We start from the raw sequence: 72,089 nt of genomic DNA, 5'->3' as shown, positions 1-72,089 counted from the left end.
ATTCAGCATATTTTTGAGACTACATTCTATTGCCAAATTATTTGTTTATTTATTATTATATGGTAACTATTTATTTAATGCTAATCCGGAAGACACTCATGAATTTACTGTTTCTTTGAAGTATGAATATTATGTGTTCTATTTGCCTCACTCTAAGTTCTAATTACTATCAACAAATACTTGCATCTTAACATTTATAATTATTTTTATAGTATATCTATTTGAAAACACTCATCCCCTTTCTCCAAAAAATAATGCAAAAACTAGGTAAAATTATTCATATTAAATTTATTTTGGAAATTATGAAACAGATATCAAATCATCCTTTCATTTTCTCTTGTATCTATGAACTATGAAATGCCAAAAGTGTTCTATTAATAATTTAGGAAGATAGTGATATTACAAAGCAAATATATGCAATTTGACACTGTCTTCACTAATAATACCATTACTTTGGAAGCATATGTCTCAATAAAGGGCTAGAACAATGCCACTTCAAAAAAATCAAAATGACAGTATTTAAATCAAGTTTATCCTGTGGCTGTCCATGTAGTACCAAGTAGATAGTAACTTTACAAAAGTCATGTCTAATATATTTTATTCAAGGAAAGGGAAAGGTAAGATAAAATACCTCAAAAGTTTGTGTAAGCTCTTATATACACAAATATTTACTGAGTAAAGAATGACTTGCTTTTTAAACTGAAGTTTTGAATTTTATATATTACATAATTAGTTGAATATGTTTGGGAGAACATATTTATTAGTACTTTTATAACTATCTCTAAAAACCATCACTATTTCCCTCTAAATAGATTATAACAGATAAGAAAGAAATGCTTTAGTTTCAGTACAGTTTTACAGCTGTAATTACATAATTTGAGAGAAAAGAGCTCATCATCACAAAAACATTAGGTGTGTAGTGTTGCTTAATTCAAGTCATCTGTTTCCACTTAAACACATTGAGTAGACTCCCTACCTCTAACAAGGCATGATTCTGCTAATCAACCTAATATTCAATCAGTTCTCTGTCCCTCTACTATTTACTCCACTGGCAGACAATTTCATTAATACCCCTCCTGTGCAATAATTTGCTCTGCCACATGTTCAAGAAAAAATATTTTCTCAGTGTACAATTATGTGACCATAGTAAATAATAAGAATTTTCCAGAAATTCACTAAGAAGAGGAAATAAGAATTTCTATTAGTCCATTTGCATGAGAAATTTAGACTTTTAGATTCCCATTAAAAATATACTTGTCACATCCAGGCATCTTATGACATTTGCATTTCAGAAATGGATCTTATAACACAATATTGAGTAAAATGAGAAATTCTTCTACAACCCAGTGCAGAATTCAGACATCCAGTGCCTTAGTATCAGCATTACTGATTTTATCTAAAAGATGTAGTAGCTCTAACTATAACTGGGTTGCGTCCTTAACAACTGAAGGGTTTAATGGCCTCCACAGGGTTGAAAACAATTACATGGGCTGGTCAATGTATGTAAGCACTGGAGGGAAAATTACCTAGTGATTTTGGGGCTTAGTGAATATAGAACAAAAGCAGATACTCTGTGGGAGAGCTGACACCCACGGAAGAATGCCCTTGTAAGGTTACCTAACAACTGGGTTATATCATAGAAATTTTCCAACTATACAGTCACTAAATAAAACATATAGACAGATATATGACATTCTGGCTTTGCCTATTTCAAAATTAGTCAAATCATAAAATTGTCAAAGAATCTACTGTTTTCTTAACTTGTTAAGGCCATCTGAGTTTCTGCTTGTTTAGACAGCTGAACATTTTTTTTTCAGACAATCCTTCAACTCATTTGGTTAGATACATCTTGCAAAAAGATATGAATAAAGGTTATATAGACATTAATGAATAAAGAAGATAGTCTTGTCCCCTCAAGTGAAACAAAATTCTTCAAAAAGATGCATAATTAGATTCAATATGTACAAATGACTAGGCAGTCCTCAGGCAAGCATCCAACCAGACTGGAGCTGGTTCAATAAGAATGCCTTGAAAAGGATAATTTAAGAATAGTCTAGAAAAATTAAGAGTTTGCTCATCTGTTGGGTGAAAAACTAGTGTATTTTAAGGAGAGAAATCACCATATAGAAAATCAAAGGGGTAGCATGAACAATGAGTTGAAGGTAATAAATGCAAGATAATATTATGATAGTAGCTTAATTTTAGGGAATAGAGGATAGAAACAAACCTCTTTTCTTCTTATTTGCTATTTTTCTGAGTCTGAGGAAAACAGTTTCAATTAGTTGAGAAATCTGAATAATTAAATACATAACACAGAGTGAAAGAACAGAGGAGACAAGACAGTCTCTTTTATCTCTAGAATAAGAAATACTTTCCAAGAGATTTTTTTTCTACGTGAAGAGCTTACAGTTTACTAGTATGTTAATAATAGATTGGACAACAGTGCCCCAGAGGCTCATTGTTATATATGATTTATTATTCACTTTTCACTGAAATAGCTGTATTGTCTTAGTCTCAGAAATTTGAATTCACCCTGAAGATAAAAAAAAAATGTGTTGATTGGGCAAGTTATTTTCTTCTTTCTCATCTTTACTTCCTTCTCTTTTTCTCCTTCCTCATTTTTCAAAAAGAAATAAGGCAAATAAGAAGTTCAGAAATACCATGTGAACAAGAAAAATAAAGTAAAGTAAAGGTAAAATAAAGGAGAAAAGGAAGCAATTAAGAAAGAAATAAGAGTGTCATGTTAGTAAGAAAAAAGTGCCATGAAACCCTATTCAATATGAAAAATTTGAATACAGTATAGACTCTAAGCTTTCTAGTATATATGAGAAAAATTGTATATACAGTTACATGAATACCTTTGAAAAAATAAACCATCATTCAGTAGAAGCACAACTTAGCCCATCCTAGATTTCTCTTATACAAAAACAATGCATTGAGTTCAACAAAGTTCATCAGAAACTTGAATAAAAACACCATTGTGAAAAATACAAAAAAAAATAAAAAATATTATAGCCTAATGCTATCATCAATTCTAAAGTCTTCATAAAATATTTACCATCTACAAATGAATAAATATATTTACAGTGGATCTATGACTATCTCAATTTTTGCTGTGTTCTAAAAAATGTAATCCTTTATAGCAAGATGTTAGTGTAGTCTCATTTTAATTATTTCTATAAGTTTTTTGAAATTCCATGAAGTCTTTAAAAAAGGAGAAAGAAAGAGATTGTGATTATTATTTAATATTTTTTTCTGACAAAATATACCAGGCCTTTGTGCCTTGTAACTCCTTCTCTGAGGTAACCTGTATCTGTCCATTTGCTTTGTATCTATCAGCATTTCTGCACTGTAACTCGGGATTTAAAATAAGTGCTTATGCTTTAGAACAGAAAAGGATGAAATACACTAATGAGATACTCAGTAGCTTTCCTGTGGGTTGGAAGTAAATTCAAGTATTATAATATGTTATATGGTGTGATTCTGTTATGTTGTGGGACAATGGTCTGTACCATGTCACTTTATTTTTAATAAATGCTGATTGGCCAGTAGCCAGGCAGGAATTATAGGCATGGTGACCAGGCAGGAAGTAGAGGAAGGGCAATGAGAATTCTGGGAAGAGGAAAGTTTTAGTATGCAGTCATCACCCAGACAGAGGAAGTCAGACACAGAGCAAGCAAGATGTGACTGCCTCACTGAAAAGAGGTACCAAGTTACATGGCTAACACAGACAAGAATTATGGGCTAATATAAGTTATAAGAGTGAATAAGAAGCTTGAACTAATAGGCCAATCAGTTTATAATTAATGAAGACCTCTGTGTGTTTCCTTGGGACTAAATGGCCACAGGACCAGGCAGGACAGAAACCTCAGTCAACACTGTTGTTGCTTTTTACCATAGTAAATATCATGCCATCAGTATTAGGTACCAAAGTTACTAATTATCATAGAAAGTGATGAGATGGAGCTAGATTATGCAGAATGAAGGTACACCTATATAACCCTAAAACACTTCTTTAATTCAGCAATCACAATAGGTTCTAAGAGTACTATCAAAACTGATGACAAGGTAATTGAGAAAAAATCAAATTTATTACCTGAGTGGGTATTTTTTTAAAAAAAAAACAATACGGTCTATTTGAGGAAAAGGATTTGATTCAAAGGTATAAAGATATCTATCAACTCACAACACCCTACAGGGCAAAGCTCCAGACAAAACCCAGTCACAATTAGATATTGTACAGTAAAATAATTGTGTTTCACTTGTCAACTTTGTTCTATGGTTCTTACAGAGAGAATTGCCATATGGCTTGTCAATATTTCAATCATAAGTCGTCATTACTTTTGAAAATTAAACTTAGATAATTAAAATTTGCAAAATATGAATTTTAAATCAGGGACAGACACTTATACCATGGGATTTATGACTGGCTATAACAGTAGAAGAAGGCAATATAGATTCATCTTCATCAGTTCTTAAGAAAATCAAGTTTGAGTAATGTGAGATTGCTTGGGAAGCAACCTCAGTAGCCCTTGCAATAGTACACAATGCACTTACTTTGAAAAGAACCTAAGTGATGTTTTTCTCTAACAGGTACATATATTTCCTGAATATATAATTTAGTTGCAGTGTTATACATGTGCTCAGTTACTATATTTTAATGTAGAAAACAAGTAAATATCCTTTTCAGTCAATGATACTTTACTCTGTTCAAAGAATATTATAAAGATTAAATTTCAAAGGTGACTCATGTAAAGAAAAAGAAAAAAGTCCCAATCAAACCTACCACCATAATTCTCACACAAATTTCCCTGATAGTTATCAAGGTGATGGGAAATGTTTCTATGGAAGATATGTCGAAAAACAGTTCTCAAGAGACTGACTGTTCGGTAGTGATTATGTTTCTCACTGAAAGTTTTCATTCAGTAATCTGCTACAGGTTTCATACTTTTTCTGGTAGAAAGTTTCATGTTTAAGGATGCAACTGGTGTGGGAAGTCCTTCTGTCTATGTGTTGCTTTTATTGGTTAATGAATTAAAACGTTGTCTTGGCCTGTGATAGGAAAAAAGAACAGAGCTAGGTGGGGAAAACTATAGTCAATTCTGGGAGAAAGGAGGCAGGGTAGGAGAGATTCCATGTAGCCCCACTGGGGACAGATGCTGGAACTTTAGCTGGCAAGCCACAGCCACATGGCAATACACAGTTTAATAGAAATGGATTAAATTAATATGTAAGAGTTAGCCAATAAGAAGCTAGAGCTAATAGACCAAGCAGTGATTTAATTAATACAGTTTCTTTGTAATTATTTCGGGTCTACGCTATCCTGGTGGCTGGGAACAAACAAGCAACCTCTCCTTCAACATACAACTCCTTCAGTGACCCAACTACTACATCATTGTAAGGATTATTTCATTCTTATGAGTCTTCCTGAATCCAGATAAAGCTAAGGAATCTCTAGACTGATATGTACTGTAATCACCTAGGCATCTTGTTTAAGCTAGCAAACTAATTGTACATGGCTGATGTACCACAGTGCTGATTTTGAATAATGAGAATTTCAAATGGTGTTTTGAAACTTGAAATTTTAGCCCTGATATGAATTGCAGATAGTTTCTACTTTTTAAACAGATTAATAAATATCGTTCTATGAGTCAACTTTTTGACTTATGTTAACATTGGCAAGGCCAACTGGCATCAGGTAAACCTGGGTGTTTGTCTTGTTTCAGTATCTGTTTTAAAGGTACCAGGTTTTCCAGGGAGTGGAAAAGCTGCTTTCCAAAGATGGGTTTTTCAGAAACCTGATGATCCTTTCTCTCACAGGAATTCTAGAGACAAAGGATAGAAATCCTAGGGAGGAGGAACAAAACAAAACAAGAGCTATAGTGTAGTAAAACATTCTATTTCCAGAAATTAAGAGCAAAGATTTGTGAAGTTGGTGAATTGTCAAAACTTTTACCAGGCAATAGAACATTTAATGTCGATATTTATTTGATCTCTGATCATCAAATCCAACTTCCTCTTCCACTTAACACATTATTTTCCTTCTTTATTGGTAATCCCTGCTGTGATAAAGCAGGAATTAGGCTTCTAGTCAACAAAGAGATTTTGTAGCTCAATATTTTAGTCATTGTTCCTTATATCCTTATACTTTGGATCTACTGTCATCTTTCAAAATTACTAACTGTAGTCTCTGCCTCATCTATTCTCAAATCACTGGCAATTTTCAGTTCACTGACTCATTTTTCCATGTAAGGGTTGAATAATTTCCTTTAGAAGCCTCTAGAAGGCACCTCATGCATAACAAAGTTATTTTTGATCTGTAGAATAAATAAATGCCAAATTTTTTAGCTATTAAAAGGAGGTACTCTTTACAGTATTGCTCAAGACTCTCTGGAACCACACTACATTATTAGAATCAGTCTTCTATATGTCATACTTATAAAACTCATGTGAAGATGAGATCTCAAAGTTGTTTTGATTTGCATTTCCCTGATCACTAAGGAGGTTGAGCATGACCTTAAGTGTTTTTTGGCCATTTGAATTTCTTCTGCTGAGAATTCTCTGTACGGTTCAGTGCCCCATTTTTTAATTGGGTTAATTAGCAGTTTAAAGTCTAGTTTCTTGAGTTCTCTATATATTTTGGAGATCAGACCTTTGTCTGTTGCGGAGTTGGTAAAATCTTCTCCACCTAGGTTGCCTTTTTGTCTTAGTGACAGTGTCCTTTGATTTACAGAAGCTTCTTGGTTTCAGTAGGTCCCATTTATTCAATGTTGCCCTTGAATGTTGTCTGTGCTGCTGGGTCTATACATAGGAAGCGATTTCCTGTGCCCATGTGTTGTAGTTTACTTCCCACTTTCTCTTCTATCAGGTTCAGTGTGTTCAGATTGATATTGAGGTCTTTGATTCATTTGGACTTGAGTTTTGTGCATGGTGATAGATATGGGTCTATTTCATTGTTCTACAGGTTAACATCCAGTTGTGCCAGCACCATTTGATGAAGATGCTTTCTTTCTTCCATTGTATACTTTTAGCTCCTTTATAAAAATGAGGTGTTCACAGGTTTGTGGGTTAAAAACCGGGTCTTCTATACGATTCCATTGGTCGACTTCTCTGTTTTTATGCCAGTACCACGCTGTTTTCATTACTGTAGCTCTGTAATAGAGTTTGAAGTCAGGGATGATAATGCCTCCAGAAGTTCCTTTATTGTTGAAGATTGTTTTGGCTATCCTGGGTTTTTTTTGTTTTTCCATATTTAGTTGATTATTGTCCTCTCAAGATCTGTGAAGAATTTTGATGGGACCTTGATGGGGATTGCATTGAATCTATAAATTGCCTTTGGTAGAATTGTCATTTTTACTATGTTGATCCTCCCAATCCAAGAGCAAGGGAGATCCTTCCATTTTCTGGTATCCTCTTCAATTTCTTTCTTCAATGCCTTAATCATCTTACACCTTTCAGAATGGCTAAAATCAAAAACACCAATGATAGCCTTTGCTGGAGAGGTTGTGGAGGAAGGGGTAACCTCATCCATTGCTGGTGGGAATGCAAACTTGTGCAACCACTTTGGAAATCAGTGTGGCGGTTTCTCAGGAAATTCGGGATCAACCTACCCCTGGACCCAGCAACACCACTCTTGGGAATATACCCAAGAGATGCCCTATCATATGCCAAAAGCATTTGTTCAACTATGTTCATAGCAGCATTATTCGTAATAGCCAGAACCTGGAAACAACCTAGATGTCCTTCAGTGGAAGAATGGATGAAGAAAGTGTGGAATATATACACATTTAGAGTACTACTCTGTGGTAAAAAATTATGACTTCGTGAATTTTGCATGCAAATGGATGGAAATAGAAAACACTATCCTGAGTGAGGTAACCCAGACCCAAAAAGATGAACATGGGATGTACTCACTCATAATTGGTTTCTAGCCATAAATAAAGGTCACTGAGTCTCTAATTTGTGATCCTAAAGAAGCTAGATAAGAAGGTGAACCCAAAGAAAAACATACAGTTGTCCTCCTGGCTATGAGAAGTCTACAAGATTCCCAGGCAAAAAAATGGGATCTTGGGGATGGGGTGGGAAGGGGGTACGGGGATATGGGGAGAGAAAAGTGAGAAGGGGAGGATGGGGGGAACTTGGGGAAAAGGGATGATTGGGGATAAAGGAAAGTTGGATAGGGGGGCAGGAAAGCACATATCTTAGTTAAGGGAGCCATCTTAGGGTTGGCAAGAGACTTGAGCCTAGAGTGGCTCCCAGGTGCCCAGGGCAATATCCCCAGTTAGTTCCTTGGGCAGCTGAGGATAGGGAACCTGAAATGACCCTATCCTAATAGCCATACTAATGAATATCTTGCATATCACCATAGAACATTCATCTGGTGATGTATGGAGATAGAGAGAGAGACCCACACTGGAGCACTGGACTGAGCTCCCAAGGTCCCAATGAGGAGCAGAAGGAGGGAGAATGTGAGCAAGGAAGTCAGGACCGTGGGGGGTGAACCCACCCACTGAGACAGTGGGGCTGAGCTATTGGGAGCTCACCAAGGCCAGCTGGACTGTGACTGAAAAAGCATGGGATAAAACTGGACTCTCTGAACATGGCAGACAATGAGGGCTGATGAGAAGCCAAGGGCAATCGCACTGGGTTTTGATCCTACTTCATGTTCTGGCTTTGTGTTAGCCTAGCCAGTTTGGATGCTCACCTTCCTAGACCTGGATGGAGGGGCGAGGACCTTGGACTTTCCATAGGGCAGGGAACCCTGACTGTTCTTCGGACTGGAGAAGGAGGGGGAGAGAAGTGGGGGGGGGAGAGGGTCGGGATGAGGGGGAGGGAAATGGGAGGCTGGGAGGAGGCAGAAATTTTTTTCAATAAAGAAATAAAAAAAGAAGAAGAAAAAAAAAACTCAGGTGAAATCCATGTTGATGTCCCACAATATGGGGTTCAAGTTCATTTCCACAATTCATCCAAAAGTATCTTTGGGTTAATGACAGTGTCACAACTCATATAACCATAAATGTAAAATTCCTTTGTGCAACTTTTGCAGCAACTTTAAGGAATAAAGTTTGTTGGCATCTTATAATACGTATATGGGAAAGACCTTGCAAGGGGGTGTATCATATATGTAAACAGTGATATTCTCACCTACTCATGTGAGTTAAATCCCTAATATAAGTTTAGAGAGACTAATGAGTTCGTAGCCATATCACACGACCAATTTTCATTGTTTTTTATCCTTCAGAATGATTTATATTCTACCTTCTTTTTCAGTTTATGGTGCCCTAGTCTAAAGAACAAAATCCATTTGTAAAACCTTGGCTTTCTAAATTTTTTTGCTGTTCCCATAATTTCTCACTGAAATCTATTCCTTGCATTATATCCAAAGTGAAAGTCTGTAACACAAAATTTTAATACTTTCAGTTGATGGAAGGTGCACATCAAAATCTGTATTTTGCCATAGCCTGAAATCCCTAAATCTCCCCTTACTTGCTAATGCTCAAACCACATAGAACATTAGCCAGTTCTTGCACTTTTCACAATCCTTTATTTCTTGCAAAATTTGTATGTGCTGCTTTTTCTATAATTGTTGCACTTGCATTTCCAGATTCTGCTTCATCGTTTTAACTTCCACTTACCATTAAAATTTCTGCTCAGGTGTCTTTAAGGATTCTTTCATAATCATCCCCTTTCCATGTACTAAAATAAATAATATACCTGTGCTGTATATTATAATAGCTCTGGGTACCTTTTCTTATTATTATCACCATTTTAATCATGTATTTATATTTATTTTGATTGATTTCTGTTTCCTTTGTTAGGCTATTAACTAAAGTAATGAGCTATATTGAAACACAATTTTAAGTTCAAAACCTCAAGGTAAAGGGCTCAGTGTGGATTCATAAACGAATGGAGATTTCTCAAATTTGCTGATTTTTCAACAAATCAGCAAACAAAAGATGCTTATAGGCTCTATATAATAATCTACACTGAATTATGATTAAACAATCATTCAACTTGTGTTGAATGTGTAATAGGCTTGCCAGAAGACATAAAATTTTAATCAAACCCCAAAAAAAGCGAAGTATCATCTATTACTCTTATTTTTCAGTTACAAATGAAAACAAAGAAGTAGAAAGAAAATGAATTTGTACTACTTAAGAAATAACAAGAAATCAAAGAAAAATTTCTAAAAGCTAAAATTACAGAAAAACAAATTAGGTACATTGACAGTTTGAACTCATGCAAATATAATGAAAATGTAACATTCAGAAACAAATTTCATGCATAATCCAATAAAACAGCCAACAAGTATAACTGTGCGTCCATAGGAAATAGCAGATGGAACTAATTGTCTTGACTTTTAATGTTTTAAAATGTGGTCATTTATTCACCATAGACAAATACTGAAAATAAGCCATTATGCATCCAAATGAGAGTGGCTAAATAAATTCTGTCATATGTAAACAATAGAAAACCATTTAGCAGCAACGATAAGTGAACTATTGATGCACAAAAGCACATGAGAAAATACAAAACCATTTCTAATCTTAAAAAAATCACTGACAAATTAGAAATAAAAGGAAAATTTGCCAATGTAATAAAGCTTATATATGCTCAACTGTGAAACAGTAAAACTTCTTTCCTCTAAGATCAGAAGTAAGATATTTGTCTCTACTCAACAAAGTATGAAAGTTATTAAGTTAGAAAAAGAAATAAAAGCCAGGAATCTAATTTGAGTGAGAGAATTAATCTTTGTGTAGATGGCATGATCTTGCATGTAGAAAACCCTAGAATATACACAAAAGAATACTAAACTATTAAAATAACTTGCAAAATTGCTAAATACAAAATCAAGGCACAAAATCATGGCCATTTCTATTCACTAATAGAATAATAGGAATAGGAAAGTAAGAAAGAATAAACTTATAATAACATCAAAAAGAAAGAATAATCACAAGATTAAGATCACCCAAAAAGAAAATAAAATAAAAGCTACAAAACTGCTGCAAAGCCTAAAGAACAAAGAAATAAATGAATTGATACCCTCTGCTCATGCAATCGAGGATTTACTATGAGCAAAATGTCAGAATTATATGAAATAATCTAGATTCAATGAAATTCCTATCAAAATACAAATAGCACTTTCTACATAAATATTAACATTCATATGAAACCAGAAGAAGTCTATATATACAAAATGATATTATAAAATGGTAAACAACGTTGTAAGGTTTGAGCTTCTATACTTGTCTGTCAGTATATAGAACTGATTCATGAATCTTTATATTGATGGATAAAATATTTTCACTTTCCTTCTCTACAGAAGTCAAGAGCATATTTGTAACTTTGGCATAGATAATGACTTTTTGTAAAAAAAAATTGACAAGGAAGTGAGTTAAAGAAATCATTGTCCTTGTTATTACATTACAGTTGTTTACAGTTGCTGTTTTACATAGGTACTAAATTTTGTCAGAAGATACTTCATACATATATGTGCATTTTGCTATGTAAATTTTATCTTTTCTAAAAGAATATGAGTAAATATTGAACTTTACTTAATGATATGTATTCTGTTCAGTTGAGTATACAGATATCAGCAACTTCAAAATGAGCTAAAATTAATCAGACTTTCTTTCTTAATGAATGAATATAAGTGATAAAACAAATATGTCAAATGTTGATAGTAAAGATTAGGTGACCTGTGTACAGACAATTATTATACAATTCTTTGACATTTTATCTATGTTCCAATTTTTAATGATATGTCACCAATGTTACAGTGAATATACCCAGAGGGCACACTTATAAGGGTCCTTATTTTACATTATTTATAACCCAACAACATTGTTAATCCAATTTGGCTTTCATTAGCTTTATCATTCTAATTTTTACACAATACAAGATACATTAGAGAATGAGTCGATTCAACCTTCCTTTTCCTGAAGTGAATATCACTGACATGTAGAGTATGATTTACAAAGACATGAATTGCTATCCATTCATTCAATTGACAAACATTGCCTTGGTTCTCAGAGCTCACAGTATCATGTAATATACTTTCCCTACATTACATCATTCAAACTTTCAGAATGTTCACAGATTTTGAGCTATTGCTAATGAAAGACCCCCACTCACTAAGCAGCAGTAATGCCATTTTGCAAGGCTTAAACTTTGGAGCAACGCAAGTAATTAGAGCAGGGAAGTTCGACTTGAAAGCAAGGGCGGAGAAGCCAGGCGAGATATCTGCGGTCAGCCGGTCAGCCACCTGGCCCCAAGCGATAAGGAACCCGCAGCTGGCCTGCTCTAATGAGAACATCCCGTTTGCTTAGGGAAACGGGATGCCTATAGTCAGCACATGTGCCCAACTTAGAATGTCAGTAATTCACAGAAGAAGACAACTCCCCCTATGAAAGATCCCAGCTTATCTGCTGTAACGTCATTTCACAAAGCTTTTGACGAACGACTGTAAGTGCAGAGTAAGGTCAGGGTCCCTGGCTGCAAAACAGGATATTTATATCCATAGATTCGGACAGGACATCAATTAACAGGATGTCTGTTCCCATACATCTGTGCTGGGAAAAGGAAAAATCCCCTGTGCCCCTGGCCCCATTCCAACTGACCACTAACAATGCGTTTGCTTCTGTAATCTGCTTCTGCTGCCCTCTTTCCTATAAAAAGACCTTCCCCCAGTCTGCAGGCGCGCTTGTCTTCCGAAAGACTAAGTCGCCCCAGGTACCTGTGTACTTAAGTACTTAATAAAGCCTCTTGCTATTTGCATCCGAAGAGTGACTCGCTGCTCCTTGGGAGGGTCTCCTCAGCCTGAAAGACTGCCCACCACTGGGGTCTTTCATTTGGAGGTTCCACCGAGATCTGGAGACCCCTGCCCAGGGATCACCGACCCACCACCGGGAGGTAAGCTGGCCAGCGATTGTTTTCCGTGAATGTCTGTGCTTCGGTGTTTCTGTGTTTGCGCCTGCGACCGAATCTGTACTAGTTGGCTGACTAGATCTGTATCGGGCGGACCCGCGGAGGAGCCGACGGGCTCTCACTCCCGACCGCAGCCCTGGGAGACGTCTCAGAGGCATCTGGGGGCCGGATGTGGTGCCTGGCCCATCGGTAACTCTGTGAATCCTTACCGAATAGGATTGTTCGGGGCACCCCCACAGTCCGAAGGGTACGTGATTCTTCTGGGAGACGAGGAATCCGGATCCTCAGAGTCTCCGTCTGAAATTTTGCTTTCGGCATTATGCCGAAACCGCGCCAGCGCATCTGTATTGTCTGTGTATTTTTGTGCTTAATATGTTCTTTGTTTTGTATATCTGTTTGTACTCGAGTCTAAATCTGGTACCATGGGGCAGTAAATAACCATCTCTTTGACCCTAACTCTAGGAAAATCCAAAAGAAATGCAGACAGTCTGCCCTTCCTTTACTTCTCTAGGCTCTGCTGCTGAACTGCCCTGCTTGCTGTCGCGAGGGGGGAGGGAACAGGACTGTGATCTCCTGAGGCACAGCCTGGAGCCAGGCCTAGGCGGGGCAACTGGCTCCAGCTCTGAGCAAACCTCTCAGCAGGACGCAGGGCGGGGCATGGTAGCAACCCTGGCCCGAGTCAGAGAAGGGGGCAGCCGTGGCCCCCCCTGAAATCCCTGTGCTGAAAATGACGTCCTCCCTTGCTGACCTGAAGTCCACCAGCACCGCACGGGAGGACTGGGGGAGGAGGGCTGCCTTAGACAGTCCAAGGTGTTCCCTCCCCCTACAGCCAATGCAAAGGCCTTCCCAGCTGCTACTGGCAGTGTGAGGGCTAAGAGGAACTGAGTGGACCAATCCTGACCTCACAAGTTCCCTGGAGGGAATGCCTCCTGGGGCCTCTGGAATCCCATTCAGAGAAAAGCTGCTAGATTGCTGTGAGTATAGAGATGGGATGTGGGAAGCTTGTGCTATACAACTAGGAGCTCACTGTGGACAGAGCTGAGGCTGAAGCCAGGTCCTGGGAGGATCCCCAGTGGGGTTCCCTGTGGAGAAGGCTTGTTTTCCTTAGAAAATAAGGTGCTAGAGACTGAATGGCAGCCCGCATCTGCAAATGCCATGTAAAACCTTGTACTAAAGATCTGTGGCCCTTGCCCAGGGGAAATAGCTGGTGCTAGCACCAGGGTCACAGAACTAAGCCTGGGAACCTGCAGTAGGCTATTTCTCTGGGGTCGGATACCCTATTAAAAAGCAAAGGTCCCCTAAAGAACCTGGACCCTTCCATTTTGGCAGTAGGGCAAGAGACTGCAAGTAAATTTCCCTGTGGCTGTTGATAAATGATAAGTGTGGATTCAGGAGTAGTAGCTAATGGAATAAGCTGACATTAAAAGGGCCTGCCAGCCCTAATAACATCTGTCTTCTGGGGATGCTCTATACCAGTCATCATGTGCTGCATCCAGGTAAAAGCCTCTGGTTTAAAAATTGGGAAAATTAAATTAAGTCACTTTAAAATAATATGCTTGTGATAAAAAAAAAAAAACTACTATGCAGTGTGTCTAGAAGAAAAGTAAATTCCCAGTTCTGTTTAGATGGATGCAGGACTACACTGTCTTCAAGAACTATTGCTGTAGAAGGCCTGGCACAGGGCCGGGGCCATATGAACAGCCCAGCTGAGCTTCTAAGCCAGCCCATGTTTAGATCTGAATTTAACACTTGTCTGCTCACAATGCTTGTGATAAGGTGGGGGCCCTGAGTTGCCCCACAAGACAAAGATCTGCTAAAGCCTCTCACCCCACTACGATGGCAAAGGGGGTGTTACTAAATGATGAGGTTGAGTTAAAATGGTCCTTTTGACTCTTTATAATGTTTATGGCTATTAAAAAAAAAAACATGGCGAAGATTCTCATTTGTTATTAATATAAAAAAGGTGCATTTTGAGTTGTTTTCAGATTCTGTCAATGATAATATAAAGGATGTCGCTAAGTTTTTAAGGTAATATGTTATCTAATTTTGAAAGTCCACCATGCTAATGTTCAAAGTAGCTGTAAGCATAAATTGTCAAATGATATTTTTAATCTTGGTCAGTTTTACAAGAATAAGATAAAACCTCAAAATTGTTTAATTTGCATTTCCCTGATGATTAAGGATGTTGTATTTAAACAAATTTTAAATATCTTTCAGTCACTTCAAGTTCATTTGTTGAGAATTTACAGTTTTGGTCTGTGACGTAATTGTATTAATGAGGATTAAGTTCCTAAGTTCCTTATATGTCTCATGATACCTCCCCATTCTGCAGGTTGATATTACGTTCTGTTGATTATATCCTTTGCTAAAATAAATTTTAAACTTTTTTCCTTCTATAAAAGGTTCAATATTGTTGGTTTTATGTTAAGGTCTTTAATTTGTTTGGATTTCAGTTTTGTGCATAGAGAAAAATATGGATCTATCTTCATTCTTCTAAAGGGAGAAACTGACAGTCAAAATGCTGGGCTCATGGCAAATCTCAGGCGGGGGCTGCAAGGCACCCCACTAATTCGGCTGAGATAAGAGAGGTTCTCCAGGGGCCAGTTAAAATCTGTGTTCCTTAAATGATTAATGAAAGTTTACAGGCATTTTACCCAACCTCTGAAGGTCAGCAGACAGCAGTAGCCACAAAAGAGAGAGAGAGAAAAAGAGAGAGAGAGAGAGAGAGAGAGAGAGAGAGAGAGAGAGAGAGAGAGAGAGAGAGAGAGGCAGGAAGCAAAAGAAAGATAGGACTCAGACAGATTAGGAGCCTGGGCAACAGAAGATCAAAGACAGATAAAGAGGGACACTGGAACTGAGTAAAGAATACAAATTGGACACCTTACGAACTATAAATTTGGGAAAACGACAAATAAATGACTCGTTCCTCCCTGGTCACTTCTGAATGTATGACCAAAGCCTTTTGTTGACCAAACGAGGGACTTTTGCTTTCGCTGCTGTTTTCAGTTCTGCAGGAGACACAGGCTGCTTGTCTGCCTCTGCCTCTACCACGCCCTCCTCACCAGGATGACCACCTCTCCCTGCCTTCACCGCTGAAGAAATCCTCACCTCCTAGCAACTGCCTTGATGCTGTGCTTGCTCTAAAGCCTGCATGAGCCCTGACTGCTCACTCTACAGTCTTGCTCCCCTCACCCATGTCAGACTGCGATACAGCAGTCACCATGCTACCACAGGTGCCCTCCTGTGCCAGACTACTGCTCCTGTGCTGGGCTGACGTCGATGGACTATGGATCCTACCAGCATCTGCCTAAAGGACAGGCGAATGGCAAAATGGCAGGCTAAGCTGTGCCAGGCAGAGCCGAAAATGAGGGTGAAGCTTGCCAGGGGTACAAGGCTGGCGGTCCGAGCTAAGCAGGTACAGAAGACCGAAGGTAAGCGGAAGGCGGGGGCAACATTGGTGGACAGGAAGCAAATGATCTGGGCCAGTAGCCTCCCTTCAGGGATGGTGGCCCGACCAGAACGCTGAACTTGTGGCTTTGATACAAGCTCTACAGATGGCAGAGGAAACGTCTATACTAACAGCAGGTATGCTTTTGCCCTCACCTATATATATATATATATATAAAGCAATATACAGACAAAAAGGACTGTTGACATCTGCGGAAATTTTGAGCCTCCAGGAGGCCACGCATTTGCCAAAGAAGATAGCCATCATACATTGACCAAGATTGAGACACCCAATGTAATGGCTAAGAAGATCAGAAAAAAAATCATCCTAAGGTTTGGGATGGCCAAGATAATCATGTCCCATAATAGGCCTGCCTTTGTTGCCCAGGCAAGTTAGGATGTGGCCAAGACATTGGGGATCAATTGGAACTTAAGCTTACCAACCTCAAAGCTCAGGTCAGATAGATAGGATAAGTAAGATTCTAAAAAAACAAATTGATATAATTGGCCCTGGAGACCAGCAAAAATGACTGGACAGACCTCCCTCCCTCCTGTCCTGTTCTGGGTTCAAAACACCCCGGCATCGTTGCCACTAGCTCTGTTGCCTGGCTAGTTAGCTGCTGCTCATGTATCTGCTGACAATGGTTGACCTTGATGATGGAATCCTGAGCTCAAGGCTTGCACAGGGCAGGCACATCTGCTGTAAGATGGGCTTACATCACCTTTAAGGCTCTTCTTTCCTAAAGTCAGAAACCCACAGGGCTCTGCTCATTTTTAATGTCTTTTGAAGCATAATATCAGACAGCAGAAGCAAAAGACAATTCTGTTCTGTTCCTCCTTTGTGTGTCTGGGACCTATTGACAGGAATTATTTAGTATAGTTTGAGACTTTTCCAGATCAGACCGTTTTGTGCAGATAACTGCAGAGAGAAGCAAACACACCTAAAGCCTCCTTACCTCTTGACAGGTTTTGTTTTTCTACAGGAAAATCTTGTTTTAATCTATGGGGTTATAAAATGATATGGCTTTCAAAAGGTAAACAGATGTAATTTAATATATGATAAAATAGATATCAATGGGATGTTAAAACTTTTTGATGCTGTACTTACAAATGTGAAGCCTGGGTAAGGTCAGTCTCAAAAAGATATTTATGTCCTCATTGGCTGTCCTCTGGCTTTAGGGCTTTCTGTTTTGTTTTAAACATTTGTCATCCTGTATTGCATTTTCTCTCATTGTTTGTTAAAGTTCTCACAATGGACACAACCCTGTACATTTGGATAAAGCTGATGCTACGGGATGCAATGGAAACTCGTAAATGCCATGTGGTGCCAGCTGGACCGAAACTGACTTCTCCGGCACATTCTCTGGAACTGAGGAACAACACTCCCGGTGTCTACAGCAAAAGAGATTTGTCTTCATAATACTAAACTTGCCTCTTAGGAGAAGGCATCCATGTGTTTCTTAGGGCTGAGTTAAGCTCTTTGTAGTCAATAGACTATTATTGCCACAATGTTGGGTGCTATTCTCGGGTCTACAGTGGTTCACAATGTCTACCATGTAGTTACTTTCAAGCCTCATTCAGATAGTTTTGCTAAGAGCTATTCTGCAAACCCTAGAGATGTTCTACTATCTTCTCAACAAGGATATTTTAAAGGATGGTTTAATAAATCACCATGGTTAAAAGCCTTAATTTCCACTATAGCTGGGCCCCTACTTATTTTACTTCTTATCTTTACAATCGGCCCTTACATTTTAAATCGCCTGGTGCAATTTATAAAAGACAGACTTTCAGTTATCCAAACCATGGTACTCTCCCAGCAATATCAGATATTAAAGCAGAATGATGTAGAGGTCTTTAAACACATGGATTTATGATTAAATCCATGAAAAAAAAAAGGGGGGGAATGAAAGACCCCCACTCACTAAGCAGCAGTAATGCCATTTTGCAAGGCTTAAACTTTGGAGCAACGCAAGTAATTAGAGCAGGGAAGTTCGACTTGAAAGCAAGGGCGGAGAAGCCAGGCGAGATATCTGCGGTCAGCCGGTCAGCCACCTGGCCCCAAGCGATAAGGAACCCGCAGCTGGCCTGCTCTAATGAGAACATCCCGTTTGCTTAGGGAAACGGGATGCCTATAGTCAGCACATGTGCCCAACTTAGAATGTCAGTAATTCACAGAAGAAGACAACTCCCCCTATGAAAGATCCCAGCTTATCTGCTGTAACGTCATTTCACAAAGCTTTTGACGAACGACTGTAAGTGCAGAGTAAGGTCAGGGTCCCTGGCTGCAAAACAGGATATTTATATCCATAGATTCGGACAGGACATCAATTAACAGGATGTCTGTTCCCATACATCTGTGCTGGGAAAAGGAAAAATCCCCTGTGCCCCTGGCCCCATTCCAACTGACCACTAACAATGCGTTTGCTTCTGTAATCTGCTTCTGCTGCCCTCTTTCCTATAAAAAGACCTTCCCCCAGTCTGCAGGCGCGCTTGTCTTCCGAAAGACTAAGTCGCCCCAGGTACCTGTGTACTTAAGTACTTAATAAAGCCTCTTGCTATTTGCATCCGAAGAGTGACTCGCTGCTCCTTGGGAGGGTCTCCTCAGCCTGAAAGACTGCCCACCACTGGGGTCTTTCACTAAAGCATTAAGGGTAAAGTGTCTTTTACTTTACTAAACAAATTATCCAAGATTAGATTATGCCAATGGGTGGCAGAATTGGAATCTGAATTGTAAGAAAGAAATCAATTTTCTCAACCAATTTAATCTCTGCTCTAACTGAAAAATTCAAGAAGATTTATATTTGTCTTGATTTTTTTTAGAATGGGTGACATGAGAAATAAATCTGTTGTCAATGAGGAAGAGAAGATAACAATTAACAATTAATTGCTGATGTCAAAAAAGTCTCCTATTAGGGCCAGTCTATCTTGTGTAGGCCCATATTTCTACATAGTGTGACAGCCAAGTTCTGGGCCTTGGCTAGTATCTAAGCAGTCACATAACTTTCCAGATAGGTTGTCCCTACCCTAACAAAAGCTCAGGACCCGTGCTGCTCCTTTTCTTTTGTAATTATGTAGATCGCCTAAGAAGAGGTGTGAATTCTAAGCTAGTGATCCAGCTGTGGACTCTAGTCCTGTTACCCAGGAGAAAGAATGTTAATGAATGTCCTCCTTAGTTTACCTTTGGGGATAAAAGGCCTTTGGGTAATAAATGCACCGCTGATCTTCAGGATTTGAATGAAGCCTGAGACTCCCTTCCAATATAGCTGTGTGAACTGTGTGCCAATTATTCCCATGCCTCCATGCTGGTCCAGAGAGGGAAAAATAGTTTATGTTGGGGCATCAGATCCCAATAATCTTGACATATTCCACAAGCCATATAGGAATTCCGAGGCTCTTTGTACTAAGTGTATGCACACACACACACAGACAGACACACACACACACACACACACACACACACACACACACACACAAAGATTCCCAAGTTACTTCTTTAATGGGCCAGGTAAATCAGATAGAAAGCATTTTTTTTTCTTTTTAGCTGTTCTGCTGCTTTTGAGGAGGGCACTGGAGCTCATTCTTGTGTAAATGATTGCTTTGCCTTAGGAGAGAGATTAATTGGTTTCCATGGTCAGCTACCCTTCCTTCTTGGAGAAAAATCTGTCAGAAGAGAATAAAGAAATCAAACCCCTTTGTATGTATGTGCCTTTTTAAAAGCAGTACTGAGAATTTTGGAAGAAAAATTGTGTGCATATGTGACAAGCTTCTTTCTTATTCATCTTAGCCTACATAGAAAATAATTTTAAAATTGGTATAGACAATTTCTAGACTTTGCAATTTCTAAAATAACAAATTTCTTTAATTATATTAATTTATATTCAAAAATATATTTAAGTACAGTAACTTGAATTAATTGGCAACATACTCTTAACCAAGCAGCAAACTTAAACCTTTATAAAATTCTGTATTGCATTTTCACAAGTTGATGAAGACAACATATTAGTCCCACCATTAAAATGAAAATAGATATCATTAGTATTAAAAACTTCCTTGGCTTCACAGAGGAAGTGACAACACTTCACTGTGCCCAGTTAAGAGATTTTCGAGCCCATCTAGATATTTTTTTTAAGTAAATTGAAATATTTACTTAACACAGCATGGTTAACAATTAGCTAAGAAATTGAAAAATATGAAGTATTCAACAATTCATGAAGTGTGGTCCCCATACACCATATAATATCACCATACACCATATAATATCATTCAGTCATTAAAAAAAACAAACACAAGTATAGCAGATGGTCATTAAATAAGGACAAAAACAATAAAATTTAAATAAACAAATCTTTTAAAAAAAAAACCCACCCCAACTAGAATAAAACATCAAATATTTTCAAAAATGTTATGTTTCAAAGAAGACAGACAAACATTGCAGTTACATTGCGTCCCATGTATTTTTAACCCCTCTAGCCCCATGCTTCACTGCCCTACCTTGCCCAACAAGTTAGGAGTGGTTGTTTAGTAAATTTCAGTTTGCCCTAAGGCTGGAGCTTCAAGGGAAAACAAAGCAAACACCTGCAGAGCTTCAGCAAAGGACAGTCAGAAAACACACATGTTTCAGCAAGATTAAATTTGTGGTAGTAAGGGACTTGTCACTAAATAAAAAAAAATGTATTTTATTTCTCAAGGGTATATTGAAAAGACCAGTAATGAAAACCAGTGATAACTCTAAAAGAGCTTTGTCCTTGATGGACATTATAGTCCATCTTCCAAGATTCAACCAAATCAAATAATCCAGGACTAGTAATATTAAAAACAAAAGCCTCAACCAATGTATGATTCAATTCCCTTATAGTTCATATTTTATTTTCTCTTTCTCAGACCTTACAAAAACTAAAATTTATTTCTTTTTTTGTTATAGTTCTTTTTTTTATTACCTTAAAAATTACAAATCCAAATTCCCAATCCATCCTCTCCTCCCAGTCTCCTCTCTCTCCCTACACAGACCCTCTACCCACCCTTCCAAGCCTAAGGGAGGACCATGCACCCCACCCTGTGGAAAGTCCAAGGCCTTCCTTACTACTTCTAGGTTGATCAAGGTTTACATCCAAAAAGTATAGGATCCCATGAAGCCAGTATATGCAAGTAGAGACACATCCCAGTGTCACTATCAGTGGCCCCTCAGTCTGCCCAAGCTGTCAACCCCCTTCAGAGGGCCTTGGTTGTTTCCATACCCATTCACTCCCAGTCCAGTTGGAGTTGGTGAGCTTCCATTAGCTCAAGAAAACTGTTTCATTGGATGACGACTTCATGGACTTGAATTCCTAGCTTATACTCTCACTCCCTCCACTCTTCAACTGGATATTGGGAGTTCAGCTCCAATGTGGGCCATTGCCTCTGTTCCCTATCTGCTGTTGGACAAAGGTTCTATGGTGATATTTAAGATAATCGTCACTCTGACTACAGAGTAAGGTCAGTTCAGACACCCTCTCCTATATTGCTTAGGGTTTCAGCTGGGTTCATCCCTGTGGGTTCTTGGGCATTTTTCTAGAGCCAAGTTTCTTGCTAACTCTATATTTGCTCTATCAATCAAGATAACTCCTTCCTTGCTCTCATATCTGTCCTTCTGCCATCTCGACCATCCCATTCCCTCAGGTTCTCCTCCACTCCCTTCTCTCCATCTACCCCTCCTCACCCAGCTATCAAATTTTTGTCTGATTCAATTTCCAGGTGGGTCTATATATTTTTTTTCTTTGGGTTCACCTTATGGCTTAGGTTCTCTAGGATCCTGAACTATAGGCCCATTGCCCTTTGTTTATGACTAGTATCCACTTATGAGTGAGGACATATCACATTCATTTTGGGGGGTCTGGGTTACCTCACTCAGGATGATGTTTTCTAATTCTGTCTATTTGCATGCAAAATTCAAGACGTCATTACTTTTTACTTCTGAGTAGAACTCTAATGTGTAGATTGCCACACTTTCTTTATCCATTCTTCAGTTGAGGGGCATCTAGGTTGTTTCCAGGTCCTGGCTATTACAAATAATGCTGTTAGGAACATAGTTGAACAGATGCTCTTGTAGTATGATTGACCAACTTTTGGATATATTCCCAAGAGTGGAATTACTGGATCCTGAGGTAGGTTGATTCCCAGTTTTCTGAGAAACTACCACACTGATTTCCAAAGTGGTTGCACAAGTTTGCATTCCCACCAGCAACTTGCTCCACAACAAATCCAGTATAAGCTATCATTAGTGTTTTTGACCTTAGCCATTATGACAGGTAGAAGATGGTATCTCAAGGTTGTTTTGATTTACATTTCCCTGATAGCTAAGGAGGAAGAACCTGTCCTTAAGTATCTTTTGGCCATTTGAAATTCCTCTGTTGAGAATTCTCTGTTTATTTCAGTACACCAGTTTTTAATTGGGTTATTTAGAATTTTAATGTCTAATTTCTTGAGTTCTTTATATATTTTGGAGATCAGACCTGTGTCTGATGTGGGGTTGGTAAAGATTTTTCCCCATTCAGTAGGCTGCATTTTTTTCATATTGACTGTGTCCTTTGCTTTACAGAAGCTTCTCAGTTTCAGGCAGTCCCATTTTATTATTGATTTTCTTATTGTCTGTGCTACTGGGGTTATATTTAGGAAATGGTCTCCTGTGCCCATGTATTGCAGGCTATTCCCCACTTTCTCCTCTATCAGGTTCAGTGTGGTTGGATTTTCATTGAGGTCTTTAATCCATTTGGACTTGAGTTTTGTGCATGGTGATAGATAGGGATCTATTTTTATTCTACTACAGGTTGACATCCAGTTATCCCAGCACCATTTGTTGAGGATGCTTTCTTTTTTTCCATTGTATCTTTTTTGCTTTATTTGTCAAAAATCAGGTGGTCATATGTGTGTAAAATAGTATCCACGTCTTCAATTCAATTCCATTGTTCAACATCTCTGTTTTTATGCCAATACCAAGCTATTTTCATTATTGTAGCTCTGTAATAGAGTTTGATGTCAGGGATGGTGATGCTTCTGGCAGTTCCTTTATTGTACAGGATTGTTTTTGCTATCCTGTGTTTCTTGTTTTTCCATATAAAGTTGAGTATCATTCTTTCAAGGTCTGTGAAAAATTTTGTTGGGATTTTGATGGGGATTGCATTGAATCTATAGATTGTCTTTGGTAAGATTGCCATTTTTACTGTTTTGATTTTTCCTATTCAAGGGCATGGCAGATTTTTCCATTTTCAGGTGTCATCTTCAATTTTCTTCTTCAAAGACATAAAGTTCTTGTCAAATAGGTCTTTCATGTCCTTTGTTAGTGTTACCCCAATATATATTATGTGATTTGTGGCTATTATGAAAGGTGATGTTTCTCTGATTTCTCTCTCAGCTTCTTTATCTTTTGTGTATAGAAGGGCTACTGATATTTTGGAGTTGATCTTGTATCTTGCCACTTCACTGTAGGTATTTATCAATTGTAGGAGTTCTCTGGTAGAGTTTTTTGGGTCACTCATATGCACTATCATATCATCTGCAAATAACGAAAGTTTAAGTTGTTCCTTTCTAATTTGAATTCCCTTGATCTCTTTATGTTTTCTTATTGCTATGCTAAAACTTCAAGAACTATGTTGAAGAGATATGGGGAGAGCAGATAGCCTTGTCTTGTTCCTGATTTTAGTGGAATGGCTTTAAGTTTCTCTCCATTTAATTTGATGTTAGCTGTTGGCTTGCTGTATATTGCTTTTATTATATTTAGATATGATCCTTGTATCCCTAATCTCTCCAAGACCTTTATCATGAAGTGACAGCACCCAGATATAAAGCCTGAGAAAACTTGGGAAAAATAAAGTATGTTTTCTTGGTAGCAGCAATTTTGTTGGTCTGCTCTGCTTGCTAGAGGCAAGCAAGCACTCTCATTTAAGAGAGGCTTCCTGACTCAGCTTTAGCTGCAAAAACCAGCAGCTCTTTAAGAGATCCTGCCATGAAACACTTAAACAGTGTTGATAACAAGGTGACCTCATGCTTTTCAGTTTTCAGCTGTAGCAAGAAAAAAACCACGCTGTTTGAAAATGCCGGCTTTCTGGGCCATCCTGCCAGGGCAAACTCTGACTCTTTCAGGCAGGCAGTCCAACGGTCTGTGAGCAGAATGCTGTAGCTTGCTTGCTGGCAGGGACCTTGAAATACAGTAGAGTTGTGGCAATGAACACGGCTCTGGCCAGTACCTCAGCCACAAGGCAGGAATTGCAGAAAGCTAAGGAATCAGCTGGATCCAGCCAGCAAAGACACAGCTTTAATCCTACCCATATTGCTCAGTAATTTAAAGGCTCATGTGGTCAGAAAAAGAGAGAGAGATACAGTAAAGAGAGATTCAAAGACAAAGAAAACCTCTAAATGTTTTACACTGTGTTAAAAATATATGCAGGCTAAAGGTTAAAGTTCTTAAAAGTAAAAAAGAAAAAGGGAGTAGTTGGGTGTGGGGGTACACAACTTTAATCCCAACACTTGGGAGGCAGAGGTAGATTGACCTCTGTGACTTCAAGGTGTGGTAGCATGCACCTTTAATCCCACCACTGTGGAGGCAGAGACAGGCAGATCTCTGTGAGTTCAAGGACAGCCTAGTCTACAGAGTTATTCCAGGACAAAGATATACAAAGAATCTGTCTCAAAAAGTAAAAATAAACGAAATAGAGGTTAAAATAAAGCTGCAAAAAGATGGAAAATACACAGAGAATCTTGATACTGTATGCTATTATGCTCTCTTTGAATTGTTTGAATGCTGAGGAAGGAGCAACAGCTGGTAAAAGGTATTTGTTTATAAATGTTGCTGAACTAATCCAAGATAGATATTTTGAAAATACCTTGACTATAGAATTTGGATCTAAGGTTATGATGCTTTGGAAAAGTTCCTTTGTTTTCACAGAGAATGAGATCCTGTGAATTGCTTCTATCCCAATAGGGTATGATAGACCATGCCCTCCTGAATTGTTGCTGTGAACACCCTCAAAAGACTACTTCATTCAATTGTCAACTGAGATGAACCTGGCACATAAGTTATACCATGAAAGACCTGAATAAAAGTGCCCCCATACAGCAGGAAGCAGTTCAGAGAGAACTGCTATTGTTTACAAATGTTCTTTTACGTTTACAGAGGGATATGGTATAGATATGAATAATTTGCATTGGTATGTATTTTAAGGTCAATTTTGTTATATATATATATATATATATATATATATATATTTCTGATATTGATTAAGGTATCGTGATTGTATAGTTCATTTAAAAATGTAATGTATAATTAGGAAATATAGGTTGTTAATGGATAATCATCGATAACATTTAGGCTTGTAGTCATGTTAGATTTTCTAGATATATAGAGATATATTTCAGTTAGATAGACATTCTTCATATCTTTCAAAGACTGCAGAATATGGCATTTAATGTCTTAATAACTTACGGTTTTTCATGACAATCTGCTCCTGGCAGCACCAATCTACTTCAAGAGGAAGATGGGCATTGAAGAGGCTCCTTATGGAGTTTGATAGCCATTTGGGCAAGAAACTGCTCTTGCCTAGATTGTTGCATAAACTGGACATGAAGAACCCACAGAGAGGGGACTACTGAACTTTCCTTAAGGTGAGATGGTCTTTCAGGGTTCCTGACTCATGAAAGAGTCTGCAAGACATTCTGCAGGACACAACAAATAGTGACTGACTGTCTTTGTAATTTCCTGCTTCATGGAAAAGTCTGCTGGATACTATGGGCCTGTAGGCCGAAGATGGATGTTACAATGGTACAAAAGAACTTTGGGCGACTGTCCAGGCAGTGATATGGCTCTGTCATTTCTAGAGTTTGGAAGTTGCTTATTTCTTATTTGCTTAGGTAATATAATCCTTCTGGAGTTTTTGATGGAGTTGAAGAATATATAGATAGTTATTCTTTTCCTTAGTTATGATAAAAGATAAATTAGATATAAATATTGTAACTATAATTTTTGTTTGATAACTGTTGTATTATATGTAATTTTACTATGTTAAAGTGAAAGCCTTTCTTTTTTGTTTAAACAGAGAAAGATGAAATGATGTAAGTGGGTATTCTTTCTATGTGTTGCTTTCATTGGTTAATTAATAAAGAAACTGTTTGGCCTGATAGGTCAGAACATAGGTGGGTGGAGTAGACAGAACAGAATGCTGGGAAGAAGGGAAGTGAGTCAGACACCATGCTTCTCCTATCCAAGATGGATGGTAGTTAGAATCTTCCTGGTAAGCCACCACTTTGTGGTGGTACACAGATTATTAGAAATGGGTTAATCAAGATGTGAGAGTTAGCCAATAAGTGGCTGAAACTAATGGGCCAGGCAGTGTTTAAATGAATACAGTTTCCATGTAATCATTCTGGGGCTAAGCTAGCGATGCAAGAGTCGGCAGGATGAAAAGCAGGCCTGCCCACAGCTCATCACTACAATGAAGGGATGTTAAATTTTGTCGAATTCTTTTTCTTCATCGAATGAAATGATTGTATATTTTTTCTTTCAGTTTATTTATATGGGGGATTACATTGATTGATTTTCATATGTGAACCAGCCCTGCATCTCTGGGATGAAGCCTACTTGATCATAATGGATCATTTTTGATGTGTTTTTGGATTTTGTTTGCCATAATTTTATTGAGAATTTTTGTATCAATGTTCATGAGTAAGATTGGTCTGTAATTCTCTTTCTTGTTTGAGACTTTGTGAGGCTTGGTGTGGTTTGAGTCTTTGGTATAAGGGTAACTGTAGCTTTATAAAAAGAGCTTGACAGTGAGCCTTGGGTTTCTATTATGTGGAACACTTTGAGGAGTATAGGTATTAGGTCTTCTTGAAAGTCATGGTAGAAGTCATGACTAAAACCATCCAGCGCTGGGTTGTTTTGGTTAGGAGGTATTTTATGGCAGCTTCTATCTCCTCGAAGATTATAGTTCTATTTAAATTGCTCACCTGGCCATGATTTAATTTTAGTAGGAGGTAAATATCAAGGAAATTGTCCATTTCTTATACATTTTCCAGTTTTGTGGAGTACAGTTTTTTGTAGTAGGATCTAATAATTCTCTGAATTTCCTCAGTGTCCATTGTTATGTCCCCCTTTTCATTTCTGATTTTTTTTTAATTTGTATGTTCTCTCTCTGACTTTTGATCAGTTTGGAAAAGGGTTTTTCAGTCTTGTTTATTTTCTCAAAGAACCAGCTCTTTTTTTCTTTGATTCTTTGGATTGTTTTCTGTGTTTCTATTTTGTTGATTTCAGCCCTCAACTTGATCATTTCCTGTCTTCTTCTTCTTTTGGGTGAGTCTGCTTCTTTTTTTTTCCTAGAGCTTTCAGGCATGCTATTAGGTCATTGATGTGAGCTTTCTCAGTTTTCTTTATGTGGGCCCTTAGTGCTATGAACTTTCCTCTTATCACTGCTTTCATAGTGTCCCATAGGTTTGGCTATGTTGTGCCTTCATTTTCATTGAATTCAAGGAAGATTTCAATTTCTTTATTTCTTCCTTGACCCAGGAGTAGTTCAGTAGTTAACTATTCTGTTTCCACGAGTTTGTAAGCTTCCTGGTAGCAGTATTATTGTTGAATTCTAACTTTACTCCATGGAAATCTGTTAAGACACAGTGGATTACTTCAATTTTTTGGTATATGTGGATGTTTGTTTTGTTACCAAGAATGTGGTCAATTTTAGAGAAAGGTTCCATGAGGTGCTGAGAAGAACCTATATTCTTTTCTATTTGGGTGGAATGTTCTATACATGTCTGTTAAGTCCATTTGATTAACATCTGTTAGTTCTCTTATTTTTCTGTTAAGTTTCTCTGTGTTTGACCTGTACATTTTTGAGAGAGGAGTGTTGAAATCTTCTACTATTAGTGTGTGGGGTGTGATGTGCGATTCAAGTTTCAGTAATGTTTCTTTTACCTATGTGGGTGCTCTTGAATTTGGGACATAGATATTCAGGATTGAGACTTCTTCTTGATGAATTGTTCCTGTTATGAGTATAAAATGTTCTTCTCCATCTCTTCTGATTGATTTTAGTTTGAAATCAATTTTGTTAGATATTTGAGTTGCCACAACTGCTTGTTTTTTAGGTTCATTTGATTGGAAAACCTTTTCCCAAACCTTTAGTCTGAGGTAGTATCTGTCTTTGAGGTTGAGATGTGTTTCTTATAAACAGCAGAGATACTGTTTACACATCCATTCTCTTAGCCTTTGTCTTTTTATAGGTGAATTGAGATTATTGATATTAATTGATATTAATGAGCAGTGGTTGTTAGCTCCAGATATCTTTCAGTAGTGGTGTTTCTGTGTTTCCCCTCTTTGGGATATGATGGCTGGGGGAGGGGTTATCAGATGCCCGCGTTATTGTGGGTGCCATTAACTTCCTTTGGTTGTGGCTTTCCTTCTAGTACTTTTTGTAAGGCTGGGTTTGTAGATACATATTGTTTAAATCTGTTTTTGTCTTTGAATACCTTATTTTCTCCATCAATGGTGAATGAAAGCTTTGCTGGTTACAATAGTCTGTGCTTGCACACATGGTCTCTTAGTGTCTGCAGAACATCTATACAGGACCTTCTGGCTTTCATAGTTTCCATTGAGAATTCAGGTGTAAGTCTTACAGGTTTTCCTTTATGTGGTACTTGATCTTTTTCTTTTGCAGCTCTTAATAGTCTTTCTTTCTTCTGTATGTTTTGTGTTTTGATTATTATATGGTGAGGGGATTTTTTTTTCTTTTTGATCCAGTTTATTTGGTGTTCTGTAAGCTTCTTGTACCTTCATAGGTATATCCTTTTTTAGGTTGGGAAAGTGTTCTTCTATAATTTTTTTTAATATATTTTCTGTGCCTTTGAGCTGGAATTCATCTTTTCTTCTAGCCCTATTTTTCTTAGGTTTGGTCTTTTCATGGTGTCCCAGATTTCCTAGATGTGTCATGTTAAGAATTTGTTGGATTTGCTTTTTTTTCTTTGACAACTAGTTTATTTTCTCAATAGAATCTTCAGTACCCGAGATTCTTTCTTCTGTCTCCTGTATTCTGATGGTTATACATGTCTCTCTAGTTTCTGTTAGTTTACCCAGATTTTTCATTTCCAGAGTTCCCTCAATTTATTCTTTCTTTATTACCTCTATTTCAGTCTTCAAATCTTGAACTGCTTTCTTCACCTGTTGTTTTTTCTTGGTTTTCCTGGGTTTCTTTGAGGGCTTAATTAATTTCTTCCAGCTGTTTGCTTGTATTCTCTTCTGTTTTTTAAAGGGAGGTTTTCACTTCCTCTTTAAGGGTCTCCATCATTTTCATTAAATAATGTTTAAAATAATTTTCTTCTAGTATCTTCTGGGTTAGGATGATCACGTCTTCCTGTTGTGTGTCCACTGGTTTCTGGTGGTACTATGTTGCTTTTTAGGATGTTGGAGGAGTTCTTGTATTGGTGCCTTCCCATCTCTTCCTTCAACTCGTATGTCCCTTATGTCCAGCAAGAATTTGTCTCCATGGAACTGGCAGGGAATGATGCTTTGGGGGCAGGGTAGATGGCTGTCTATCAGAACAGATCCCTGCTGGTGCTAGGAATGCTGAAGGCATCTGGGGGGGGGGGGCTGGCCTTTCTCCCATGTAGAGGTTTTAAGGAATGGTGCAGGGTCCCAGGGCCACTGTTTTCTCAAGTCCTATATCCACCAAGTATTAGTCTCCAATCTAGATAATCTTTATAATATCAAAAATATTAATTCAGTCCTAGCCTACAAGAAAAAAAAACAGTATTATCCTAATAAAACATTCAGCAACACAAAGACAAATGTGATTAAATAATTGCAATATGTTGATTATGATAATGAATATATAAATAAAATGATTATATATAGTTGACAAGAATATTTAAGAATCTTGCAATGCAAAATTAAAATCACCAGACTCTAGGAACCCAGCCAAGTGTCAAGAGACTCTGTGAGATCCAGCCTCCAGAACGCCTGTAGATACAGGATGAAATTTTGATTTAGAACTCTGCAGTGTTGCACAGTTTGGAAGTCTGATGGAAAGGGTGTTCTAGAGTAGACATTTAGTGAAGGATCAGTACCACATGTTTTCAGGTTCTTGGGCTTGTATTTGAGGAATTGAAGTAAAAATCCTCAAAGATTTACAAACGTGGCATGAAAACTTTATTTAAATCAAAGCAAAAATCGGAATACTCTGCAAAGAAACAGTCAACAGAAGTTAATATAATTCAAGGCCCTGTTCGTTCAGAGCTTCTTTTAAAGTAGAGCTCAAGAGGAGGTTGGTTAAAAAGAGGGATAGTCAGGGTGTTTCCTTTTTTATCTTTTATCTTTGACAATTTTGTACTTGTAATAATCCAAGGCCCTTTTTATTGCTCATGGCTTTTTAAAAAATAGATTTCAAGAAGAGGTTGGTTACTAAGAGATACAGCGAGGATGTTTTTCTTTGACAATTTTATACATGTATAAATTGACTATTCGTGATTGATACATTGGGCAATAAGTTTTTTTTTTCTGTCATGCATGTCCTTTTCCATAGTGCATCTGATTTTACTCATATGCATGTTTAATTATGGATAGGGATAAGATGATAAATAGGACATTCACCTTGAAAGGTCACTTGAAGACAGTTTCTTATTGTTGAAACACCCCAACCCAGCTCAGACCAAATTGGGCTTTGTATTCTTTTTTATTTATTTATTTATTTATTGGTTTTTTTGAGACATGGTTTCTCTGTAGCTTTGGTGCCTGTCCTGGAACTAGCTCTTGTAGACCAGGCTGGCCTCGAACTGACAGAGATCCGCCTGCCTCTGCCTCCTGAGTGCTGGGATTAAAGGCGTGCGCCACCACCGCCCGGCTTGGGCTTTGTATTCTTGCTATCAGACACATGAGGACTATGAATAGAAATAAAATCTCAAAGTTCGGTTTTCATGAGTGGAAGGGAAAAACTTCCAACCTTGCCTAGGGAATGTAATATTTGTTTCCTACTTCAGATGGCTTTCCAGGGTTGTTATGTACAGAGAAGAGTATGTGTAGGGTAAAAGGGCTAACTGGAGAAGGAATGCAATCTATCATTGAGCACCCTGACTCTGAACCCAAAGCCAGTGAAAGAAATACTTCCTGTATCGGAGACCTGAGCCAGCGAAAGAAACATCTTTACCTCTGCACCCAGGGAACCAAGGGAACATGCCCTGACTCTGAAACCAGTGTGACAGAAACACACTTTCTCTAGAATCAGAGACAGTTAAATGTGAAAGAAATGTGCCCTGCTCTTAAGATTAGATGCAAAAGGCTAAAACATACAAGTGGAAGAAAAACAGTGTGTGTGACCCTGAGATCAGAGCCATCTTCGCCCCTGACCAACTAAATTAACAAATCTCTGAATAGGGAAAACTAACCAGTCCCTCTTCTTTCTGGGAAAACTTCACCACTAAGAAGCCCTACATAAACCTCTTTGCCTGTTCAGTTGGAGGATGCTTTTATCCCCCTGGAAGAGGTAGCTACTCTCCTGGACTCTTCCTTCCAAAATAAATCTCTTTCTCAAAAGCATTTTAGGTGAATATCTTCATTCCCAGGAACAGAATAGAAGAACCTGACTAGAAGGTCTTTTAGGGGAATTAGTTGAAAATCCTTGCTGAAGCTTTTCCTTGTGGGGGACTGAGCAAGGCTGAGCAGAAAAAGTTACAACTTTTCCCATAGCCACAGGAGGTTGCTACAGTTCTGCAAGGGTTCCCCCTTTAGCAGAGTGTTAACAAAAGAAGTAACATCTTGGGCCAGGAGAAGAATCTGATAGCTCCCTTAGGAAAACAGAGCATAGTAAGCTGTAGGGGCTCTAAGGGTGAGGAACAGGATTGTTATTTCTTGAGGGGACAACCATTCCCCATTGCACCAGAGCTACACATACCTTGGCTTCCTGACAAGTCAGGACAGACACTTTTCCCTCCTGGGCATGGCTCTCCTATTACAGCTCCAGCCTCCAGATCTGTTCTTTTGTGGCTCTAGGTAACTTGGCTTTCCAAACAGTTCAGGATAGCTTTCATGCAGGGCTAAGCTGGCCTAATGCTGTCCCAGCCTCCAGAGCTGTCCTACTGAGCTCTAGGTAGCCTGGCTTCTCAAAAAAGTCAGGACACCTTTTTCTTCAATAATGAACTGTCCTGTTGATGTTCTAGTGTCCAGAGCTGTCCTATTTTGGCTCTATGTATAGTCTGGCTTCCCCATAAGTCAGGATAGCTTTTTAACTCTAGAGCTTTAACACTCACACTCCTCTACAGTATGTATGCATAGTACATGAAAGTAACAGAGCTAGCTCAGTTGGTAGAGCATGAGACTCTTAATCTCAGGGTCATGGGTTCGAGCCCCACGTTGGGTGCCATTCTGTTGTGGGAGCTGTGGGCTGCATTCCTGCCACCTGGCTCCCGGCCGCTCAGCTAGCTTATCCCCTGAAATAACAACACACAAACTGTATTCTTTTAAACACTGGTTGGCCCATTATATCTAGCCTCTTCTCAGCTAACTCTCACACCTGGACTAGCCCATTTCTAATAATGTGTGTAGCACCTCAAGGTGCACTTACTGGGAAGATTCTAGCCTACGTCCATCCTGGGTTGGAGCTTGATCGCATCTGCCCTGGCGATGAGCTGCATGGTGTCTGTCTGAGGCGTCTTACCTCACTTCATCTTCCTCCCAGCATCCTGTTCTGTTTACTCCACCCACCTATGTTCTAACCTATGAGGGCCAAGCAGTTTCTTTATTTTTTAACCAATGACCAAGTGTATTATTAGAAGATAACAGAGATAATAATGCAAAGTGTCATCCCAGGATACTTTCTGCTCGTCTGCCTCAGACCTCATTGAGACAAACCTGAAATGACATCCTAACCACATGAAGGACTGCACAGAATTGGAACAAATACCTGGTTCCCATGCACACAAGGGCCTGAACAGGAAGAGATAGGACCACCATCAATTCAGCCTTATGAGAGATTACAAAGAGACATGGCAGCTGCACTCCATAAAATATACAGAAAAGAAAGTCCAACAATCATACTCCCACACTAATGAATTCAAGCCTGGGATCACATGAGGAATCTCAGCAAGGTGACACAGTACTTGTATACCATCCTTCAAGGAACCACAGAGACAGAGCAAGCACGAAAGCCTGTGAAAGGACAAAAGACCTGGCTCACATGCACAGGTGAGGGACTGCATAAAGACTACACTACTACATCATTCTGACATTTCTTTTACTCAATATATAATTTCAATTCATTATAGCAGCTGCACCCTGACCCATGTTCTCTTTTATATATTTTTTTTGTGTGCATGTGTGTGCATGTGTCTTGGGGGAGGACACCCACAAAGACTATAATTTGGCCTGAAATTGAGGATCTCTCTGCTTTGTCCTTCTGAGTTTGGGTATTGTTTTAAAGTTGCTATGCTTTGCCCTCCCTGAGTTCTGGGATTGTTTTAAGTTGTTTGACTGATTTGGTTTCTTCCACCTCTTTCTCATCCCATAGTTTTTCTTCAGCTGCATCTATCTTACTTTTCCTTTTGTCTTCATTTTTCTTGTCATCTATTTACTTTTCTGGCTTTTATTTTTCTTTGTTCCTTGTACATTAAATTATATTCTTGCTTACTTAATTCCTTTCTATTCTAGCTTATTTAGAGTTCTATTGCCATGAAGAGACACCATGACCATGGCAACTCATATAAAGAAAATCATTTAATCAAGAATGGCTGACAGGCTCAGAGATTTAGTCCATTATCATCACAAGGAAACAAGGTAGCATCCAGGCAAGCAGACATGTTGCTAGAGAGGCATTAGGAAGAAAGCAAACTACTGGGCGTGGCTTAGGCATTTAAAACCCCAAAGTCCACATCCTATGTGATACATTTCCTCCTACAAGGCCACACCTATTCTAATAAGGTCACATCTCCTTATGTCACCCCATAAACATTAAAATATATGAGTCTATGTGGGTGATTCTTATTCAAACCTCATATATTCCAATCCTTAATAACTAATATCTTGGTATACATCATTCTATGCTTGCTCTTTTACACCCCCAAAATTATTACTCTGAAGCAGTAGTTTTCAACCTTCTTATACTGCATGTGACATTAGAAGATTCTCTTTAAGACAGTTCTTCATGATCTCGTGACTCCCAACCATTAAATTATTTTTGTTGGTACTTCATAACTGTAATTTTGCTTGTTATGAATCAAAATGTAAATATCTGTGTTTTGTAGTGTTTTTAGGCAACCCCTGTGAAAGGAGTGTTCAATCACCTAAGGGTTGCAACTCACAGGTTGAGAATCAATGCACTAGAAGAAGTAACTATTCCTAACCAATATCATTGCTTACATGGTGGACAAAGAGAAAGTCTCATAATAGTAAGGCATTAAATAAAACTTGAAAATCTATGGAAACAGACATATACAAGATGAATAAGGTAGGGAAAAGCAATAAAAATTGCTTATAGAAGAGAAACCCTGACCAGCTGACTTGCCTGTAAGTTTTTTTAAGAAGCTCCAAGACTGCATGGGGTATTTTGTTATTGTTTGTTTTTGTTTCTGTTTCTGTAAATTTTTTATCATGCTGTGATATAATAAAGATATCTTTGTGCCAACTATCCTACTATCAACTCTCTCTTCCTTCTCAGAGAGAATATTTCAATTCATAAGAAATTTCTTTACAACAACGGTAGGTGTCCTATATAAAAGGGACTCAGTGGTGTCTTTGAAGATACTGTCTCATAATGTTTTGTTACCTGCCTGGTCATGCTGCCTATACTTCTTCCCTGGCTACTAGCCAATCAGCATTTTATTAAAAATAATACAAGTGATAGACAGCATAAAAGACCATTTTCCCACAGTACCATCCCTGGAATGGTGGACCTGGGTTGTGTAAGAAAGCAGTCTGAGAAAGACAGGAAAAGTAAGCAAGTAAGGAGGACTCATCCATGGAATCTGCATCTTCCTGCTCTGTTTGAATTCCTGTCCTAATTTTCTTCAGTGATAAACAACAATGTGGAATTTGTGGAATTATAGCCAAAATAAACACAAATAAGCCTCCCCAACTTGTCTTTTGTCTATGGTGTTTTGTCACAGTAATAGAAATCATAACTGAGATGGAGCATTTTACTTTTTAACTGTACAGGCTCTTTGCCTATATATTACAGGATTCCCATGTGTGCAAACATGTGTGTCTCCAAGTCTATTATGTGTTTCTTAAGCTTATTCTCTTAAAAGCCCTAGGTTGGGCTGATCACTTTAAGCCCCACATTGGGTGTCACGTGTCAAAAGCTTCACAATGGGCACCTGAGTTCAAGAGTCATCATTTTTGGGATGACATCTGCCATGATCCAAGCTATGGCTGGTTTGTACATTCCTGTGATGTTTAGAAATGTTAGAAATGAGGATTAGAAATGTTAAGAAGGAGGAACAGAGATAAGAAAGAAATACAGAGACAGAATATAGCATCAGGAGGGCCAATCAGTGAATACTGAATGCTGAATTCTGAGTTCTGAGATAGCACATGTTTATTTTTCATACACTTTTATACCCCAGTACAAAAGGGGGGAAGGCACAAGACTGCTTTAACATGATACAAAGGAAAACCAGAACAGTTACTTGTTTCACTACTTTGAAATATTAAGTCATTATTTCTTGAGAAAAGTACTTGATGCTTGGAGAAAAGAAAACACAGTCCCTCCCTGGGTCAAACCTCCCATTTCAAAGAAAATGCAAATGTATGCTTGAATTCTCTGACCTTTGGTCAGAGTGGAGTGGATCTACATCTACGGGCCATCTTAATGTTCAAAACTGAAACTGAAATGAAAAGAATAATAATAAACTAGATTGAAAAAACCTCACTAAAAGAAAGAAATAATACATAAATTATTAAAATTTGATTCAAAATAGAGACAATATAAGAGATAGCACTGAATGCAGAGAATGATTAAGGCTTGTTTTTAAAAGTAATACTCCAGTAAATGGAAAAATCTACAAAAAGGAAATATTTTTATATACAGATTGGCTTAATTAGGATTTCTATTGCTGTGAAGAGACACCATGGCCATGGCACACTTATAAAGAAAATATTTAATTAGGGTGGCTGCCTTACAGTTTCAGAATCCATTATCATCCTAGTAGGAACATGTGGGCATCCAACGTCGGGCTATTTTACCCCCGCCCCGGCACGGGGGGTGCAAGCTCGACCTTTCCCAGCCTTTGCAAGCAAGATTAGCTACTGGAGCTCAGGAAGTGTGATTGGACTCAAGCACGTAGCCCGCTAGCTAACACAGCATGCGGGCCCCAGTGCCGAGTCCGAGATACACTCAGCCTTCAGGCTGATCTCTGGAAGTTCGAGGCCGGCCAGGCGGTGGTGGTGCACGCCTTTAATCCCAGCACTCGGAAGGCAGAGACAGGCGGATCTCTGTGAGTTCGAGGTCAGCCTGGTCTACAAGAGGTCTACAAGAGGACAGGCTTCAAAAACACAGAGACCACCAGTGGCAGGAACTGATCATTGCAGGTAAAAAATTTTTCTTTTAAAAATAAAATGTCTGAACATGTTACTATTCAAGAATTTAACAGTTTTTTTATTGTACCATGTGGGAGATTTTACAAGAGGTGTCTATCACCCCACATCTATGGATCCTTCTGGGATTCATAGTTTTCCTTAGCACTATATGGTTTGATAATAGAAATATGATAAAGTCTTTATGAGACGAATCCAGGATTCTTAAGGCAGAGGTTGAACACTTAAAAATAATTGAGAATGACAACAATCTTTTCAAGAATCAGTTTGAAGTTCTCCAGGAAGAGAACAGATATTTGTTTAACATGATTCAATCAATTGAACAAAATTTTAAAAAGGTACAGGCTGATGCTAAGGAGAAATTCATTACTATGGAAGAGGGAACAGCTGATTAGGATCATAAGCTTCAGTCCCTTTCTGTAGGAACTGAAACATTAGTGGCTGATATTAAGGAGAAATTCATTTCTATGGATGAGGGAACAGCTGATTTGGATCGTAAGCTTCAGTCCCTTTCTGAAGGAACTGAAACATTAACTGAGAGAATTAAAACTGCTGAATATGACAATCGGATTTAGTCTAAAGCTTATGACAGATTGGCAGAAAGATTGTCAATACAAGAAGGAACAGTTTATGCCATAAAAATTATGTCCAAAGATGAGATGTTATCTCTAATAGACAAATGTCATACTTTAGAATTCTCAATGAAGGCTTTGGAACATAATTCTGGACAGGAGATTCAGACATTGCAGAAGGCAATGGTGAATAGAATTGAAAAGATTGAGGAATTTCTAAATTCTGATGAAGAAGAGCAAAGGGTAGAAAGGCAAATTTTAACTCCATCTGTGGGTAAATCTCTCTGGGACAATTTCCACAAAGCCCTACCTACAGCTCTACCTGCCTTTCCAGTAATAACAACAGAGAAGATGATTGGTTCCAGAAACCCTAGGGTCATCAAGGAAGATACATGGGAGCCTGTCCGTATGAATGATCTCAAAGAAATTAAATGGGCTGTCATGACTTTTGTGATGTGTGTCTCTTTTGTTAAAGAGATGGTAAAATCTTGGGCCACAACAAGCAGAGCACCCCCCGCGGACTGGCCACAGCTGAGCTCCGTGGAACTTGAGAGTGGACCACAATTGAAATGGAAATGCTTATTCAGGCAAGAGGCTAAACTTTTAGAACAGCAGGAAAAAGCGAAGGGAATTGACATTTCCCTAGATAAAATTCTGGGTTAAGGGCTCTTTTCTGACCCTCAGGAACAAGCTACTTTGGATAAAAACACATTCTCGATGTTTACTACAGCAGCCTTAAGGGCTTGGGACAGGGTACAAGACCCAGGACAGAGAATGGAATCATTTGTCAGAGTTAAACAGGGTCAGAGAGAAAACTTTAGTGACTTTTTACAAATACTAACACAGGCTGTACAAATAGGGATATCTGACCCAGAAGCAAGATGTATAATAATTGAGTCTTTAGCTTATGAAAATGCAAATGTGGAATGCAAAAGGATTTTGGGCCCTTTAAAGCTCAGATCATCGCCCTTGGAAGAATGGGTCTCGCATACACTGAATGTTGATACATTTGATCAACACTAATGCACTGAAGCATTAGTAGAAGAAACAATTTCCAATGGTAAAAGGAGACACCAGAATACCAAATGTTTTAATTGTGGCAAATGGGTCAGATGAAAAGGAATTGTAGACAACGGATTTTCAGAAATAATAATAATAAAGCATCTTCTAGAAATAACAGAAATAGGAGGACTCAGCCTTCAGGTTTATGTAGAAGATGTAGAAAAGGCAGACATTGGACGAATGAATGCAGGTCTAAAAGAGATAGACAAGGCAACCTGATACAGATGGTAAACGTGAGAGGGGGGGGCCTCACAGGCCCCCATGGCAAACATGGTTCAGTCATTTCCAGTTTCTGCAGAGAACATGCCTCGTCAGGACAATTAGGAAGCCCCATGCCTACTGTTACAAGCAATAATAATCAGAAAGATGAGTTACGTGTGTTTTGGCAAATGTCTATAAATGATTAAAGACCTAAGCTGAGAGTGTGTGTAAATGGCATTGTTATTACTGGCCTGCTGGACACAGGTGCTGATGTAAGGATCATTACCCTAGAATCTTGGCATCCGTATTGGCCTCTTCAGAATGTAAATGTTCAGCTCCTAGGAATTGGAACCCTCTCTCAAGTAAGATAGAGCACGAGATGGGTTGAATGTATAGGGCCAGAAAGACAAGTAGGAAAATTAAGGCCATATGTAGCCAACATTGCAATGAATTTATGGGGTTGTGACTTATTACAACAATGGAATACCTAAATTAACATCCCTGCTACTTCTAGAGTCTATATTTCTAAGAATAATATTAAAAGATATTACAAACAGAGAAAACCGGCCATTCGGGCTGTACAAGAACAAGCAATTGATGTCCCTTCAGAGATACCAACAGTCTTGCCTCTAAAATGGTTGACTGAGAAACCAATATGGACAAAGCCATGGCCTTTAGCTGAGGAAAAGTTACAGGCTTTAGAACAGCTGGTACAAGAACAATTAGATGCTGGACATATAGAAGAATCCACCAGCCCTTGGAATTCTCCTGTATTTGTGGTTAAGAAAAAATCAGGTAAATGGAGAATGGTGACAGATCTCAGGGCTATCAACAAGGTTAATCAACCTATGGGTCCTCTGCAATCTGGAATTCCTTTGACATCTGTATTACCAAAAGGCTGGCCTCTCATAGTTATTGATTTAAAGGATTGTTTTTTCACTATACCTTTACAAAAAGAAGATAGAGAAAAATTTGCCTTCACAGTGCCTACTTATAACAATTCTCAACCTTCGAGGGGGTACCACTGGGCCTTCCTCCACCAGGGTATGTTAAATAACCCTTCCCTGTGCCAATATATTGTGAATCAACCATTGCAAATAGTATGCAAGAAATTTCCCAAATCAATAGTATATTATTACATGGACGACATTTTATTATCCGATTCAAACATGGATACCTTGAACAGACTGTCGGAAGAAATAAAGTTAATACTTTTACCTAAATGGGGATTGCAAATTGCCCCTGAAAAGATTCAGAAGGGAGATTCTGTTAATTATTTAGGTTTGAAAAAAGTTAAGACACAAAAGGCACAAATTAGGGGAGATCGCCTACGGACTCTTAATGACATTCAAAAACGGTTAGGAGACATTTCCAGTCTATGACCAGCTATTGAGATAAAACCTGATCTAATAATTCATTTGAACAAAATTTGGATGGTGATAAAAATTTAAACAGTCCCAGAGAATTAACAGTTGAATCAGAAAAGACAATGATTGAGAAAAAAAATTACAACCGGCACAAGTGGAGAGGGTGAATCCAGAGCTTGATTGTATTCTCGACATACTACCATCAAAAATTTCTCCTACAGGAATTTTAATGCAGAGAGATGATATTATTTTGGAATGGATCTTTTTACCACATAAACCAAGTAAAAAAACTGAAAACTTATCTGGAAAAAGTCTCTAAGTTAATTATAAAAGGCAAGCTGAGACTTCTTCAACTAGCAGGCATAGACCCAGAAGAAATTATAGTTCCTTTCACTGATGATGAACTAAAGAAATAATGGGAAGATAATGAACCATGGCAAAAAGCTTGTGCTGATTTTTTGGGAGACATTAATAACAACTATCCAAAAAGCAAGAGGCTTAACTTCATAAATAGAACTTTTTGGTTCCTTCCTCTAATTGTCCGTGATGCTCCAATAACTGGAGCCCGTACATTCTATACTGATGCCAATAAATCAGGGAAGGCAGGTTACAAATCAGAAGACTTGGGTAAGGTGGAACAAAGTTCTTATGATTCTGTCCAGAAGGTGGAATTATATGTCATACTTATGGTGCTAAGGGATTTTAAAGAACCTATTAATATAGTTACTGATTCACAATATGCAGAAAGAGTTATTCTACATATTGAAACTGCTGAATTTATACCTGACGATAAGGAAGAAACCTCATTGTTTATCCAGGTTAAAGATTTGATCAGGAACAGGCTTTGCCCTATGTACATAACACACATCCGATCCCATACGGGTCTGCCAGGTCCTCTAGCACAAGGTAATGCAGAAAGTGATCAATTATTGTTTGGTAGTGTCCTACAAGCCTCTGAATTTCATAAAAAACCTCATGTTGATAGCAAAGGTTTGAAGAAAGAGTTTTCTATTACATGGCAACAAGTTAAGGAGATTGTAAAGAAATGCCCTACTTGCTCTTTCTATAACCAAATGCCACTCCCTGCAGGAGCTAAGCCAAAGGGCACCCAAAGGAATGAAATCTGGCAGATGGATGTGTTCCACTTTGCAGAATTTGTCAAATTAAAATATGTTCATCACACCATTGACACTTATTCAGGCTTTCAGTGGGAAACTGCTTTAAGTTCAGAAAAAGCTGATTCAGTAATCACTCATTTATTAGAAGTCATGGCTATCATGGGTATACCTACACAAATAAAGATGGATAACGGTCCTGCTTACGTCTCTAGGAAAATGAAATGGTTTTTTGATTATTACAATATCAAGCATGTTACAGGTATACCATACAATCCTACAGGTCAAGCAGTCATAGAAAGATCAAATCGAACTATAAAGGATATGTAGAACAAGCAGAAAGGGGTGGAAAACACCCCCAGAAATAGGTTACATAATGCTTTGTTAATTTTGAATTTTCTCAGCGCTAATGAGAAGGGAACAACAGCTGCAGAAAGACATTGGATAATGGAAAAGTCTACTGAACTACATCAACCAGTTTATTTCATGGATGTGCTGACCTCACAATGGAAGCCAGGAGATGTGCTGCGTTGGGGAAGGGGTTTTGCTCTTATCTCCACAGGTGAGGAAAAATTGTGGATACCATCAAAATTAATAAAGGTTCAGTTTGAAGAAGAGAAGCCACTTGGAAAAGATAAATAACAATTCATTCACAAGTATGGCGAGCATACTGATGGTAAGAAATACAGATAGGTTGGGCGCAGGGTTCTTTTCTTATCTCCACAGGAAAATATTTATCTTCAAAGAAATTAAGGGACCCTGAATATTTAATTACTGATGGATGGACACATTTTTGTAAGTATTAATTTATATATATATATATATATATATCTTATTAAACATTTTTTTATACATATGTAGAGCTGGTTTTGAAGTTGGACTCTGGCTCAGTCCCTCTCCAATTCCAAGCCTGTTAGTAAGCGAAAAACCCAGAGTTTCTGGAGTTTCTGTCTCATGTCAAGAGCCATGATATGGGACAGAAAGAAATATGAGTTTAGAAAACATCTTTGCTTTTCTTCATATCTATCATACTTTTTATTGAATATATCTTTTGCCTTTCATTGAATATATATATATATATATATATATATATATATATATATATATATATATATATATATATATATATATATATATATATATGTCTATACATGTCTATATGATTAATGTTTAAGTTTTTCCACAATGAACTATGAGTTTTTCCTGAAGTGACTTTTGAAGTTTCCAGGAAGAAGATGGGGCCCCACAACAACAACTCTACCTGGTTGATATGAAGTCATGATACTGATAGCGCTACTACAAGACTTGTTTTGGGTACCAACTGCACAAGATGATCCCAACTTCGTTAGCTGAAATGTTGTACATCTTGTACAACATTCTGGCCAGACCTCCACAAAATACTCAGAGACTATTTGCAATTTTAAAAGACATTGATCTTGAAATTTAACCATCATTTTACTTTCACAATATCCCCCATAAAGAACGTCACCCCCATGACAGCTGGAAGTAATTCTAGAGGATGACGTCCCCTCTCCAGGTAAAGTTTGCCCCTGGGTTTAGGGACATCATTTAGGGGTTGGGAGGTTGGGGGAGGAATTTTATAAGCTCAGGGATCATTTTGAAAAAAAAAAGAGGGGTTATGGGATAATAGATTTTTTTTTAATTTTTTTATTGAGAAAAGGAGAATAAAAACATAAACAGAAAACAAGTTTCCACCTCCTCCCAGCCTCCCATTTCCCTCCCCCTCCTCCCACCCTTCTCCCCGTCCTCCCACCCTTCTCCCCCTCCCCCCACTCCTCTCCCCCTCCCTCTCCAGTTCACAGAGCAGTCAGGGTTCCCTGCCCTGTGGTAAGTCCTAGGTCCTCCCCCCTCCGTCCATTTCTAGGAAGGTGAACATCCAAACTGGCTATGCTCCCACAAAGCCAGCACATTAAGTAGGATCAAAACCCCGTGCCATTGTCCTTGGCGTCTCATCAGCCCTCATTGTTCGCCATGTTCAGAGAGTCCGGTTTTATCCCATGTTTTTCGGTCACAGTCCAGCTGGCCTTGGTGGGCTCCCAGTAGTTCAGCTCCACTGTCTCAGTGGGTGGGTGCACCCCTCGTGATCCTGACTTCTTTGCTCATGTTCTCCCTCCTTCTGCTCCTCAATGGGACCTTGGGAGCTCAGTCCAGTGCTCCAGTGTGGGTCTCTGTTTCTATCTCTATCCATCACCAGATGAAGGTTCTATGATGATATGCAAGATATTCGTCAGTATTGCTCTAGGATAGGATAATAGATTTATAATTGTGAGTTACTGTTTTTAGACAAATGTATTGGTATTGATTCTTGTATATTGATACAAAGTTAAATTATATTGACTATTGTATGCATACATGTTTCTACCTCTGTTTAAAACATTTTTATGTATTGACATATATTGTATTGATATATATATATATAGTATATATTTACCATATTGCAGTGTACATTTCTACCTCTGATTAAAATACTTATATAATGTTTGTGTATTGATATACATTTACCATATTGCAATGTATATTTGTACATTGTTTATATTTGGAGGTCATTATCTTCATGTGTTACACAGTTGTTTATTGTCTTAGTCTTTAAGTTAGATTGATATTGAGAATTATATAGATTAATAGTCATCTAAGTTTGTCATTTATAATTAGACTAATCAGGTTCTTTAGATATATAGAGATTATACTCAGTATAGATAGATAGTCTTCAACATCTTCAAAGAGCTGTAGAAAATGGCCTTTAATCTAACTCAGAGTTTCATGATAGTGAGACACAATTGCTCCTGACAACACCGCTCTATTCCCGAGAGAATGTTGAGCACCAAAGACATTCCACCTGGAGCCTTTCTTTTTGGCAGAACTGGCCTTTGAGCAAAGAAATGCCCATACCTCAACCACTGACAGAGATACTGAGCATGCATCAATGGATAAAACAGGACTGTCATATCCTGCCAAGACAGGGTAAGATAGTTTTGAAAAGTTGCTGGCCTCATTTGTTAAGTAATATTTATTCCCTTCTCGGATCTTTGACGGAGTTGAAGAGTATATAATTGTAGTTACTTTCTACATTATTTAGACTCCTTGAGATAGAATGTTTAGCAAAACTTTTGTTCTCAATATTGTTTGTTATATTTATTATTTGTTATTATTGTATATAGTTGTATTTGGTTTAATTCTGTCTTATTTATACAAAAAGGGGAGATGTAGGGATAAATCCCGCCCCTTGGGGGCGTGTTCTCCTTGGGCTAATATTTACCTATAAATCTGGTGAGCATGCTCACAGGGCTTGCTTCTGCTTTCCTGATCTCCATGGGAACGGTGGTTCTGTAAGTCTATTTTGCCATTAAATCTGTATATATTTTTACAATCTGTCTGCATTCATTTACACCATTACACTCTCTGTGATATTATAGGGGTCAATTATGTTCAAGCTACCACATTCCACTCCTACTCCCTGGCCCCCATAACCTTGTAATAATATAATAATGCAAAATGTGTTAATGTCCAACTTCAAAATTCCCCGTAGACTATAGAAATCTCAACAATGTTTAAAGTCCAAATTTCAAAGTCTCTTCTGAGATTCATGCAATCTCTTAGCTATAATCCTCTATAAAATAAAAATCAAAAAGTAGATCAAATACTTCTAACATATAATGGGACATAATATATATTACCATTCCAAAATGCAGGGAAAGGAGCATAGCAAGGAAATACTTGACGAATGCAAGACCAAAAACAATCTGGGCAAACTTCAAAATCTGCATCTCCATACCTGATGTAAAATAATTCTTCAGATTTCCAACTCTGTACAGTTTTGTTTACTGTAGCATACTTCTTTCTCTTCAGCTGGTTCTACTTGTTAGGAATATTTTCCTAACATGAGATCTGTGCTGATGCAAATTCCCAATCAAGCCAAATCAAAACAAGCCAAATTAAAAGATATCCAGGTTTACTGGGAGTTCTTCACTCTCGGGTGGCCCTGAAGGGAAACCATGAAGCCATTGTGAACGCAACTAAAAGGAGGAAGAAAAGGAGACCATGTGTTCCTTTTTTGGAAGTTCACTTAAATATTCTTGGGAGTGGTCCTAAAGTCCCCTCCCCCCCAGGGAAAGGTCAATGCCTGGCCTGTTGGGATTTGGAGTCAAGAACAATACAAACTCTCAGGCCTGGTGGCTGGGATACATGCAAGGGGCTGGGGTCTATGCTTCCAACTTAACATTCCAGACTCTTTGGATATAGGAGTGACAGAAAATTTGAGTGATAATTATGACAAACATTTAGGCTCTCTTTAGAAAAAAAGATATAGACTCAAATATGGCTACTTCCTGTGGGCACAGGGTGGAATGGGGAAGGGAAGAGATAGGTGTCCATGTTTAGTGAGAGGTGTGGCTGGAAAGTTATCCCATGTATTGTCATCCCAGAAAGAGCAGGCATCTGTTCCTTGGGGGAGATGAGAAGGCAGATGTCTAGAAAAAAATTGTTTTCACTAAAGTTGAGTGTGTCAGGATGAGGAGCAGGTAGGCCCTTCATTGTGGCATCCTGTAAAACCAGAGGATGGAAGGTCCTGTCTGCTGGACAGACCAAGTGTCTTGAGTAGGTGACCGCTTGATCTTGGAGAGATAGTACCAGCATGGCTGTCCCAAGAGCTTGATAGCTGAGGGGGTAGTGAGGATTACCATGTGAGGGCTTATCTATGAAGGTTCCAGAGACCTAGGAGTTATCTGAGGAGTACTCTGACCCGTGGGGGGAGCCAGGCAGGTTTAGGGGCATTAGGGTCCACTGATATGGTGACAGGAAGACAAATGTCAGTGTGTGAACAGAGAAGGGACATTAAAAGGGAGAGGTAGTGTAGGGACCCCACCAGTTGGAGGATTTTGAACTGGGATGTGATGATTAAAGAGAAAAGACATGCCTTAAAGCAGCTCAAAAGGACTCAGGACCATAGGGGAACATGGGGTGGTCCTGAGGAGAGTCAGGGCAGTGGGGAGAAGGGAGGGGCAAGATAACCTGAGTTGAATGGAGAGCTTGATTAGCTATTGCTTGATGAGTCCATTGGCCCTCTTGATCTTTCCTGAGGATTGTAAATGGTAGGGGGTTCGGAATTTCCAGGAGATGTTGAGAGCCTCTGACATGATCTCCACGACCCTGGAAGTGATGGCTGGCCTGCTGTCCATCTGGATGATTTGTGGGACACCAAACCAAGGAATGATGTGGTCCAGGAGTACCTGGGCTACCACATCTGCTGTATCCCTGGAGAACAGAAATGCTTCTATCCATCCTGTAAAAGTGTCCAAAAGTGTTAAGAGATTATGAAGTTTTTTATGATTAGGCATATGAGTGAAATCACCCTGCCAATCTTCACCCAGTTGGTGTCTGTGAAGCTGGTGCAGAGACTGATGATTGTGGGTTGTCCTGGGCACACATCTGACAGGAGGAGTGAACCTGTAAAATATGATCTTGGAGATGGGTGGGGTCAAAAAGGGGTTCCCAGAAGTGGAACAAAGCTTTGGGGCCTATGTGTAAGGTCTGGTGGATGTCTGAAATGATTGACAATGCCTGGTCTCGAGGAAGAATGAGATGGTTATTTAAATAGAACCATCCGTCCTTTGTTTTTGTGCCCCTCTTTTTATAAGCTCATCCCTTTCTTTAGGTTGGTAACAGGGCTGATGGGAGGGAGTTAAGAACAAAATATGTTTTGTAGAGTCCAAAGAGCTGGAGGCTAGCCCCTGGGCTACTGAGTCAGCTTTGGCATTGCCCAATCCTTGGAGGATTGATGGCCCCAACACCGAATAATGGCTACTTCTGCGGGGAGCTGGAGGGACTCCAAAAGTTTGGCTATAAGGGGTCCATTACCTATGGGAGTGCCCTTGGTAGTAAGAAAGCCCCTTTCCTTCCAGAGTGTAAAATGAGTGTAGATTATCAAGAAAGCATATTTAGAGTCAGTGTAGATATTGGTTATTTGGAATTCCCAGATCAAGACAACTAATTCAGCATTTTGTGAGAAGGTTCCCATTGGCAGGTGGGTCGCTTCGACTATGTTAGTGGAAGTGACTAATGCATATGCTGCCTGTCAGTTTCCTGAATTTTCTATAAGGAACATTCCATCAACAAACAGGGTGAGTTGGGGATCTGCAAGTGGCCGCTCTGGAAGAATGACCAGGGTGAGGCTAAAGCCTCTACAGCCTCTGGGCAAGAGTGAGAGGAGGTACCAGAGAGGGGGGGGGACAGGGAGGAGAGTTGCAGGGTTTAGGGAGGGACTGGAAGCCAAAGTAATTTGGAGGTCTTCCAGAAACAGTAAGTGAAAAATCTGGACTCGTGGAGACCCACGGAGGGAGAGAGACAAATGTCTCAGAAGGTCTGAAAGGAGATGAGTGAAATATATATGATTGGCCCAGACAAGGCAATCTTGAGAACCTTGAGTTCAGCTGCTACTGCCAGGGCTTTCAGGCATGGTTGCCATCCACAGATGGTGACATCTAGCTGTTTGGATAAAACGATGACTGTCCAATTTGAAAGCCCAACCTGTTGGGTTAGAACTCCTGTGGCCACTCCTGACCTCTCATCTGTATAGAGATGGTAAGGTTTATGGGATCTGTAAGAGCAAGGGCAGGAGCTCTTATAAGGGCATCCTGCAGTAGAGAGAAGTGGCAATGGATGATGGCCAGGTTGGTGAGAGGTCCTGTGGTCATCTCTTTTGAGGCTTGGCTGTAATGGAAAAGTTAGGGATCCAATGGTGAAAGAACCCCAACAAACCCAAAAATGAGAGGATCTGAGCCCCTGTGGTTGGGGGCTGTAAATTCCACAATGCCTGGATCCTGTCAGAGGTGAGGGTGTTAGACCCAAGGCTAAGTTGAACACCCAAATATATCACTGTAGGAGAGCATAGCTGAGTCTTGTTTGGTGAAACTCAATATCCCAGGGATCTGAGGAAGTTCAGGAGTGCAGGGGAGGCCTGTTTGAACAGAGACAATGTAGGGCTGCAGAGAAGTAGGTCATCCATATACTGGAGGAGCATGCTGGAACCTGCATCAAAGTTTGAGAAAATTAATGGAGGTAATGAACCAAATGGACCTAACAGACAACTATAGAACATTCCACTCAAATAAGAAAGAATATACCATCTTCTCAGCATCTCATGGAACCTTCTCTAAAATTGACCACATACTTGGTAACAAAGCAAATTTCCACAGATACAAAAAAAAAAATATTAGTAACCACCTGAGTCTTATCGGATCACCATGGAATAAAGTTAGAATTCAACAACAATTCTACCCCCATAAAGCCTACAATGTCATGGATGCTGAACAGTCAAATACTGAACCACCCCTGGGTTAGGGAAGAAATAAAGAAAGAAATTAATGTCTTCCTTGAATTTAATGAAAATAAAGATACAACATACCCAAACCTATGGGACACTATGAAAGCAGGGCTAAGAGGAAAGTTCATAACTCTAAGAGCCCACATTTAAAAAATGGAGAAAGCTCACATAGAGAATTAACAACATAGCTGAAAGCTCTAGAAAAAAAAAAGCAGACTTACCCAGGAGGAGTAGAAGACTGGAAATAATCCAACTGAGGGCTGAAATCAACAAAACAGAAACACAGAAAACAATCAAAAGAATCAATGAAACAATAAGCTGGTTCTTTGAGAAAGTCAACAAGATTGACAAACATTTATCGAAACTAATCAAAAGACAGAGAGAGAACATGCAAATTAAGAAGATCAGAAATGAAAAGGGGGACATAACAACAGGCACTGAGGAAATTCAGAGAATCATTAGGTCTTATTACAAAAGCATATATGCCACAAAGTTAGAAAATGTAAAAAGAAATGGACTTGTTTTTAGATAAATACAATTTACCAAAATTAAATCAAGACCAGGTGAACAATTTAAATAGACCTATAAGTCATGAGGAAATAGAAGCTGTCATAAAAAACCACCCAATAAAAAAAAGCCCAGGACCAGATGATTTTAATGCAGAATTTAATCAGAACTTCCAAGAAGAGTTGATATCTAAAATCCTTAATGTGTTTGACATAATAGAAACAGAAGAGTCATTGCCAAACTCTTTTTATGAAGCTACATTCACCCTGACTCCAAAACCACATAAAGACACAACCAAGAAAGAGAATTACAGACCAATCTCACTCATGAGCATCAATGCAAAAATTCTCAATAAAATTCTGACAAACAGAATCCAAGAACACATAAAAAAATTATCCATTATGATCAAGTAGGCTTCACCCCACATATGCAGGGCTGGTTCAACATAAAAAATATATCAATGTTATCCATCATATAAATAAACTGAAACAAAAAAAATATGATCCTTTCATTAGATGCTGAAAAAGCATTTGACAAAATTCAACACCCCTATATGACAAAGGTTTTGGAGAGGTTAGGGATACAAAGATCATACCTAAATGTAATAAAAGCAACATATAGCAAGCCAACAGCTAATATCATATTAAATGGAGAGAAACTCAAAGCCACTCCACCAAAATCAGGAACAAATTCAATGCTGTCCTCTCACCATATCTCTTAAACATAGTGCTCAAAGTTCTAGCAATAGCAATAAGACTACATAAGGAGATCAAGGGGATTCAATTTGAAAAGGAAGAAGTCAAACTTTCATTATTTGCAGACAATATGATAGTGTACGTTAGTGACCCCAAAAACTCTACCAAAGAACTCCTAAAGCTGATAAATACCTTCAGTGAGGTGGCAGGTTACAAGATCAACTCAAAAATACCAGTATCCCCCCTATACACAAAGGATAGAGAAGCAGAGAAGGAAATCAGAGAAACTTCACCTTTTACGATAGCCACAAATAGCATAAAGTATCTTGGGGTAACTCTCACTAAGGAAGAGAAAGATCTATTTGACAAGAACTTTAAGGCATTAAAGAACGAATTTTAAGAGAACACCAGAAAATGGAAGGATCTCCCATGCTTTTGGATGAGTAGAATCAACATAGTAAAAATGGCAATTCTATCAAAGGCAATCTATAAATTCAATGCAATCCCCATTAAAATCTCAACAAATATCTTCACAGACCTTGTGAGAACATTAATCAACTTATAATGGAAAAACAAAAAACCCAGGATAGTCAAAACAGTCCTATACAATTAAGGAACTTCTGGAGGCATTACCATCCATGACTTATACTCTATTACAGAGCTACAGTAATGAAAACAGTTTGGTATTGGCATAAAAACAGAGAAGTCGACCAATGGAATTGAATAGAAGATCCGGATATTAACCCACAAAACTATGAACACCTGATTTTTGACAAAGGAGCTAAAAGTATACAATGGAAGAAAGAAAGCATCTTCAACAGATTGTGCTGGCATAACTGTATGTCAACCTGTAGAAGAATGAAAGTAGTTCCATATCTATCACCATGCACAAATCTCAAGTCCAAATGGATTAAAGACCTCAATATAAATGCAACCACAGTGAACCTGATAGAAGAGTAATTACGAAGTAGACTGAAACACATGGGCAGAGGAGACCACTTCCTACATATATCACCAGTAGCACAGACAATAAGAGCAACAATGAATAAATGGGACCTCCTGAAACTGAGAAGCTTCTGTAAAGCAAAGGACACTGTTATTAAGATATAAAGGTATCCTACTGAATGGGAGAAGATCTTCATCAACCCTGCATCAGACAAAGTTCTCATATCCAAAATATATAAAGAACTCAAGAAATTAGACTTTAAAATTCTAATTAACCCAATTAAAAATGGGGCACTGAATTGAACAGAGAATTCTCAATAGAAGAAGTGCAAATGGCCAAGAGACACTTAAGGTCATGTTCAACTTCATTAGCGATCAAGGAAATGTAAATTAAACAACTTTGAGATACCATCTTACACCTATCAGAATGGCTAAACTCAAAAACACCGATTTGCCTTTGCTGGAGAGGATGAAGAATAAAAGGAACACTCATCCATTTCTGGTGGGAATGCAAACTTGTGCAACCACTTTGGAAATCAGTGTGGCAGTTTCTCAGGAAATTTGGGATCAACCTACCCCAGTATCCAGCAATACCACTCTTGGGAATATATCCAAGAGATGCCCAATTATACTACAAAAGCATTTGTTCAACGATGTTCATAGCAGCAATATTTATAATAGCCAGAACCTGGAAACAACCTAGATGTCCCTCGATGGAAGAACTGATAAAGAAATTGAGGAATATATACACATTAGCGTACTACTCAGCGGTAAAAAACAATGAAATCTTGAATTTTGCGTGCAAATGGATGGAAACAGAAAATACTATCCTGAGTGAGGTAACCCAGACCCCAAAAGATGAACATGGTATGTACTCACTCATTTGTGGAATCTAGCCATAAACCAAGATCATTAAGCCTATAGTTCACAAGCCCAGAGAAGCCAAATAACAAGGTGAACCCAAAGAAAAGCATTTATAGATCCTCTTGGAAAATGGAAGCAAACAAGATTGCATGGCAAAAGTTGTGAGCATGGGGATGGGGGCAGGAGTTGGGGTGAGGTTGGGGAAAAGGGAAGGGGGAAGCAGGAAGGAAAAGGGAAGGAATGGCAATAGCTTGGGGGAGTTGGAGGGTGGAGATGGAGGAAGGGCAGATATAGGAGCAGGGAAGAAGATACCTACATTAAGGGATCCATTTTAGGGTTGACAAGAGACTTGGCTCTAGTGGTGATCCCAGTTGTCCATGGAGATGTCCCTAGCTAGGTCCTTGGATAGCAGAGGAGAGGGTACCTGAACGGTCCTTGCCCCACTATCACGCTGAAGATTATCTCGAATAACACCATAGAATTTTCATCCAGCGATGGATGGAGATAGAGACAGAGACCCTCATCAGAGGAATGGACTGAGCTCCCAAAGTCCAGTTGAAAGGCAGAAGGAGGGAGAAGACGAGCAATGTAGTTAGGACCTCGAGGGGTTGGTCCACCAACTGAGGCAGTATACCTGTTCTAATGGGAACTCACCAAATCCAGCTGGACCGGGTTTGAATGAACTTGTGATCAAACCAGACTCTCTGGTAGTTGCTGACAATAAGGGATGACGGTGAAGCCATTGACAGAGGCACTGGGACTTGATTTTAAGGAATGTTCTGGCTTTTTGGGACCCTAGTCTATATGGATGCACAGCTCCCTAGGCCTGGATGTAGGGGTGAGGGCCTTGGTCTTCCCACAGGATAGGGTTCCCTGCCCTCTCTCAAGCAGGTTGGGAGTGGGAAGAGGGGGTGTGGGGGAGCGGGAGGGGATTGGGAGGAGAGAAGGAAGTGTAAATAATTGAACGGAAAAATAAAAAAAAGGAAAAATGAAATCCCAGTTCTCACTCCCTCCCCTCCTCCTGCTCCCCCATCTTTCTTTCCTCCCACTGCACCTTTACTTTTTAGACGGGATAAGACTTTCCATGGGGAGTCATCAAAGATGTTCTTTAGGAACTAGGGAGTGAAAATATTAAGAACAGTACAGAAGATGGAAGACTGGTTTGTGAAGTTTCAGAAGGTAGTTTAAAAATTCTATCAGTGCTATTTCTCATTTTGAATTAGTTAAAAACAGTGGTACTGGTTAGCTGGGGCTAAAAAGCAACTATGATTAATAAGATACAAGAACTACTTTAACAAAATTTTGTTTTGCTGGGATACTTGAGACTGGTCAGCTGGACTTATAAAATTATCAGTAGATGATGTAAAAGATACTAGCTACACTGAGGTAAAATATTTTATGAAGTGTTTCCTAAATGCACAGAGAAGCTGTGTCCTAGAAGTGACCAAAGTTGTGCTTTGTGCTGGCAACCAGACCTGGTAATGATAAGTGTCATTGTACTAGTTTTTTTTTTGTTGTTGTTGTTTTGTTTTATTTTTCTGATACTTTTCTTCTTCTTTTTCTTTATTAAGAATTGTCTTATAATACAATCTTTTCTCTTTTACATAACTATCTCTGTTCCCTCTCCCTTTCCTCCTCCTGCTTCCTCCACCTTTCCTCCACCCCACATCCCCATCCTCTCCTCAGAAAGAGTAAAGCTTCCCAAGGGAAGTCAACAAAGTCTGACAATTCACTTCAAGGCAAACCCAAGGTGCCCCCACCCTGTATCTAGACTGAGCAAAGTATCCCTCTAAAAAGAATGTGCTCCTAGATGCCAGTTTAAGCCCTAGGGATAAATTCTGGTTCCACTAGTGGCCCCACAGACTTTTCAAGTACCACAACTGTCCTCTACATTCAGTGGAACTAATTTGGTCCTATGCAGGTTCGTCTGCTTTCAGTCCAGAGTAAGTGAACACTCATTATCTCAGGTCAGCTGTTTCTGTGGATATTACCATCATGATCTTGATCCCTTTACTCATATTATTGCTCCTCCCTCTCAGGCTGGTCTAGGGCTTTGAAGTCATGAAGAGGTCATGAGGAGCAGCTGAGGATGGACACTATGAAAAGCCAGGAAAGGATAAAGTTGAAGTCTCAGGACAGAATGTGTCATACAAAGAAGTTGAGGCTTGGCATCATGAAGAGAACCTATGAGAGGCTATAGCTGAAAATGCAGCCCAGTTTCAGCAGAAGACCCTACATATTGGAGATGCCAATATCATGAAATGAACACCAAGAATAGTAATAGGTGTGTAATAGAGCCTTGAAAATGAACTGTGTATGCTGCAGAGGGAGGAGCTGGAAAAATAACCCAATCTTTTGGTGGAGTTCAGAAGTCTGTGAGAAGATCCTAGTCATAGGAGGTTATAATTTTGTTTTGCTATGACTTGATTGTGACTGTGCATTGATTTTTCCCTCTTGAAGTAAAAGGAAAATTTTTAGTTGGTTCCACAGTTGAAAGACTTGAATTTTAAGAGATGACTATTTGAAAGGAACTGAAATAGCCATGTGTTTGTAAAGACTTTGAGACTTTTAAAGTTATTTAGGATTGAAAAGATGAAAAGAAGAGTTTTTGACTTAATAGTGATGTGTTTGTGTGTCAGTTTTACAAGGGCTCAGTTGTACTGGGTGGTATTGTGTATCAACTTAATGCAAGCTAGAGTGATCAGAGAGAAAATTCATCAGTTGAGGAAATACCTTCATGAAATCTAACAGGAAGGCATTTGCTCAATTAGTTAGCAAAATGGTAGAGCCCAGCTCATGTTGGGTCCTGACATCCCTGGGTGATTTGACCTGAGTTGTATAAAATACAGGTTGAGCCTAGCACTGATGGTTCACGTCTTTAATTCTGCACTCAGGAGGAAGAGGTAGCTGGATCTCTGTGAGTTCAAGTCCAGGTTGGTGTACAAGAGCTACTTCCAGGACAGCCAGGGCTACACTGAGAAATCCTGTCTTGAAAAACAAACAAACAAAAATTGCAGGCTGAACAATCAGGGGAAGCAAGCCAGCAGGCAGTACCTGCTCATGGACTCTACAAAAGTTCCTGGCTTCAGATTCCTGCCCTGTCTGATTTCTTGTCTTGACTTCCTTCAGTGATGAATAGCAATGAAGAAATATAAGCCGAGTAAACCCTTTCCTCCCCAAATTGCTTTTTAGTCATGGTGTTTTGTTGAAGCAATAGAAACCGTAACTAAGAAACAAATGGAGAATAAATAATTAAACAAAGATAAACAGAAATAAGAACCCTCTGTCAACTAATGAAGGCCAGGCTCAGTTTGACTCAGTCTTTTAAATAGAATATATATATATATATATATATATATATATATATATATATATATATATCACTCTCTATGATGAAGGTCTATTCAAAAGAATATGTGCACCCTGAGTTAAACTATACAACTTAAATATCATTCAGTATGACCAAGGACAATTTTTTCCATGGATGTAAGAACTATAAATACATACAAATCAATAAATGTAATGATCACACTATCTGACTCAAAAAAACACATGACCATCTCAAATACATGGAGAAATGTCTGTTACAAAGTACAAAATCCTCTCATGATAAACTCCGCAAAGAAATGAGGGGTAAAAAGAATATTTCTCACATTTATAAAGGCTATATTAAAAATAATGCTTAGCCAACAGTATGCTAAAATTTGAAAAAATAAAAATAAAAACAGTAAAAAAAACAATGCTGTATTTTTACAAAAATCAGAAATAAGGATTCCCACTTGTTTCTTTGTCACTTAATGGACTACTTGAAATATTAGTTATCCCTATCTATTAAGGAACAATCAAAAATTATAAGAAATCTAAGAGGCCATGCTTCTGTACTGAAGGGATCTATCTGGAGTGGTTACTGTGTGGCTGCCCGGGAGGCTGATCCCAGGAATAGAATACAGGCTCCCTCCAATTCACTAAATGTTTCTGGTAATCCAGCAGGGAATCTTCCCAGCTATTGGCTTTCTTTATTTACCCCATCCTATCTTTCCCCTAAGCACTCCTTTTCATCTGCGGGGTCCTTAGATCCAACAGCACAGCCTGCTTCAGGGCGGAGGGGATCTGAGATCCACCTCCAGTGCTGAGGGGGACCTAAGAGAGGGCAGACCAAAAACAAAAACCCAAGTACACAGTCAACCACAGCAAAGATTGGACCAAGACGCCAAGACTCTCCTGGCTGCATTTGAAGGAAGAGATGGGCAGGCGACAATGCAAGAATTCCCCCAACAACTTGAAAAACAACATAATAACACTAGAATCCAGGGAACATGCAACAGGAAGACCTTCAGTGATGTGGCAGGATACAAGATCAACTCAAAAAATCAGTAGCCCTCCTATACACATAGAATCAATCAGAGAAATATCACCTTTTACGATAGCCACAAATAGTATAAAGTATCTTGGGGTAACACTAACCAAGGAAGTGAAAGATATTTTAACAAGAACATTAATGCTTTGAAGAAAGAAATTGAAGAGGATACCTGAAAATGGAAGGATCTCACATGCTCTTGGATTGGGAGGATCAACATAGTAAAAATGGTAATTCTACCAAAGCAAATCTGTAGATTCAATGCAATTCCCATCAAAATCCCAACAAAATTCTTCATAGACCTTGAGAGAACAATAATCAACTTAAAATGGAAAAAACAAGAAACCCAGGACAGCCTAAACAATCCTATAAAATAAAGGTACTTCCGGAGGCATTACCATCCTTGACTTCAAACTCTATTACAGAGCTTCAGTAATGAAAACAGCTTGGTTTTGGCATAAAAACAGAGAAGTCAACCAATGGAATTGAATCAAAGACCTGGATATTAATCCACAAACCTACAAACTCCTGATTTTTGAAAAAGAAGCTAAAGTTTCACAATGGAAGAATGAAAGCATCTTTTTTTTTTTAGCTTGAATTTTTTTTTATTGAGAAAAGGAGAAAAAAAAACAAGTTTCCACCTCCTCCCAGCCTCCCATTTCCCTCCCCCTCCTGCCACCCTTCTCCCCTTCCTCCCAACCTTCTCCCCCTCCTCCCACCCTTCTCCCACTCCCCCCACTCCTTTCCCCCTCCCTCTCCAGTCCAAAGAGCCATCAGGGTTTTCTGCCCTGCGGTAAGTCCTAGGTCCTTCCCCCTCTGTCCATATCTAGGAAGGTGAACATCCAAACTGGCTATGCTCCCACAAAGCCAGCACATTAAGCAGGATCAAAACCCCGTGCCATTGTCCTTTGCGTCTCATCAGCCCTCATTGTTCGCCATGTTGAGAGAGTCCAGTTTTATCCCATGCTTTTTCAGTCACAGTCCATCCTCTTGGCTAAGGGAAGTAGACAAAATTGCCGGGAAGAAAATTGGGATCTTGGGGGTGGGGTGGGATTGGGGTAAGGGGAGATGGGGAGAGAAAAGTGAGAAGGGAAGGAGGGGGGGACCTTGGGAAAACAGGAGGATTGGGATAAAGGAAGGTTGGACAGGGGAGCACGGAACCACAATTCTTAGATAAGGGAGCCACCTTAGGGTTGGCAAGAGACCTGACCCTAGAGGGGCTCCCAGGTGCCCAAGCCGAGGTCCCCAGTTAGCTCCTTGGGCAGCTGAGGATAGGGAACCTGAAATGACCCTATCCTATAGCAATACTGACGAATATCTTGCATATCATCATAGAACCTTCATCTGGTGATGGATGGAGATAGAGACAGAGACCCACACTGGAGCACTGGACTGAGCTTCCAAGGTCCCAATGAGGAGCAGAAGGAGGGAGAACATGAGCAAAGAAGTCGGGACCACGAGGGGTGCACCCACCCAATGAGACAGTGGAGCTGATCTAATGGGAGCTCACCAAGGCCAGCTGGACTGTGACTGAAAAAGCATGGGATAAAACTGGACTCTCTCAGAATGAAAGCATCTTAAAGAAATGGTGCTGGTATAACTGAATGTCAACATGTAGAAGAATGAAAATAGATCTGTATCTGTCGCCATGCACAAAACTCAAGTCCAAATGGATTAAAGAGCTCAATATCAGTCCGAACACACTGAACCTGATAGAAGAGAATGTGGGAAGTAGACTGCAACACATGGGCCCAGGAGACCACTTTCTACATATAACACCAGTAGCACAGACAATAAGAATAACATTGAATAAATGGGACCTCCTGAAACTGAGAAGCAAAGGACACTGTCATTAAGAAAAAAAGGCAACCTACTGAATGCGAGATCTTCACCAACCCCATATCAGACAAAGGTCTGATATCCAAAATATATAAAAAACTCAAAAAACTAGAATTTAACATTCTAATTAACCCAATTATAAAATAGAGTACTGAACTGAACAGAGAATTCTCAACAGAAGAAGTTCAAATGGCCAAGAGACACTTAAGGTCATGTTCAACTTCATAAGGGATCAAGGAAATATAAATTAGAACATCTTTGAGATAATATCTTATACCTGTCAGAATGGCAAAAATTAAAAACACCAATGATAACTTATGCTGAAGAGGATGTGGAGTAAGAAGAACACTCATCCATTTCTGGTGGGAAAGAAAACGTCTGCAACCACTTTGGAAATCAGTATGGCAGTTTCTCAGGAAATTGGGAGTCAACCTACCTAAAGATACAATACCCCTCTTGGGAATATACCCAAGAGATGCCCAATCATACCACCCGAGTACTTGTTCAACTATGTCCATAGCAGCATTATTTGCAATAGCCAGAACCTGGAAACAACCTAGATGCCCCTAAATGGAAGAACGGATAAAGACAGTGTGGCAGATATACACATTAAACTACTATTCAATGGTAAAAACACAATAACATCTTGAATTTTGCATGCAAATGGATGGAAATAGAAAACACTATCCTGAATGAGATAACTCAGACCCAAAAAGATGAATATGGAATGCACTCACTCATTAGTGGATTCTAGCCATACACAAAGGGCATTGAGCTTATAGTTTGCAATCCTAGAGAAGCTAAATAATAAGGTATATCCAAATAAAAACATATATAGACACTCCTGGAAATTGAAAGCAGACAAGATCACTGGGCAAAAGTTGGGAGCATGGTGATAGGAGTGGGTTAGGGCTGGGGAAAGTGGAGGGGGGAGAGAGAAGGGAGAAGGGGAGGATTGGTGAGAGATTGGGTTAGTGGGATTGTTGAGATGGAGGAAGAGCAGGATATGGGAGCAGAGAAGAAGATATCTTATTTAAGGGAGCCGTTTTAGGGTTAGCAAGAGACTTTGCTCTCGAGGAGTTCCCAGGTGTCCACTCGGATGTCCCCAGCTAGGTCCTTGGGCAGTAGAGGACAGGGTGCCTGAACTAGCCGTGTCCCAGAGTCACACTGAAGAATATATTGAATATCACCATAGAACCTTCGTTAGGTGATGGATGGAGATAAAGACAGAGACCCACATCAGAGCACTGGACTGAGTTCCCAAGGTCCAGTTGAAGAGTGGAAGGAGGGAGAAGATAAATAAGGAAGTCAGGACTGAGAAGGGTTGTTCCACCCAATGAGACAGTGTTACTGATCTAATGGGAGCTCACCAAATTCAGCTGAACTGGGACTGGATAAGCATGTGATCAACCAGGACTCTGTGAATGTGGCTGACAATGGGGACTGACTGAGAAGCCAATAATAATAGCACTGGGATTTTTTTCTACTGCATCTACTGGTTTTTGTGATCCTAGTCTGGTTGAATGCACACCTTCCTAGGCCTGGATAGAGGGGGGAAGGCTTTGGACTTCCAACAGGGCAGGGTATTCTGCCCTCTCTTAGGACTAGAGGGGTGAGCATGAGTGGGGGAGCAGGAGGGAAATTGGAGGAGGGATGGAAGTAGATATTTTTAATTGTATTATTTATAAAGCAATTAATTTTTTTAAAAAAATTATTGAGGGAATTATTGGAGCTGATGAATAGGGAAAGAAGGCACAAGGACAGGATGCACCATCTCCACTGGCAGTCAGAGATGGCTTACCCAGGGTTTTAGCTTCCTCTCCTGTAATTTACTCTGACAAAGCATCAGGTTCTAAAGCCTCAAAAGGATCCAAAGAAGGTAGATGGATACTTAGAAGACTGAATGTTCTAAAAGAAATTATGCAAGCTGTTGTAACTTATGGCTTGCATGACACATTTGTTAAGGAGATGATAAAGACTTGGGCTTCTAAAGTCAGGGCAACAACTTATAAATATTTTCAGCTGGTTTCAGCAGTTCTGGATGAATCTTTATTGATGTTTAGAATTTATTTCAGAGAGGAGTCCAAAATTTGTAACAACAAGAGCAAAAGGCCTTGAAATTTCCCAAGATCAAATTCTGACAAGATATATAGTATCTGGAAATGGATAAACAAGACTGTCAAATCTTGCCAAGACAGGATAAGATGGTTTTGAAAATTTTTCTGACTATGGAAATGGTCTGTCAGTTATTCTAGGCCTTAATCAAAGTTGGTTGCTTCAACATTGCAAATGAAAATTTGGGTGATTGCCCAGGTAGCCAGTTGTCTCTGACATTTGTTGCACGTTTTGGAAGTTGCTTGATTGCACTTCCTGCTGACTCAAGTAATATTATTACCCTTCTCTGATCTTCAATGGTGTTGAAGACTAGATAATTGTAGTTACTTTCCTCTCATTACTTGGCCAAATTATTTATTATACAAGTCTGAAGCTAGTTAGGATAGGATATTTGTTCTTATTGTATATAATTTTGTATTAGGATTAGAAATCTTTTATTTAAACAAAAGGGGAAGGTGCTGTATGAAGGCTCGCAGCTTATGGTTACCCACCTCCTGGAGTGTGGCCTCTTATACTATATATGCAGACACAAAGCTTGCATATGCCCCCTTTTTCCTTCCTTTTTGCTGGCTGTTCATTCAGATTATTGGATTGCAGGGTTTGATCTATGTCTACTGTTCAAGAAGAGAATTCTGATTAGTGAGTTTACCCCCAAATAAATAATTATCTATTTCTCATTTCTGAGCTAGTGTGGCATTTCTTTCTTTTTTTTTTAATTTATTTATTTATTAAAGATTTCTGTCTCTTCCCCGCCACTGCCTCCCATTTCCCTCCCCCTCCCCCAATCAAGTCCCCCTCCCTCCTCAGCCCGAAGAGCAATCAGGGTTCCCTGCCCTGCGGGAAGTCCAAGGAACCCCCACCTCGATCCAAGTCTAGTAAGTTGAGCATCTAAACTACCTAGGCTCCTACAAAGCTAGTACGTGCAGTAGGATCAGAAACCCATTGCCATTCTTCTTGAGTTCTCAGTATTCCTCATTGTCTGCTATGTTCAGCGAGTTCAGTTTTATCCCAGACTTTTTCAGACCCAGGCCAGCTGGCCTTGGTGAGTTCCGATTAGAACATCCCCATTGTCTCAGTGTGTGGGTGCACACCTTGCGGTCCTGAGTTTATACTCCTTAATGTATTTCACAATATAGAAACAGAAGAGTCATTGCCAAATTCCTTTTATGAAGCTACAGTTACCCTGATACCAACACCACACAAAGACCCAACCAAGAAAGAGAATTACAGGCCTATCTCACTCATGAATACTGACACAAAAATTCTCAATAAAATACTGGCAAACTGAATCCAAGAACACATTAGAAAAATTGTCCATCATGATCAAGTAGGCTTCATCCCAGAGATGCAGGGCTGGTTCAACATACGAAAAATCTATCAATGTAATCCACCATATAAATAAACTGAAAGAAAAAAACCATATGATCATTTCATTAGATGCTGAAAAAGCATTTGACAAAATTCAACACCCCTTTATGATAAAAGTCTTGGAGAGATTAGGGATACAAGGGTCATATCTAAATATAGTAAAAGCTATTTACAGCAAGCCGACAGCTAACATTAAATTAAATGGAGAAAAACTCAAAGCCATCCCACTAAAATCAGGAACACGACAAGGATGTCCACTCTCTCCATACCTCTTCAATATAGTGCTTGAAGTTCTAGCAATAGCAATAAGACAACATAAGGCATTTCTTTTAAGTATCCATTCATTGTTTTGTCCATTTATCACCCACCCATTGGGGCATAGCCTCTTATATTATTGATGCTGATGTAGAGTATGCATCTGATCTCTTTTTTTCTGAGTGTAGGAATCAGTTTCTGATCTCTGTTTCAGCAGAGAATTCTGATTTGTGAGTTTACCCCTAAATCAATGTCTATTTCTCAATTCTGAGCTAGTGTGGTTTTTTTTTTAAGCATCCTTCTTCATCTGGGGCCCATATGGATTCATACTCCACAGCTACCAGGTGGATGACTTACAGGCCTAGCCACTCCATGGCCCAGACATTCTCCCAACACTGCCCACTTGGCTTGCTTTTATATAATCATTGTTTTTGTTGAACCTCCACCACAGCAGAGCTTACTGCATGTGGCAACTTGGAAATTTCTCAAGCACATGCATGACTGCTGCATTCCCTGACAGTGTTCCCTGGAGCGGTTCCTTGCCTCTTGGTGATTTATGCAGCTTCTGATTTCTGCGCCCTGCCCATGAGTTCTGTGTTTCTCACTCAGTGTATGGAATTGATTTAATTGCTTTTAATTTGTCAAACAAAGCATATTTATCAGTATTTAACCAATACCTAGGCAGCAAAGAGGCTCAGAAACTAAAACAGCTCGGGATCATTCCTCTCACCACCACGACTCTGCAAACACAACATCTTCTGGACAATAAAGATGACAGTTTACTGAAGGCGTAAATCACAAACAATGCCACACCAATTCGGGGTTATGATTATTAGGGTGGTATTTATTTAAAGGGGAAAAAACTTACAGATCACTGTCCCAGGAACAGCCCTCTACGCAACCAGGAAAGGAGTCTAGTCGCAGGCGGAGCAGGAAGTGAAGAGAGAGAGGAGAGGGAAGTGGCCGCTTTTTTAAAGGGAGAGAAACCACGCCCCAATGGGCTGGTACCTCAGCGGTGATAGGCTGGAGGAGTGGGAGGACCTCCCGCAACACCTCCCCCTTTTTGTTTAAATAAGAGAGTTCTAAACCTACTATGAAATTATATACAATAAGTACAAATATCCTATTCTAACTAGCTTAGGTCTTGTATAATAAATAACTTGGCCAAGTCATGAGAGAAAGTAACTACATTTATATAGTCTTCAACCCCATCGAAGATCTGAGAAGGGAAATAATGTTACCTGGGTAATTAGGAAGTTCAGTAAAACAACTTCCAAAACATGCAACAAATTACAGAGACAACTAGCTACCTGGGCAATCACCCAAAGTCACATTAGCAGCGTTGAAGCAACCAACTTTGGCTAAGGCCTAACATAACTGACATACCATTTTCTAAGGCAAGCAACTTTTCAAAACTATCTTACCCTGTCTTGGCAGGATATGACAGTCCTGTTTTATCCATTGATGCATGCTCTGTATCTTTGTCAGTTGTTGAGGTATGGGCATTTCTTTGCCCAAACGCCAGTTCTGCCAAAAAGAAAGGCTCCAGGTGGAGTGTCTTTGGTGTTCAACATTCTCTCGGGAATAGAGGGTGTTGCCAGGAGCAGTTGTGTCTCACTACCACAAAACTCTGAGTTAGATTAAAGGCCATTTTCTACAGCTCTTTGAAGAAGTTGAAGATTATCTATCTATACTGAGTATAATCTCTATATATCTAAAGAACCTGATTAGTCTATTATAAATGACAAACTTAAATGACTATTAGTCTATATAATTCTCAATATCTATCTAACTTAAAGACTAAGACAATAAACGACTGTGAAACAAATGAGGACAATGACCTCCAAATATAAACAATGTACAAATATACATTGCAGTAGGTAAATACATATCAATACACAATCATTATATAAGTATCTTAATCAGAGGTAGAAACATGCATACGTACAATAGTCAATATAATTTAACTTTGTATCAATATACAAGAATCTATACCAATGTATTTGTCTAAAAACAGTAACTCACAATTACAAATCTATTATCCCATCATCCCTCTTTTTTTTTTTTCAAAATGATCCCTGAGCGTATAAAATTCCTCCCCCAACTCTCAATCGTATACTAATTATAATCAACCCCTAAATGATGTCCCTAAACCCAAGGGCAAACTTTACTGGGAGAGGGGACGTCGTCCTCTAGAATTACTTCCAGCTGTCATGGGGGCGACGTTCTTTCTGGGGGATCCTGTGAAAGTAAAATGATGGTTAAATTTCAAGATCAATGTCTTTTAAAATTGCCAATAGTCTCTGAGTATTTTGTGCAGGTCTGGCCAAAATGTTGTATAAGATGTGCACCATTTCAGCTAACCAAGTTGGAACTGTCTTGTGCAGCTGGTACCAAAAGCAGGTCTTGTAGTAGTGCTATCAGTATCATGACGTCATATCAACCAGGTGGAGTTGTTGTTATGGGGCCCCATCTTCTTCCTGGAAACTTCAAATGTCACTTCAGGAAAAACTCATTGTTCATTATGAAAAACTTAAACATTAATCATATAGACATATATAGACATATATATATATATTCAATGAAAGACATGATAGATATATTCAATGAAAAGTATGATAGATATGAAGAAAAGCAAAGATGTTTTCTAAACTCATATTTCTTTCTGTCCCATATCATGGCTCTTGACATGAGACAGAAACTCCAGAAACTCTGGGTTTTTCTCTTACTAACAGGCTTGGAATTGGAGAGGGACTGAGCCAGAGTCCAACTTCAAAACCAGCTTTATAAATTTAGAAATATGGTTTAATATTACTTACACAACCCATTCAGTTGTCTTGATATTTCCTATTGGGCAGGTATTTTTCCATCTGTCAGTATCCAAACATCCAGGGTCCCTTGAATTTCTCAAAGATGAGTGTTTTCCTGTGGAGATAAGAACAGAACCCTGCCCCCATTCTATATGTTTTTCTTACCACCTGTATGAATATCATCGTTGTGGATGAGTTGTCATTTCTCCTTTCCAAGAGGTTTCTCCTCTTCAAATCGAAACTTTATTAATTTTGATGGTATCCATAATTTTTCTTCTCCTGTGGAAACAAGAGCAAAACCCCTTCCCCAACGTAGCACATCTCCTGGCTTCCACTGAGAGGTCAGCACATCTTTGAAATAAATCGGTTGATTTAGTTCAGCAGACTTTTCCATTATCCAATGTCTTTCTGCTGCTGTCGTTCCTTTCTCATTAGCGTTAAGAAAATTCAAGGTTAATAAAGCATTATGTAATCTATTTCTGGGGGTATTTTCAGTCCCTTTCTGTTTGTTCAGCATATCCTTTATAGTACGATTTGATCTTTCTATAACTGCCTGACCTGTAGGATTATTTGGTATACCTGTAATGTGTTTTATATTATAATAATCAAAAAAGCGTTTCATTTTCTTAGATACATATGCTGGACCATTATCTGTCTTTATTTGCGCAGGTATACCCATGATGGCCATAACTTCCAATAAATGTGTGATTACTGAATCAGCCTTTTCTGAGCTCAGGGCAGTAGCCCATTGAAAACCTGAATACGTGTCTATGGTGTGGTGTACATATTTTAATTTACCAAATTCCATAAAGTGGAACACATCCATCTGCCAGATTTCATTTCTCTTAGTACCCTTTGGGTTACTCCCTGCAGGCAACGGTGTTTGATTATAGAAAGAACAAGTAGGGCATCTCTTTATAATGTCCTTAGCTTGTTGCCAAGTAATGGAAAATTCTTTCTTTAGGCCTTTACTATTGACATGATGCTTCTTATGAAATTCCGAGGCCTGCAACACACTTCCAATCAATAATTGATCAATCTCAGCATTGCCTTGGGCTAGAGGACCAGGCAGACCTGTATGGGACCGGATGTGTGTTATGTACATCGGACAAAGCCTGTTCCTGATTATGTCTTGTACCTGGATAAACAATGAAGTCAACTCTGTGTCATCTGGTATAAATTCAGCGGTTTCAATATGCAAGATAACTCTTTCTGCATATTGTGAATCTGTAACTATATTAAGAGGTTCTTTAAAATCCCTTAGCACCATAAGAATGGCATATAATTCTGCCTTCTGGACAGAATTATAAGGGCTTTGTTCCACCTTACTCAATTCATCTGACTTGTAACCTGCTTTCCCTGATTTATTTGCATCAGTATAGAACGTACGGGCTCCAGTTATTGGAGCATCACGTACAATTCTAGGAAGAATCCAAGAAGTTCTTTTTATGAGATTAAGTCTATCACTTTTGGGATAGTTGCTATTAATTTCTCCCAAAAAGTTAGCACAAGCTCTTTGCCACGGTTCATTATCTTCCCATAACTTTTTTATTTCTTCAGTAGTAAAAGGCACTATAATTTCTGCTGGGTCTATACCTGCTAGTTGACGAAGTCTCAGCTTACCTTTTATAATTAATTCAGAGACCTTTTCCACATAAGTTTTTAATTTTTTACTTGGTTTATTAGGTATAAATATCCACTCTAAAATAATATCTTCCCTCTGCATTAGAATCCCTGTAGGAGAAATTCTGGAAGGCAATATGACTAGGATGCAGCTAAGATTTGGGTTCACCCTATCCACATGTGCCTCCTGTAATTTTTCCTCAATCAATGTCAGTTCCTTTTCTGCTTCAGCTGTCAGTTCTCTTGGACTATTCAAATCTTTATCACCATCTAAGGTTTTGTTTAAATGAACTATTAGATCAGGTGTTATCCCAACAGCTGGTCGTAGACTGGAAATGTCTCCTAACAATCTTTGGAAGTCATTAAGAGTCTTTAACCGGTCTCTCCTAATTTGTGCCTTTTGCGTTTTAATTTTCTCTAACCCTATTCTGTAACCTAGGTAATTAATAGAATTTCCTCTTTGAATCTTTTCAGGGGCAATTTGTAATCCCCACCTAGGCAAGACTTTCTTTACTTCTTCAAACATCCTTTCTAAAGTATCTTTATTTGAATCAGATAATAAGATGTCATCCATGTAATGATAAATGATGGACTTGGGGAATTGTTTACGAATTATTTCCAATGGCTTACTTACAAAATATTGGCACAGTGTAGGACTATTGAGCATACCCTGTGGGAGGACAGTCCACTGATATCTCCTATTAGGCTGAGAATTATTATAAGTAGGCACTGTGAAGGCAAATTTTTCTCTATCCTTTTCTTGTAACGGTATAGTGAAAAAACAATCTTTCAAATCAATAACTATAAGAGGCCATCCTTTTGGTAACAGAGAAGGCAAAGGAATTCCAGATTGTAGTGGGCCCATAGGTTGAATTACTTTGTTGACAGCTCTTAGATCTGTCACCATTCTCCATTTACCAGATTTCTTTTTTACAACAAACACAGGAGAATTCCAAGGGCTGGTTGATTCTTCAATATGGTGAGCATCTAGTTGCTCTTGCACCAGCTGTTCCAATGCCTGTAGTTTATCTTCAGCTAGAGGCCATTGTTTGGTCCATATTGGCTTCTCAGTTAGCCATTTTAAAGGTAGGGCCGTTGGTACCTCTAAAGGTTTGGTATTTGCTGTATGTTCTTGTACAGCCTGAATGGCTGGTGACCTTTTTCCATAATACCTCATCATATCCTTCCCAGAATTATGAGTTCCTGGAAATACAGGAATGTTAATCTGGGTATTCCATTGCTGTAGCACGTCACGGCCCCATAAATTTATGGCAATATTGGCTATATATGGCCTTAGTCTTCCTATTTGCCCTTCGGGCCCTATGCATTCAACCCATCTTGTGCTTTGTTTTACACGAGATAGGGTTCCAATTCCCAGGAACTGAACATCTACCTCTTGAAGAGGCCAATTCGGATGCCAAGATTCTGGGGTAATGATACTTACATCCGCACCTGTGTCTAATAAGCCTTCAATAAAAGTGCCATTTATAAAGACTCTTAGCTTTGGTCTTTGATCATTAATAGAAGTCTGCCAAAATATACGTTTACTCTGTCCTATTGGGTTTTTTGACTCATCCTCCACACGTAATTCTTCATTTAGACCAGTATTACTTTTTACAGCAGAAATTGGAGCTTTTAATTTTCTTGGTGAGTCACGTTTTCCACTGTGACTGGGAATGACTGGGCCACTGTTGGCTTGGGGGCCTGCGAGAGGCCCCCCAAGGAGTTTCCCGATGATATCGGATTGCCCCGTCTGTCTGTTGTTGACCTACATTCGTTGGACCAATGCCTGCCTTTACCGCATCTCCTACATATACCTGAAGGCCGAGGTCTCCTATTTTTGTCATTCCCAGAAGAGATATTATTCCTAGAAATTCTTTGCCTGCAATTCCTTTGCAAATGTCCTAATTTACCACAATTAAAACACCTGGCAGTTTGATGTCTCCTCATTGCTTTGGAAATCGCTTCTCCTACCCAAGATTCATCATTATAGCTAAACGTCTCAACATTCATCGTATGCTGAATCCATTCATCCATAGGTGCTGATCTAGACTTTAAAGGCCCAATTATCTTTTTGCATTCTAAGTTTGCATTCTCAAAAGCTAGAGATTCAAGAAGTATTCGTCTAGCTTCTGGGTCTGTTACCCCTATGTCCAGAGCCTTAATTAATCTTTGCAAAAAGTCAATAAAGGGTTCTCTCTGTCCCTGCCTAATTCTGGTATATGATTCAACCCTTTTTGCTGGATCTTGTATCCTATTCCAAGCATTTAAAGCTGCTTGGTGACATAGACACAGTACTTCATCGTCATAAAGAGCTTGGACCTGTGGATCAGCATATTCTCCTGCACCAAGAATTTGATCTTGGGAAACCTCAATACCTTTTGCTCTTCCTTGCTGTTCCATATGTTTGGATTCTTCTCTGAAATAAATTCCAAACATCAAGGAAGGTCCATTATCTAAAACTGCAGACACTAACTGATGGAAATCATGGGGAGTAGCTCTAGCATTAGAAGCCCAAGTCCTTATCATTTCCTTTACATATGCATTGTGCAAGCCAAAATTAACAACAGCTTGCTTAATTTCTTTCAGATCATTCATTGCTATTGGCGTCCATCTAGCTTCTCTGACTCCCTTTGAGCCTTTAGAAGTTGATGCTTTTTCAGAATTAAGTATAGGGTATGTCGCTAGAACCCTGGGTAAGCCAGTTCTAATAGCTGGTGGAGGCCTTGTATCCTGTCCTTGTGCCTCCTTACTCTGTTCACCAGCTGCAATAATTTCCCCAATCTTTTCAAATCTTTTTATCATTGTCTCTCTTAAATCCTGAATCTCCTGACCTGTATATATTTCCAGTGATTTCACTGAGGTATCAATTTTTTGGTCCCCATTCTGCACCTGTGATTCCAAAGCTTTAATTTTTTCCTTCAAAGATAACATGTCCTCCTTAAACTTTTCTTGTATATCATGTAGATTCCCATCTTGGAGGTACATTCTGTCTGTTACCTTATCAAAACTTTGTGATAAAGTCTGAACGTCAAATTCAACAGCCTGAACCCTTTCAGGTAACTTTCTAATACCCTTGGATATGGAATCAATTTTGTCTGTCATAGTATCCACTTGTTCAGATAACCTCTGATTTTCAATAATTTTAATCCTGTCAATTAGTTGTTCATTATTAGTTCGTAAAGATTCAATCGTTCTTAGGAGTGCCATATTCTTCTGTTCATTATTAGTACGTAAAGATTCAATCGTTCTTAGGAGTGCCATATTCTTCCTTAATGATAGAATATGGAAAAGAAAACTGAAGGCTAGTAACAAGCAAATTAAGGTATCCCCATAATCATATAAACCTTGTATGATGTAATTCATTGTATTAGTAAATATAAATTTACTAATCCATTGTATTATTGAAAACAAAGCAGTAAAATTTGCGTTAGAAACAAAAACTGCAATATTACCTATTATCCAGCAGGTGGCGCTGTTGCAGAGTCGCGGTGAAAACATGGTCCTGTTTCAGTGCCTTAGTAGATGTTAAAAACTGGAAAATGCAAGTTTCTCAACAAAGTAAATGTAATTAAATCAATTCCTGAGACGGAACAAGTCACCCTGAGGGGTTGCAGCTTTCAGCAACCACGTGCTCTGGTTCGTGCCACTTAAGAGCTGTACTTGCAAGGGAGATTTAAAAATGACTCAGAAAAGAGCAAACCACGCGGCCTGTGGAGTTTAAATCCACGTGGGGAGTCCAAGGCCGCTGGCGGCTGAGGAAGGGGAGGGCTCCCGCCAAGCCGAACTAGAGCCCTCCAAGCCCGCGGCCGCCAAGCTGAACTTGCGCCCGCCAAGCCCACAGCCGCCAAGCCGAACTTGGGGCCGCCAAGCCGAACTCGCGGCTGCGAGTGGGGAAAGGAGAGGTTCTAAAACTAAACGTTGGGCGCCAAAATGAAGGCGTAAATCACAAACAATGCCACACCAATTCGGGGTTATGATTATTAGGGTGGTATTTATTTAAAGGGGAAAAAACTTACAGATCACTGTCCCAGGAACAGCCCTCTACGCAACCAGGAAAGGAGTCTAGTCGCAGGCGGAGCAGGAAGTGAAGAGAGAGAGGAGAGGGAAGTGGCCGCTTTTTTAAAGGGAGAGAAACCACGCCCCAATGGGCTGGTACCTCAGCGGTGATAGGCTGGAGGAGTGGGAGGACCTCCCGCAACAGTTTACCGGATCACATAAGAGAAAATTAATAAATGCATATGGCAGAGTACATTAATATTGAAACTTTTAGTAATTTATTTGCTAATACTATGGATTATATTATGTCATGCTTATATGGTTATGGTGATACTTCAATTTATTGGGTGTTGGGACTCAGTTTTTTCCCTTCATATTCTATCATTAAGGAAGAATATGACACTTTTAGGAATGATACATTCTTTACAAATTAATAATAAAGAGCTAGTTGACAGGATTAATACCTTCGAAATCAAAAGTTACCAGAAAAAAAATAGTATTAAAATGGATAACATTAATTAAACAGACAAAATTGAATCCATGTCTAAGGGTACAAAGAAGTTATCTGAATGAATTCATACTGTTGAATTTGGCAATCAAAATTTGTTTAAAAGTTATGATAAGTTAGTAGACAGAGTATCTCTCCAGGATGGTAATCTGCACACTATTCAAGTAATGTACAAGGATGATATGTTTTCTTTAAAGGAGAAACTTCAGACCTTAGAATAACATGTGCAAGAGGATGCTTATATGTTTTCTTTGGGTTTTCCTTCTTATTTAGTTTCTCTAGGATCACTAATTATAGGCTCAATGTCCTTTATTTATGGCTAGAAACCAAATATGAGTGAGTACATCCCATGTTCCTCTTTGTGGGTCTGGCTTACCTCACTCAGGATAGTGTTTTCTATTTCCATCCATTTGCATGCAAAATTCAAGAAGTCCTTGTTTTTTACTGCTGAGTAGTACTTTATATGTATATATTCCATACTTTCTTCATCCATTCTTCCATTGAAGGCCTAGATGGTTGTTTCCAGGTTCTGGCTATTACAAACAATGCTGCTATGAACACAGTTGAGCATATACTTTTGTCATATGATAGGGAATCTCTTGGGTATATTCCCAAGAGTGGTATTGCTGGGTCCAGGGGTAGGTTGATCCCGAATTTCCTGAGAAACTGCGACACTGCTTTCCAAAGTGATTGCACAGTTTGCATTCCCACCAGCAATGGATGAGTGTACCCCTTTCTCCACAACCTCTCCAGCAAAGGCTATCATTGGTGTTTTTATTTTAGCCATTCTGACAGGTGTAAGATTGTATCTTAAAGTTGTCTTGATTTGCATTTCCCTGAATGCTAAGGAAGTAGAGCATGACCTTAAGTGTCTTTTGGCCATTTGAACTTCTTCTGTTGAAAATTCTCTGTTCAGCCCAGTGCCCCATTTTATAATTGGGTTGATTAGCCTTTTAAGGTCTAGTTTCTTGAGTTCTTTATATATTTTGGAGATCAGACCTTTGTTTGTTGTGGGGTTCGTGAAGATCTTCTCCCAGTCAGTGGGTTGCCTTTTTGTCTTAGTAACAGTGTCCTTTGCTTTACAGAAGCTTCTCAGTTTTAGTAGGTCCCATTTATTCAATGAGGCCCTTAATGTTTATGCTGCTGGGGTTATACGTAGGAAGTGGTCTCCTGTGCCCATGTGTTGTAGAGTACTTCCCACTATCTCTTCTATTAGGTTCAGTGTGTTCGGACTGATATTGAGGTCTTTAATCCATTTGGACTTGAGTTTTGTGCATGGTGATAGATATGGATCTATTTTCATTCTTCTACAGATTGACATCCAGTTTTGCCAGCACAATTTCTTGAAGATGCTCCCTTTTTTCCATTGTATAGTTTTTGCTCCTTTAGAGAAAATCAGGTGTTCATAGGTTTGTGGGTTAAAGTCCGGGTCTTCTATTCGATTCCATTTTTCGACTTTCATCAAGTGATGAAAGGAGACAGAGACAGAGATCCACACTGGAGCACCTTACAGAAATCTCAAAGTCCAAATCAGGAGCAGAAGGAGAGAGAGCATGAGCAAGGAACTCAGGACTCCGAGGGGTGCACCCACACACTGACACAATGGGGATGTTCTATTCGGAACTCACCAAGGCCAGCTGG

Source organism: Microtus oregoni, unplaced genomic scaffold (genome assembly GCF_018167655.1).
Source record: "Microtus oregoni isolate MIOR12 unplaced genomic scaffold, Mior012 000067F_002, whole genome shotgun sequence".
In the NCBI taxonomy this organism is placed as follows: Eukaryota; Metazoa; Chordata; class Mammalia; order Rodentia; family Cricetidae; genus Microtus; species Microtus oregoni.
The sequence above is the reverse complement of the archived record's forward strand: the minus strand, read 5'-3'. Positions refer to the sequence as shown.